The 60948-nt window shown below is 40.2% G+C and overlaps 1 protein-coding gene and 1 long non-coding RNA gene across 4 annotated transcripts; both read left to right on the plus strand.

The window, feature by feature from the left end:
- The first annotated feature begins 23966 nt into the window (after positions 1–23966).
- On the plus strand, positions 23967–57555 carry mEFTs (elongation factor Ts, mitochondrial). 3 transcript variants are annotated; one of them, XM_070098612.1, is made up of 6 exons: positions 24024–24166; positions 42400–42637; positions 45975–46136; positions 46663–46908; positions 56772–57048; positions 57281–57555. In XM_070098612.1, the coding sequence occupies exons 3-6, from the start codon at positions 46029–46031 to the stop codon at positions 57469–57471; spliced, it is 822 nt and encodes a 273-aa protein (XP_069954713.1). In that variant the 5' UTR covers positions 24024–24166; positions 42400–42637; positions 45975–46028; the 3' UTR covers positions 57472–57555. The 3 variants fall into 3 exon arrangements, with proteins under 3 accessions (XP_069954617.1, XP_069954713.1, XP_069954661.1); XM_070098516.1 differs by lacking the exon at positions 42400–42637 and having other exon boundaries at positions 23967–24166; XM_070098560.1 differs by lacking the exons at positions 24024–24166; positions 42400–42637 and adding an exon at positions 24329–24364.
- Positions 26688–29467, plus strand: LOC138854606 (uncharacterized). The gene is made up of 2 exons (XR_011393788.1): positions 26688–28819; positions 28850–29467. It is a non-coding gene; the product is annotated as an uncharacterized lncRNA (long non-coding RNA).
- Positions 57556–60948: the final 3393 nt, after the last annotated feature.

The raw sequence follows: 60948 nt of genomic DNA on the forward strand, positions 1-60948 counted from the left end.
GTGGAGTCAGGTAGAGGCAGTGTAGGCAGGTAGAGGTGGTGGAGTCAGGTAGAAGTGGTGGAGTCAGGTAGAGGTGGTGGAGTCAGGTAGAAGTGGTGGAGTCAGGTAGAGGCAGTGTAGGCAGGTAGAGGTGGTGGAGTCAGGTAGAGGTGGTGGAGTCAGGTAGAAGTAGTGGAGTCAGGTAGAGGTAGTGGAGTCAGGTAGAAGTAGTGGAGTCAGGTAGAGGTGGTGGAGTCAGGTAGAAGTGGTGGAGTCAGGTAGAGGTGGTGGAGTCAGGTAGAAGTGGTGGAGTCAGGTAGAGGCAGTGTAGGCAGGTAGAGGTGGTGGAGTCAGGTAGAGGTGGTGGAGTCAGGTAGAAGTAATGGAGTCAGGTAGAGGTGGTGGAGTCAGGTAGAAGTAGTGGAGTCAGGTAGAGGTGGTGGAGTCAGGTATAAGTGGTGGAGTCAGGTAGAGGCAGTGTAGGCAGGTAGAGGTGGTGGAGTCAGGTAGAGGTGGTGGAGTCAGGTAGAAGTAGTGGAGTCAGGTAGAGGTGGTGGAGTCAGGTAGAAGTAGTGGAGTCAGGTAGAGGTGGAGTCAGGTAGAAGTGGTGGAGTCAGGTAGAAGTAGTGGAGTCAGGTAGAGGTGGTGGAGTCAGGTAGAAGTAGTGGAGTCAGGTAGAAGTAGTGGAGTCAGGTAGAGCTGGTGGAGTCAGGTAGAAGTAGTGGAGTCAGGTAGAAGTAGTGGAGTCAGGTAGAAGTAGTGGAGTCAGGTAGAGGTGGTGGAGTCAGGTAGAAGTGGTGGAGTCAGGTAGAGGCAGTGTAGGCAGCTACACTTCAAGTGTCCATGGTGCGTACTTGGCAAACTGTCATGGCCTAGCTCAGCGTACACTGATATTTTCTTCACAAATACAAACCTTGCGACTTTTCTTCTGACAGTTTAATAAGTGTGATTGTGATCATTCTCAAATTCAAATTCAAAGTTTATTCTCTACAAAGATTACAATGTTGAATTTACAGAATTTGGTTGCTGTGTGGTTTACATGTAGTTAAAAAATGATTACAGAGTGTACCACTAGAACGCCTAGCATGGCTAGGCATTTCGGGCAGACTTAGTTTAATTCTTTATTTTAAAATATTACAAATTATGAGGTTTACCTGGAGTTTACCTGGAGAGAGTTCCGGAGGTCAACGCCCCCGCGGCCCGGTCTGTGATCAGGCCTCCTGGTGGATCAGAGCCTGATCAACCAGGCTGTTGCTGCTGGCTGCACGCAAACCAACGTACGAGCCACAGCCCGGCTGGTCAGGAACCGACTTTAGGTGCTTACTTACTAGTCCAGTGAAGACTGCCAGGGATCTGTTGGTAATCCGCCTTATGTATGCTGGGAGGCAGTTGAACAGTCTCGGGCCCCTGACACTTATTGTATGGTCTCTTAACGTGCTAGTGACACCCCTGCTTTTCATTGGGGGGATGTTGCATCGTCTGCCAAGTCGTTTGCTTTCGTAGTGAGTGATTTTCGTGTGCAAGTTCGGTACTAGTCCCTCTAGGATTTTCCAGGTGTATATAATCATGTATCTCTCCCGCCTGCGTTCCAGGGAATACAGGTTCAGGAACCTCAAGCGCTCCCAGTAATTGAGGTGTTTTATCTCCGTTATGCGCGCCGTGAAAGTTCTCTGTACATTTTCTAGGTCTGCAATTTCACCTGCCTTGAAAGGTGCTGTTAGTGTGCAGCAATATTCCATCCTAGACAGAACAAGTGACCTGAAGAGTGTCATCATGGGCTTGGCCTCCCTAGTTTTGAAGGTTCTCATTATCCATCCTGTCATTTTTCTAGCAGATGCGATTGATACAATGTTATGGTCCTTGAAGGTGAGATCCTCCGACATGATCACTCCCAGGTCTTTGACGTTGGTGTTTCGCTCTATTTTGTGGCCAGAATTTGTTTTGTACTCTGATGAAGATTTAATTTCCTCATGTTTACCATATCTGAGTAATTGAAATTTCTCATCGTTGAACTTCATATTGTTTTCTGCAGCCCACTGAAAGATTTGGTTGATGTCCGCCTGGAGCCTTGCAGTGTCTGCAATGGAAGACACTGTCATGCAGATTCGGGTGTCATCTGCAAAGGAAGACACGGTGCTGTGGCTGACATCCTTGTCTATGTCGGATATGAGGGTGAGGAACAAGATGGGAGCGAGTACTGTGCCTTGTGGAACAGAGCTTTTCACCGTAGCTGCCTCGGACTTTACTCTGTTGACGACTACTCTCTGTGTTCTGTTAGTGAGGAAATTATAGATCCATCGACCGACTTTTCCTGTTATTCCTTTAGCACGCATTTTGTGTGCTATTACGCCATGGTCACACTTGTCGAAGGCTTTTGCAAAGTCTGTATATATTACATCTGCATTCTTTTTGTCTTCTAGTGCATTTAGGACCTTGTCGTAGTGATCCAATAGTTGAGACAGACAGGAGCGACCTGTTCTAAACCCATGTTGCCCTGGGTTGTGTAACTGATGGGTTTCTAGATGGTTGGTGATCTTGCTTCTTAGGACCCTTTCAAAAATTTTTATGATATGGGATGTTAGTGCTATTGGTCTGTAGTTCTTTGCTGTTGCTTTACTGCCCCCATTTGTCGAGTGGGGCTATGTCTGTTGTTTTTAGTAACTGTGGGACGACCCCCGTGTCCATGCTCCCTCTCCATAGGATGGAAAAGGCTCGTGATAGGGGCTTCTTGCAGTTCTTGATGAACACAGAGTTCCATGAGTCTGGCCCTGGGGCAGAGTGCATGGGCATGTCATTTATCGCCTGTTCGAAGTCATTTGGCGTCAGGATAACATCGGATAGGCTTGTGTTAATCAAATTTTGTGGCTCTCTCATAAAAAAATTCATTTTGATCTTCGACTCTCAGTCTGGTTAGCGGCTTGCTAAAAACTGAGTCATACTGGGACTTGAGTAGCTCACTCTTTTCCTTGCTGTCATCTGTGTAGGACCCATCTTGTTTAAGTAGGGGCCCAATACTGGACGTTGTTCTCGATTTTGATTTGGCATAGGAGAAGAAATACTTTGGGTTTCTTTCGATTTCATTTATGGCTTTTAGTTCTTCCCGCGATTCCTGACTCCTAAAGGATTCTTTTAGCTTAAGTTCGATGCTTGTTATTTCTCTGACCAGTGTCTCCCTACGCATTTCAGATATATTGACCTCTTTTAGCCGCTCTGTTATTCTTTTCCGTCGCCTGTAAAGGGAGCGCCTGTCTCTTTCTATTTTACATCTACTCCTCCTTTTTCTTAGAGGAATAAGCCTTGTGCAAACATCGAGTGCCACCGAGTTAATCTGTTCTAGGCATAAGTTGGGGTCTGTGTTGCTTAGTATATCCTCTCAGCTTATATCGGTTAGGAATTGGTTTACTTGGTCCCACTTTATGTTTTTGTTATTGAAGTTGAATTTGGTGAATGCTCCCTCGTGACTAGTCTCATTATGTCGGTCTGGGGCTCCACGCATACATGTCTGAATCTCAATTATGTTGTGATCTGAGTATATTTTTTTGATATGGTGACATTTCTTATCAGATCATCATTGTTAGTGAAGATAAGGTCTAGTGTATTCTCCAGTCTAGTAGGCTCTATTATTTGCTGGTTTAAATTGAATTTTGTGCAGAGATTTAAAAGCTCGTGTGAGTGTGAGTTTTCATCAGAGCTGCCTCCTGGTGTTATTACTGCAACAATATTATTTGCTATATTCCTCCATTTTAGGTGCCTTAAGTTGAAATCCCCCAGGAGCAAAATGTTCGTGCAGGAGCTGAAAGATTTTCCAGACAGTGGTCAATTTTTAACAGCTGTTCCTGGAATTGCTGGGATGTTGCATCCGGAGGCTTGTAGACTACCACAATGAATAGGTTTTGGTTCTCGACCTTTACTGCTTAAACTTCCACTACATCATTTGAGGCATTAAGCAGTTCTGTGCAAACAAGTGACTCTGCAATGTACAGGCCAACCCCCCCCCCCCTCTTTTGCCTGTTCACTCTGTCACATCTGTATAGGTTGTAACCTGGGACCCATATTTCGTTGTCCAAGTGATCCTTTATGTGGGTCTCAGTGAAAGCCGCGAACATTGCCTTTGCCTCTGCAAGCAGTCCACGGATGAAAGGTATTTTGTTGTTTGTTGCTGGCTTTAGACCCTGTATATTTGCAAAGAAGAATGTTATCGGACTGGTGGTATTGTTGGTACTGTGGGGGGGGGATTTTTTTCCGGCATTAGTATCTGTATCTGTTGGTTTGGAGTGGAGGCCATCGACTGTGGTTCCACTCCAGGAATGACTGGATTTGGTGTACGATTTCTGCCATTTCCTGCCAGTTTTTTTTCCTTCCTGGCACTAAAAAACCTCTCCCTCTTGAGTGGCTGTGGCTATCCAGGTTTTCCCATGGCCTGGATGTTTTGTATCTTTTTGTCCCCTTTAGATGGTATGCCTGGCAATTTAAGTTATAGCACAGTCTTTCCTGTACTGAAGAGGGACACAGTTCAGGGTGAAAAAGCTTACAGGAAGGGAGTTTGCATTTTCCTGTTGTCATATGGGCATGGCATTTTCTAGGGTGGTCATAGTTGCACGTCCCATCTGTTTTTCCAGATTTCCCATGCCAGCAGATACCAAGTGCATAGTATTACCTGGAGTTTACCTGGAGAGAGTTTCGGGGGTCAACGCCCCCGCGGCCCGGTCTGTGACCAGGCCTCCTGGTGGATCAGCGCCTGATCAACCAGGCTGTTGCTGCTGGCTGCACGCAAACCAACGTACGAGCCACAGCCCGGCTGATCAGGAACTGACTTTAGGTGCTTGTCCAGTGCCAGCTTGAAGACTGCCAGGGGTCTGTTAGTAATCCCCCTTATGTGTGCTGGGAGGCAGTTGAACAGTCTCGGGCCCCTGACACTTATTGTATGGTCTCTTAACGTGCTAGTGACACCCCTGCTTTTCATTGGGGGGATGGTGCATCGTCTGCCAAGTCTTTTGCTTTCGTAGTGAGTGATTTTCGTGTGCAAGTTCGGTACTAGTCCCTCTAGGATTTTCCAGGTGTATATAATCATGTATCTCTCCCTCCTGCGTTCCAGGGAATACAGGTTTAGAAACCTCAAGCGCTCCCAGTAATTGAGGTGTTTTATCTCCGTTATGCGCGCCGTGAAAGTTCTCTGTACATTTTCTAGGTCGGCAATTTCACCTGCCTTGAAAGGTGCTGTTAGAGTGCAGCAATATTCCAGCCTAGATAGAACAAGTGACCTGAAGAGTGTCATCATGGGCTTGGCCTCCCTAGTTTTGAAGGTTCTCATTATCCATCCTGTCATTTTTCTAGCAGATGCGATTGATACAATGTTATGGTCCTTGAAGGTGAGATCCTCCGACATAATCACTCCCAGGTCTTTGACGTTGGTGTTTCGCTCTATTTTGTGGCCAGAATTTGTTTTGTACTCTGATGAAGATTTAATTTCCTCATGTTTACCATATCTGAGTAATTGAAATTTCTCATCGTTGAACTTCATATTGTTTTCTGCAGCCCACTGAAAGATTTGGTTGATGTCCGCCTGGAGCCTTGCAGTGTCTGCAATGGAAGACACTGTCATGCAGATTCGGGTGTCATCTGCAAAGGAAGACACGGTGCTGTGGCTGACATCCTTGTCTATGTCGGATATGAGGATGAGGAACAAGATGGGAGCTAGTACTGTGCCTTGTGGAACAGAGCTTTTCACCGTAGCTGCCTCGGACTTTACTCTGTTGACGACTACTCTCTGTGTTCTGTTAGTGAGGAAATTATAGATCCATCGACCGACTTTTCCTGTTATTCCTTTAGCGCGCATTTTGTGCGCTATTACGCCATGGTCACACTTGTCGAAGGCTTTTGCAAAGTCTGTATATATTACATCTGCATTCTTTTTGTCTTCTAGTGCATTTAGGACCTTGTCGTAGTGATCCAGTAGTTGAGACAGACAGGAGCGACCTGTTCTAAACCCATGTTGCCCTGGGTTGTGTAACTGATGGGTTTCTAGATGGGTGGTGATCTTGCTTCTTAGGACCCTTTCAAAGATTTTTATGATATGGGATGTTAGTGCTATTGGTCTGTAGTTCTTTGCTGTTGCTTTACTGCCCCCTTTGTGGAGTGGGGCTATGTCTGTTGTTTTTAGTAACTGAGGGACGACCCCCGTGTCCATGCTCCCTCTCCATAGGATGGAAAAGGCTCGTGATAGGGGCTTCTTGCAGTTCTTGATGAACACAGAGTTCCATGAGTCTGGCCCTGGGGCAGAGTGCATGGGCATGTCATTTATCGCCTGTTCGAAGTCATTTGGCGTCAGGATAACATCGGATAGGCTTGTGTTAATCAAATTTTGTGGCTCTCTCATAAAAAATTCATTTTGATCTTCGACTCTCAGTCTGGTTAGCGGCTTGCTAAAAACTGAGTCATATTGGGACTTGAGTAGCTCACTCATTTCCTTGCTGTCATCTGTGTAGGACCCATCTTGTTTAAGTAGGGGCCCAATACTGAGCGTTGTTCTCGATTTTGATTTGGCATAGGAGAAGAAATACTTTGGGTTGCTTTCGATTTCATTTATAGCTTTTAGTTCTTCCCGCGATTCCTGACTCCTAAAGGATTCTTTTAGCTTAAGTTCGATGCTTGCTATTTCTCTGACCAGTGTCTCCCTGCGCATTTCAGATATATTGACCTCTTTTAGCCGCTCTGTTATTCTTTTCCGTTGCCTGTAAAGGGAGCGCCTGTCTCTTTCTATTTTACATCTACTCCTCCTTTTTCTTAGAGGAATAAGCCTTGTGCATACATCGAGTGCCACCGAGTTAATCTGTTCTAGGCATAAGTTTGGGTCTGTGTTGCTTAGTATATCTTCCCAGCTTATATCGGTTAGGACTTGGTTTACTTGGTCCCACTTTATGTTTTTGTTATTGAAGTTGAATTTGGTGAATGCTCCCTCGTGACTAGTCTCATTTTGTCGGTCTGGGGCTCCTCGCATACATGTCTGAACCTCAATTATGTTGTGATCTGAGTATATTGTTTTTGATATGGTGACATTTCTTATCAGATCATCATTGTTAGTGAATATGAGGTCTAGTGTATTCTCCAGTCTAGTAGGCTCTATTATTTGCTGGTTTAAATTGAATTTTGTGCAGAGATTTAAAAGCTCGTGTGAGTGTGAGTTTTCATCAGAGCTGCCTCCTGGTGTTATTACTGCAACAATATTATTTGCTATATTCCTCCATTTTAGGTGCCTTAAGTTGAAATCCCCCAGGAGCAAGATGTTGGGTGCAGGAGCTGGAAGATTTTCCAGACAGTGGTCAATTTTTAACAGCTGTTCCTGGAATTGCTGGGATGTTGCATCCGGAGGCTTGTAGACTACCACAATGACTAGGTTTTGGTTCTCGACCTTTACTGCTAAAACTTCCACTACGTCATTTGAGGCATTAAGCAGTTCTGTGCAAACAAGTGACTCTGCAATGTACAGGCCAACCCCCCCCCCCCCCTTTTGCCTGTTCACTCTGTCACATCTGTATAGGTTGTAACCTGGGATCCATATTTCATTGTCCAAGTGATCCTTTATGTGGGTCTCAGTGAAAGCCGCGAACATTGCCTTTGCCTCTGCAAGCAGTCCACGGATGAAAGGTATTTTGTTGTTTGTTGCTGGCTTTAGACCCTGTATATTTGCAAAGAAGAATGTTATCGGACTGGTGGTATTGTTGGTACTGTGGGGGGGGGGATTTTTTTCCGGCATTAGTATCTGTATCTGTTGGTTTGGAGTGGAGGCCATCGACTGTGGTTCCACTCCAGGAATGACTGGATTTGGTGTACGATTTCTGCCATTTCCTGCCAGTTTTTTTTCCTTCCTGGCACTAAAAAACCTCTCCCTCTTGAGTGGCTGTGGCTATCCAGGTTTTCCCATGGCCTGGATGTTTTGTATCTTTTTGTCCCCTTTAGATGGTATGCCTGGCAATTTAAGTTATAGCACAGTCTTTCCTGTACTGAAGAGGGACACAGTTCAGGGTGAAAAAGCTTACAGGAAGGGAGTTTGCATTTTCCTGTTGTCATATGGGCATGGCATTTTCTAGGGTGGTCATAGTTGCACGTCCCATCTGTTTTTCCAGATTTCCCATGCCAGCAGATACCAAGTGCATAGTATTACCTGGAGTTTACCTGGAGAGAGTTTCGGGGGTCAACGCCCCCGCGGCCCGGTCTGTGACCAGGCCTCCTGGTGGATCAGCGCCTGATCAACCAGGCTGTTGCTGCTGGCTGCACGCAAACCAACGTACGAGCCACAGCCCGGCTGATCAGGAACTGACTTTAGGTGCTTGTCCAGTGCCAGCTTGAAGACTGCCAGGGGTCTGTTAGTAATCCCCCTTATGTGTGCTGGGAGGCAGTTGAACAGTCTCGGGCCCCTGACACTTATTGTATGGTCTCTTAACGTGCTAGTGACACCCCTGCTTTTCATTGGGGGGATGGTGCATCGTCTGCCAAGTCTTTTGCTTTCGTAGTGAGTGATTTTCGTGTGCAAGTTCGGTACTAGTCCCTCTAGGATTTTCCAGGTGTATATAATCATGTATCTCTCCCTCCTGCGTTCCAGGGAATACAGGTTTAGAAACCTCAAGCGCTCCCAGTAATTGAGGTGTTTTATCTCCGTTATGCGCGCCGTGAAAGTTCTCTGTACATTTTCTAGGTCGGCAATTTCACCTGCCTTGAAAGGTGCTGTTAGAGTGCAGCAATATTCCAGCCTAGATAGAACAAGTGACCTGAAGAGTGTCATCATGGGCTTGGCCTCCCTAGTTTTGAAGGTTCTCATTATCCATCCTGTCATTTTTCTAGCAGATGCGATTGATACAATGTTATGGTCCTTGAAGGTGAGATCCTCCGACATAATCACTCCCAGGTCTTTGACGTTGGTGTTTCGCTCTATTTTGTGGCCAGAATTTGTTTTGTACTCTGATGAAGATTTAATTTCCTCATGTTTACCATATCTGAGTAATTGAAATTTCTCATCGTTGAACTTCATATTGTTTTCTGCAGCCCACTGAAAGATTTGGTTGATGTCCGCCTGGAGCCTTGCAGTGTCTGCAATGGAAGACACTGTCATGCAGATTCGGGTGTCATCTGCAAAGGAAGACACGGTGCTGTGGCTGACATCCTTGTCTATGTCGGATATGAGGATGAGGAACAAGATGGGAGCTAGTACTGTGCCTTGTGGAACAGAGCTTTTCACCGTAGCTGCCTCGGACTTTACTCTGTTGACGACTACTCTCTGTGTTCTGTTAGTGAGGAAATTATAGATCCATCGACCGACTTTTCCTGTTATTCCTTTAGCGCGCATTTTGTGCGCTATTACGCCATGGTCACACTTGTCGAAGGCTTTTGCAAAGTCTGTATATATTACATCTGCATTCTTTTTGTCTTCTAGTGCATTTAGGACCTTGTCGTAGTGATCCAGTAGTTGAGACAGACAGGAGCGACCTGTTCTAAACCCATGTTGCCCTGGGTTGTGTAACTGATGGGTTTCTAGATGGGTGGTGATCTTGCTTCTTAGGACCCTTTCAAAGATTTTTATGATATGGGATGTTAGTGCTATTGGTCTGTAGTTCTTTGCTGTTGCTTTACTGCCCCCTTTGTGGAGTGGGGCTATGTCTGTTGTTTTTAGTAACTGAGGGACGACCCCCGTGTCCATGCTCCCTCTCCATAGGATGGAAAAGGCTCGTGATAGGGGCTTCTTGCAGTTCTTGATGAACACAGAGTTCCATGAGTCTGGCCCTGGGGCAGAGTGCATGGGCATGTCATTTATCGCCTGTTCGAAGTCATTTGGCGTCAGGATAACATCGGATAGGCTTGTGTTAATCAAATTTTGTGGCTCTCTCATAAAAAATTCATTTTGATCTTCGACTCTCAGTCTGGTTAGCGGCTTGCTAAAAACTGAGTCATATTGGGACTTGAGTAGCTCACTCATTTCCTTGCTGTCATCTGTGTAGGACCCATCTTGTTTAAGTAGGGGCCCAATACTGAGCGTTGTTCTCGATTTTGATTTGGCATAGGAGAAGAAATACTTTGGGTTGCTTTCGATTTCATTTATAGCTTTTAGTTCTTCCCGCGATTCCTGACTCCTAAAGGATTCTTTTAGCTTAAGTTCGATGCTTGCTATTTCTCTGACCAGTGTCTCCCTGCGCATTTCAGATATATTGACCTCTTTTAGCCGCTCTGTTATTCTTTTCCGTTGCCTGTAAAGGGAGCGCCTGTCTCTTTCTATTTTACATCTACTCCTCCTTTTTCTTAGAGGAATAAGCCTTGTGCATACATCGAGTGCCACCGAGTTAATCTGTTCTAGGCATAAGTTTGGGTCTGTGTTGCTTAGTATATCTTCCCAGCTTATATCGGTTAGGACTTGGTTTACTTGGTCCCACTTTATGTTTTTGTTATTGAAGTTGAATTTGGTGAATGCTCCCTCGTGACTAGTCTCATTTTGTCGGTCTGGGGCTCCTCGCATACATGTCTGAACCTCAATTATGTTGTGATCTGAGTATATTGTTTTTGATATGGTGACATTTCTTATCAGATCATCATTGTTAGTGAATATGAGGTCTAGTGTATTCTCCAGTCTAGTAGGCTCTATTATTTGCTGGTTTAAATTGAATTTTGTGCAGAGATTTAAAAGCTCGTGTGAGTGTGAGTTTTCATCAGAGCTGCCTCCTGGTGTTATTACTGCAACAATATTATTTGCTATATTCCTCCATTTTAGGTGCCTTAAGTTGAAATCCCCCAGGAGCAAGATGTTGGGTGCAGGAGCTGGAAGATTTTCCAGACAGTGGTCAATTTTTAACAGCTGTTCCTGGAATTGCTGGGATGTTGCATCCGGAGGCTTGTAGACTACCACAATGACTAGGTTTTGGTTCTCGACCTTTACTGCTAAAACTTCCACTACGTCATTTGAGGCATTAAGCAGTTCTGTGCAAACAAGTGACTCTGCAATGTACAGGCCAACCCCCCCCCCCTTTTGCCTGTTCACTCTGTCACATCTGTATAGGTTGTAACCTGGGATCCATATTTCATTGTCCAAGTGATCCTTTATGTGGGTCTCAGTGAAAGCCGCGAACATTGCCTTTGCCTCTGCAAGCAGTCCACGGATGAAAGGTATTTTGTTGTTTGTTGCTGGCTTTAGACCCTGTATATTTGCAAAGAAGAATGTTATCAGACTGGTGGTATTGTTGGTACTGGGGGGGGATTTTTTTTCCGGCATTAGTATCTGTATCTGTTGGTTTGGAGTGGAGGCCATCGACTGTGGTTCCACTCCAGGAATGACTGGATTTGATGTACGATTTCTGCCATTTCCTGCCAGTTTTTTTTCCTTCCTGGCACTAAAAAACCTCTCCCTCTTGAGTGGCTGTGGCTACCCAGGTTTTCCCATGGCCTGGATGTTTTGTATCTTTTTGTCCCCTTTAGATGGTATGCCTGGCAATTTAAGTTATAGCACAGTCTTTCCTGTACTGAAGAGGTACACATTTCAGGGTGAAAAAGCTTACAGGAAGGGAGTTTGCATTTTCCTGTTGTCATATGGGCATGGCATTTTCTAGGGTGGTCATAGTTGCACGTCCCATCTGTTTTTCCAGATTTCCCATGCCCGCAGATACCAAGTGCATAGTATGTGCACAGGCTTGGTTTCCACTTGCCTTGGGTTTCTGTGACTGTATTCCCTGTTGGTGCATGTTTCCCTGTCTTACTTCTATCCTCCCTAGCTCCAACAATGGAGCTCCCAGCAGTTGTTTTTGGTAATTTATCCTCACTATTGCTATTGGAGTCCTCTTGTTTGCTATTTCCTGCGGTATTTCTAGTTTGCAATATTGGTTTTATCTTATCTTTGACTACACTTGTTTCCCTACTATGGCTCCTGTCCCCTATGAGGTCATTTATATGTATTCCTTCCTGCGTATAATTCCCGACTACCTGGACAAAATCTCCAGCTTCACCATTACTGTCTCCCAGGACAGTATCTCCAGCTTCACCATTTCTGTCTCCCAGGAAAGCACCTCCAGCTTCACCATTACTGTCTCCCAGGACAGTATCTCCAGCTTCACCATTTCTGTCTCCCAGGACAGCACCTCCAGCTTCACCATTACTGTCTCCCAGGACAGCACTATCAGCCCCACATTTACTGACTACCAGGACTTCATCTCCAGCCTTACAGTTTCTGACTACATGGCCAGTATCAAGGGCAGTACCATTCAGCCCAGACTTTTTATGTTCCCATCTGTTGTAGAAAGCTTCCAGGTTTTCTATGAAAGCAGCTTTGATGTTGTCCTCTTTTAATACCCTTGTGATTTTAGTCCACAGATTTTCCTCATTTGGGCATACCCAGAAACACTTCTCTGTTTTAATACTGCTTGTAGCTAGTTCTGGGATATCTGCACAAGGGGCGTGACACCAATTTCCACAAAAATGACAATTTATCCATATGGAAGCCCGTTTGTTTGACTGACCACAGACTACACACAGCTTCATAATGATTTGAATGGTTGATTTACTGCAATTCTACTAGCAACCTCTTGAATATTATATTAATAACCTTAAATGAAGCTCTAGCTATTTGTATTTCTGTTTCTAACTCTTTTTGTATATTGGACAGCTTACCGTCACGTTCCTGATTTTTAATGTTTGTGTTTATAAGGGCGCCTACAACCCCATCCGTTTACAGTCTGCTTTATTGTCCAACGAAACTGTTTGAAACCAGTCCCGGGTTCGGACCAGTCAAGGGTTCGGACCAGTCAAGGGTCCGGACCAGTCGATCTGCTCTGATCAGTGGGTCACTTATTTAAAACATACTGGTCGGTGATTTGAGCTAACACATGAAGGATCTACTGGAAATTATCTACCCGAGTAATATGTGATTTGACTGATACAAAAGTATAACTTGCGTGTTGAAGAGCCGGTGATATCTGGCAGCTCCTACAATGACGAACGGTCACCTCCTTGTTTATCAATCGCTGTATCTGGCTTTTCTTTTTTTTTTTTTTTTTTTTTTTTTTTGCGTATACACCACAATAAATGCTATATTATCACTATAGTTGACTGGTGCAAATTTTGGAGGAAGGACGCTTTTTCTGTAGTAATAATTGCTTCTCGTTGTGTATATTGCGACCGCTGGTAACTACAGGTTATATGAAATTCACAGTAACGTCTGGTATTTCAAGAAAAGAAACTAATGAAAGTCACTCCACTCCACTAAGTACCATTATAATACTGGTTAGTTGCTACTACAACACTGTATTCTGCTATTCACTGGTATCACTAGATTATATGCGAGTACACTAGCAGGCCAGTAAGATTATTAAAAACAGCTGACCTGTGGTAAGTTTCTGGCGACTTCTGGCACCTTCCTCTATAGGCTTATCACTTCATTTACAAATTCACCTGTTTTCAAATGACACTTTAGCCTTTATCATCAATATACTAGGGAGCCACTGTAGTATACACTATACACTATGTATACTCAATGTTATCAGGGAGACTTTCTTTCCTCTGACATGAAAAGTTCAATTATTATTATTTTTTTCCACACGGGAACAGGCCTATGATTCCCCTCTGGCAGTAAACTCTGCTACGCAGTGCACACTAATTCTCCTTTTTTGACTCAGTATATAATGTTTTCCGCCCAAGATTGGTTCCAGGCGCTAGAGGGATGTATCGTATAGGATTGATGACACAAATTAAAGTTCTAGAACGTAAGAGCGACCGTGAAAACACGAGAAAACCGGGAGCACAACGAGGCACGCTGACACGCAGACACTTAAGTTGTTGTTGTTGCACAGGCTTGGTTTCCGTTTGCCTTGGGTTTCTGTGACTGTATTCCCTGTTGGTGCATGTTTCCCTGTCTTACTTCTATCCTCCCTAGCACCAACAATGGAGCTCCCACCAGTTGTTTTTGGTAATATATCCTCACTATTGCTAGTGGATTCCTCTTGTTTGCTATTTCCTGCGGTATTTCTAGTTTGCAATATTGGTTTTATCTTATCTTTGACTACACTTGTTTCCCTACTATGGCTCCTGTCCCCTATGAGGTCATTTATATGTATTCCTTCCTGCGTATAGTTCCCGACTACCTGGACAAAATCTCCAGCTTCACCATTTCTGTCTCCCAGGACAGCATCTCCAGCTTCACCATTACTGTCTCCCAGGACAGCACCTCCAGCTTCACCATTACTGTCTCCCAGGACAGCACCTCCAGCTTCACCATTACTGTCTCCCAGGACAGCACCTCCAGCTTCACCATTACTGTCTCCCAGGACAGCACTATCAGCCCCACATTTACTGACTACCAGGACTTCATCTCCAGCCTTACAGTTTCTGACTACATGGCTAGTATCAAGGGCAGTACCATTCAGCACAGACTTTTTATGTTCCCATCTGTTGTAGAAAGCTTCCAGGTTGTCTATGAAAGCAGCTTTGATGTTGTCCTCTTTTAATACCCTTGTGATTTTAGTCCACAGATTTATCTCATTTGGGCATACCCAAAAACATTTCCCTGTTTTAACACTGCTTGTAGCTAGTTCTTGGATATCTGCACAAGGGGCGTGACACCAATTTCCACACAAATGACAATTTATCCATGTGGAAGCCCGTTTGTTTGACTGACCACAGACTACACACAGCTTCATAATGATTTGAATGGTTGATTTACTGCAATTCTACTAGCAACCTCTTGAATATTCTATTAATAACCTCCTTAAATGAAGCTCTAGCTATTTGTATTTCTGTTTCTAACTGTTTTTGTATATTGGACAGCTTACCGTGCACGTTCCTGATATATATATTTAATGTTTGTGTTTATAAGGGCGCCTACAACCCCATCCGTTTACAGTCTGCTTTATTGTTCAACGAAACCGTTTGAGACCAGTCAAGGGTTCGGACCAGTCAAGGGTTCGGACCAGTCAAGGGTTCGGACCAGTCAAGGGTTCGGACCAGTCAAGGGTTCGGACCAGTCGATCTGATCTGATCAGTGGGTCGCTTATTTAAAACATACTTGTCGGTGATTTGGGCTAACACATGAAGGATCTACTGGAAATTATCTACCCGAGTAATATGTGATTTGATTGATACAAAAGTATAACTTGCGTGTTGAAGAAACCAGTGATTTCTGGCAGCTCCTACAATGACGAACGGTCGACTTCAACCCTTGTTTATCAATCGCTGTATCTAGCTTTTCTATTTTTTTTCCGTCTCCACCACAATAAAAGCTATATTATCACTATAGTTGACTGGTGGAAATTTTGGAGGAAGGACGCTTTTTCTGTAGTAATATTTGCTTCTAGTTGTGTATATTGCGACCGCTGGTAACTACAGGTTATATGAAATTCACAGTATACGTCTGGTATTTCAAGAAAAAAGAAACTAATGAAAGTCACTCCACTCCACTAAGTACCATTATAATACTGGTTAGTTGCTACTACAACACTGTATTCTGCTATTCACTGGTATCACTAGATTATATGCGAGTACACTAGCAAGCCAGGAAGATTATTAAAAACAGCTGACCTGTGGTAAGTTTCTGGCGACTTCTGGTACCAGCCTCTATAGGCTTATCACTTCATTTACAAATTCACCTGTTTTCAAATGACACTTTAGCCTTTATCAACAATATACTAGGGAGCCACTGTAGTATACACTATACACTATGTATACTCAATGTTATCAGGGAGACTTTCTTTCCTCTGACACGAAAAGTTCAATTATTATTATTTTTTTCACACGGGACACAGGCCTATGATTCCCCTCTGGCAGTAAACTCTGCTAGGTAGTGCACACTAATTCTCCTTTTTTGACTCAGTATATAATGTTTTCCGCCCAAGATTGGTTCCAGGCGCTAGAGGGATGTATCGTATAGGATTGATGACACAAATTAAAGTTCTAGCACGTAAGAGCGACCGTGAAAACACCAGAAAACCCGGAGCACAACGAGGCACGCTGACACTCTGTCACGTGAATCTAGGTAAGTTGGTATTATGGCTAAGTGACTAAATACTAATTTGTGAGTTTAGCAATGTGAATACTTTTGTTTTGGCACAGTACATAGTTTCAGTATTGGAGTATCATAGGATTCATTATTTTAAGATTGAGATTAATATTTCTGTTTATGGTCAAATGAGTGAGTGAGTGTAAGTGTGAACCACCATGTGGTATTCGTGTAGTTAGTTGATGGGGTTTATCAGGGAGATAAGATGTTTTCTAATGGTAGTTTTGAAGGTGATGAATGTGTCTGCAGTTCTAGAGTTCTCAGGTAGGGTGTTCCAGATTTTAGGGCCTTTGACATACATTGAATTTTTGTAAAGGTTTAGTCGGACATGGGGAATGTCGTAGAGATGTTTGTGTCTGGTGTTATGCCTGTGGGTTCTGTCACAACTATCAAGAAAGCGTTTTAGGTCAAGGTTGATATTGGAGTTTAAGGTCCTGTAGATGTAGATTGCACAGTAGTAAGTGTGGATGTTCTGAACAGTGAGTAAGTTTAGATCTATGAAGAGTGGGGGGGTGTGTTGCCAGGGATGGGATTTAGTGATTATTTTTACTGCAGCTTTTTGTTGGGTTATTATTGGCTTTAGGTGTGTTGCTGCAGTTGATCCCCAAGCACAAATAGCATAGGTGAGGTATGGATAAATAAGTGAGTGGTATAGTGTGAGAAGGGCATTTTGCGGCACGTAGTATCGTATCTTGGAGAGGATCCCAACTGTTTTGGATACATTTTTGGTTATGTGTTGGATATGGGTGCTGAAATTCAGGTTGTTGTCAAGGTATAGGCCTAGGAATTTGCCCTCATTATGTCTGGTAATTAGAGTGTTGTCGATCTTAATGTTAATTTGTGCATCTCCTGCTCTGCTACCAGACATAATATAGTAGGTTTTGTCAGTGTTAAGCGTAAGTTTATTGGCTGTCATCCAAGTCGATATTTTGATCAGCTCCTCGTTAACAATGGTGTTGAGGGTGGCAAGATTAGGGTGAGAGATGACATAAGTCGTGTCGTCAGCAAAGAGAATGGGTTTCAGGTGTTGGGATACGTTTGGAAGATCATTGATGTATATGAAGAAGAGCAGGGGACCAAGGACACTTCCCTGCGGAACTCCAGTATCAAGTGGCCGTGTTGTTGATGCTGTGTCTTTAATGGTAACATACTGATACCTATTAGTAAGGTAAGATTTGAAATAAGCAAGCGCATGGCCTCTTATACCGTAATGGTCAAGTTTGTGGAGTAGGATGTCGTGGTCTACTGTGTCAAAAGCTTTTCTTAGGCCAATAAAAATTCTTAGTGGATATTCCTTATTTTCCAATGCTGTGTAAAGCAGATCTAGCATTTTTATGATTGCATCATTAGTGCTTTTATTTTTCCTGAATCCAAATTGGCAGGGGTTGAGTATGTTTTGTGCTGTTATAAATGAATATAGTCTCCTGTGCACGAGTTTCTCAAAGATTTTGGATAGCAATGGCAAGTTTGATATTGGCCTATAGTTATTTAAATCTGTAGGGTCACCACCTTTATGTATTGGTGTAACCCTTGCCATCTTGAGTAGTTTCGGGAAGGTGCTAGTTTCTAGTGACTTGTTAAAAAGTAATGAAACAGCATGCGAAAGGATATGGGCCGCTCGCTTGTACAGTAATGGTGGGACATTAGACAGATTCCCTGAGTTGTTTTTAAGTGACTTTATAATCTCGGTGACTTCCGAGGGCTCAGTTGGTGCAAGATAGAAGGAATTTGGGAAATTCCCATCTAGGTAGTCCCCGGCATGGGCATTAGTATGTGGGATTTTATTGGCGAGATTAGATCCTATGGTTGAGAAGAAGTCATTTATCTTGTTAGCTGTGTCATTGGGATGTAGCGGTGTTTCATTAGGTTTAGTTAGGACAATATTCTTGTTTTTTTCAGTTTGTGGGTCCCTAGAATCTGAGAGAGTGTTTTCCAGGTCTTTTTTTATATCTCCTCTAGTGTCTGTGAATCTACTGGAGTAGTATAGTTGTTTGGCTTTCTTTATTACTTTGGTGAGAACTGATGAATAGTGTTTAAGAATATCTTTGTGTATTAAGCCCTGTCTATATTGCTTTTCATATTGGTGTTTCTTGTCAGTGGATTTCAGAATGGTGCTGGTTAGCCATGGGCAACCAAGCCGTTTGTTTGTGATCTGTTTCGCTTTTATAGGACAATGTTTGTTGTATAGTCTAAGTAATTTGTTAAGAAAAATGTCTGTCCAATCATCAATACCATTGGCCTTGGAGAATTCTGTAGGCCAGTCAACAATCTCTAGGTCAGTTGTGAACTTCCTTATTGAGGCCTCGTCATGGAGTCTAAATGAGACTTTGTTGTATTCAAGTGGTGGTTTATTAATGTTTGTCAGGAGGAAGGTAGGGTAGTGGTCTGTAGTGCTATCTGTGATTAACCTTTATTGTCTTGTTATACATATATATTTTTAATGGCAGGAGTTAGTTTTTACACTACAAAGTTATCAGGAAAATACTATTACTATAAATGAAATTTGAGACTGCAGCGGTTCTGGCATGAACATGTAAATTGTTTGTTTGCGCAGATATTTGCCTAAAATAAGCATTAACACATTTCTTATTTTATCTTTTATGTGAACAATGAAGGAATTTTTTTTTTTCTGTTATATAAAAATTACAGAACTCGTGGATGATATATGAAGTTTTTTCTATTACATTAATATCAGTTTATACATATATACAGTTTAACTAAACATACCTGGAGTTTACCTGGAGAAGGTTTCGGGGGTCAACGCCCCCGCAGCTCGGTCTGAGACCAGTCCTTGTGGTGGATCAGGGTCTGATCAACCAGGCTGTTGCTGCTGGCTGCACGCAAACCAACGTACGAGCCACAGCCCGGCTGGTCAGGAACCGACTTTAGGTGCTTGTCCAGTGCCAGCTTGAAGACTGCCAGGGGTCTGTTGGTAATCCCCCTTATGTGTGCTGGGAGGCAGTTGAAGTCTTGGGCCCCTGACACTTATTGTGTTGTCTCTCAGTGTACTCGTGGCGCCCTTGCTTTTCATTAGGGAAATGTTGCATCTCCTACCAACTCTTTTGATTTCATAGGGAGTGATTTTGGTGTGCAAGTTTGGTACTAATTCCTTCAGGACCTTCCAAGTGTATATTATCATGTATCTCTCTCGCCTGCGCTCCAGTAATTTAGGTGCCTTATCATACTTATGTGTGTTGTGAAAGGTCAGCAATTTCGTTTGCCTTGAAAGGGGCAGTTAATGTAAAGCAGGATTCCAGTCTTGAGAGAACAAGCGATTTGAAGAGAATCATGGGCTTGGCATCCCTAGTTTTGAAGGTTCTCATTATCCATCCTATCATTTTCCAAGCAGATGTGGTAGATACACTGTTGTGATCTTTGAAGGCGAGATCCTTTGACATTGTCACTCCCAGGTCCTTCACAATACTTTTTCGCTCTTTTGTATGGTTAGAATTTGTCGTATACCCTGATACAGTTTTAATTTCCTCAAGTTTTCCATATCTGAGTAATTGAAATTTCTCTTCATTAAACTTCATTTTGTTTTGAGTGGCCCATTTGAAGATTTGGTGTATGTTCGCATGGAGTCTCGCGGTGTCTTCGATGGAGGTCACTGTCATGGCAATTCAGGTGTCATCTGCAAAGGAAGACATCTATGTCAGATGAGAATGAGGAATAGAATGGAACCGAGTACTGTGCCTTTTGGAACAGAGCTTTTCACCGTAGGTGCCTCAGTCTTTACTCTGTTTACTATTACTTTTTGTGTTCTATTTGTCAGAAAGTTATAGATCCATCTACCAACTTTTCCTGTTATTCCTTTATCACGCATTTTGTGCGCTATTACACCATGGTTACACTTGTCGAAAGCTTTTGCAGAGTCTGTGTATACTACATCTGTATTTTGTTTATCCTCTACAACATCCAGGACCTTGTCATAGTGGTCCAGAAGCTTGGACAGGCAGGAGCGACCTGCTTAAAAAGCGTGTTGCCCTGAGTTGTGTAACTGATGGGCATCTAGGTGGTTGGCGATCTTGCTTCTTAGAACCATTTCAAAGATTTTTATGATATGGGATGTTAGTGCTATCGGTCTGTAGTTCTTTGCAATTGCTTTACTGCCCCCTTTGTAAAGTGGGGCTATGTCTGTTGTTTTTAGTGAGTGTGGGATGACCCCTGTATCCACTCTCCCTCTCCATAGAATGCTGAAGGCACGTAACTGGGGCTTCTTGCGGTGCTCTTGATGAACACTGAGTTCCATGAGTCTGGGCCTGGGGCAGAGTGCATGGGCATGTCATTTATTACCTTTTAATAGTCTTGTGGTGTTAGGATAATATCCGAGATTTTTGAGATGACCAAATTTTGAGTTTCGTCCATAAAGAATTCATTTAGAGTGTCGACCCTTAAACTGGGTAACGGCTCGCTGAACACTGAGTCGTATTGGGACTTTAGTATCTCATTCATTTCTTGGCTGTCATGTGTGTATATCCCATCTCGCCTAAGCAGGGGCCAATTACTGGATGTTGTTTTTCCCTTAGATTAGGCATAAGAGAAGAAGTATTTTTTTTTAATTTCCTTTATGGCTTTTAGTTCTTCTTGCGATTCTTGCCTCCTGTTAGATTCCTTAAGCTTAAGTTCGATGTTTATAATTTCATTAAGCAGTGCCTCCTTTCGTATTTCAGATATATTGGCCCCTCTCAGCAGCTCTGTGACTCTTCGCCTTCGTCTGTATAGGGAGCGTCTCTTTCTTTCTAGTTTACTTATTCTCTTTCTTTTTCTTAATGGGATGTGCCTGAGCAGATCTCAAGAACCACAGAGTTTATTTTTTTCTAGGCAAAGGTTTGGATCTGAGTTGTTTAGGATATCTTCCCAGCTTGTTTCATTTAGGACATGGTTGACTTGTTCCCATTGTATGTTTTTGTTATTGAAATTGAATTTTGTGAATACACCCTCATGACTGATCACATTCTGATGGTCAGGAGCCCTGTGCATACATGTCTGTATCTATTATGTTGTGTTCAGTGTATTATTTTTGATACGGTTATATTACGTATCAGATCGTCGTTGTTAGTAAAGATGAAATCCAGCGTATTTTCTAGTCTTGTAGGCTCTAATATTTGTTGGTTTAAGGTGAATTTGGTGCAGAGATTTAATAGCTCACGCTAGTTAGTTTAGTTTAATATGTTTATTATGCACCCCATACCCATCCTGTGGGCGGTAGTCAAAAGATTACAGAGGTAAATAATTGGTCCAGGGATTGGACTCCAAAGTTTTGATAGCTGAGCAAGTTACAGAGGTAATGAACTCACAATTTACAAAGGTAATGAACTCACAATTTACAAAGGTAATGAACTCACAATTTACAAAGGTAATGAACTCACAATTTACAAAGGTAATGAACTCCAGGTAGGTCTGGTCACAATCATGGCAAGTTACAAAGGTATTTACAGATTACAGAGGTACGTAATGGGTCCAGGGACTGGGCCCCCAAAGTTTTGATAGCTGAACTAGGTACAAAGGTAATGAGCTCACAAGTTACAAAGGTAATGAATTCTGTAGAATGGTTACTTACGTTTATACATGGCTACAATCATGAACAAATTATAGTGTAATGAGCAATTCACACTTCCACACCCGGTCACAACTGTAATGAGTTATTGGTGTAAATATTGATTGTTGAGTCACACACACACACACACACACACACACACACACACACACACACACACACACACACACACACACACACACACACACACACACACACACACACACACACACACACACACACACACACACACGCACGCACACGTGTGTGTGAATTTTCATCTGAGCTGTCTCCTGGGGTGATCTAAAATATTATTTCCTACTCTCCTCCATTTTAGGTGTCTCAAGTTGAAATCTCCTAGTAGCAAGATGTTTGGTGCAGGAGTTTGGAGATTTTCCAGACAGAGGTCAGTTTCCAAATGCTGCTTCCGAAAATGCTGGGAAGTTGCATCTGGAGGCTTGTGTACAACCACAGTGACAAGATTTTGGTTTTCAATCTATATCGCCAAAACCTATGTGACATGTCAAGATATCTTATTAATGAAAATAAAATACCAGATATACTAAGCAAATTTCCTAAATTTGCTTGTAACAGATAAGTGAACTATAAATATGTAGATATAAATCCATGTGTATTCCTGTTAACCCTTTGGGGCCTAGTTCCTAGGCCTTTTGTGTATCCATATGCTCTCGCGCTACCGTCCACAGGATGGATATGGGGTGCATATAAAACTAGCCACTTAAGTAAGTAAGTTTATTCAGGTATACACAAATACAGTTACATAGAATTATCATACATAGCAGCATATGTGTAGAGAACCTAGGATAACCGGTGGCAAAATCTAATCTACCGCCAAAACTCTAACTTCATACTTTTATACAGTAATCATAGGTTTATATATATATATATATATATATATATATATATATATATATATATATATATATATATATATATATATATATATATATATATATATATATATATATATATATATATATATATATTATTGATACCGTATATACAGCATACTAACGAGCCAGAGGATGCAGTATAACTCGTACACAAATACATAGTGAGATATGACAGGTGGGTCGAACTTGGGTCACAAAGACAGTGGGTTGGGGAAGCTGGATGACGACGATTATTGTTCAGTCAAGCAGACTATTTTATTTCTATAAAGTGGATTACTGGATACAATCGACATTGGGGTAATTGACATGCATAACCACAGCAAATCCTTTGTTATGCAGGGAATGAAAGACCACACCAAGACGATCTCTTGACTTTACTATGAGCTGGAGAATGTGAGCCAAGAACTCCATATGTCGGGAAATTTATATTTAAAGTCCTTAATAAACTGCTTACAGAAGCGAAATTTCCTATATAGATTAGAAAGTTTTTATGTATAATAAATTTGTATTTAGACTAAATTGTTTATAACAACTGAGTTGATCGATAATCTATTCTTTAAAATGTCCTATATAGTAGATTTATTTAGGTACAGGTTCAAATAATTACAATTATCACACATTGTGTAAATTGCCTAGAATAACCCAAAAAAGTCAAAGCGGCTTATTTCCATTGGGTTAGACCACTGAATAAAGTATTTTATACAAACTGTAAGGAACATAACCTTGCCCAAGTTAACCCAACGTAACCCAGTCTAAAGTAACGTAACGTAAATGACTTGGGCTTGACATCCTTGATTTGGAAGGTTCTCATTATCCAGTAATTAAGTAAGTAAGTAAGTAAGTTTATTCAGGTATACACAAATACAGTTACATAGAATTATCATACATAGCAGCATATGTGTAGAGAACCTAGGATAACCCAAAAAAGTCAGACAGAGTGACTTATTTCCATTGGGGTCCTTTTACCTTATTATTATAATATAAAGGTTATAATATTTTCTTATTATTCTATAATGAAGATAACATCTTATTATCATACTAAAAAGACTATCTACTACACGAGGGTCATTAAGACTATCTACAATACGAGGGTCATTACTAGGAATAAGGTAAAATTTACACGTATGTTAGATAAAAAATAGAAAATCATTCCCCTCCCTTTCTGTAGCTACATTCATCAGACACCTTTTGGCACTCTTCTTGAACTGTCATTTTTCTAGCAGATGAGATTGATACAATGTTATGGTCGTAATGGTTTGTTACAATAATCATGTAATCAGACGTCAGCGTCATTGAAGTTCAATTGGTGTTCGTATATCGAACTCAATCCGTAATTTAGAAATTGCTGACATATTTCTGCTGAAGAATTGGGATAGTGTAGAAAACCCTTACAATTCGGCTACAAGGACGGAAAAAATCTAATGTATCTTGAAAAATTGAACATTGTATTACGTTAAAAATAAAAAACAATCCTGAGTAAACCCTCAATGGAGGATATTTTCTATGAATATTATTACTAGGACCACCAACACTAGATGACAGCACCTGACAACAACATGGTGTTAAGGAAGACATTATGTGACTCTATCATCTTGTTATGGAGAGGCTGAGACATCGTCTACTGCCTCAAACACAACATCTTGCCGGTGTTGACATTATTCACAGGATTTATATATAATAATGGCGACATTTTGGCTGGCTCGGACATCAGCAGTTCAGGTTAGTGAGAATAATAAGTGTTAGTGTGGCCAGTGTTAGCTTGAACCAGTTCAGTAATGTTGTTTATTATGCACCCCATACCCATCCTGTGGGCGGTAGTCAAAAGATTACAGAGGTACATAATTGGTCCAGGGACTGGACTCCAAAGTTTTGATAGCTGAGCAAGTTACAGAGGTAATGAATTCACAATTTACAAAGGTAATGAACTCACAATTTACAAAGATAATAAACTCCAGGTAGGTCTGGTCACAATCATGACAAGTTACAAAGGTATTTACAGATTACAGAGGTACGTAATGGGTCCAGGGACTGGGCCCCCAAAGTTTTGATAGCTGAACTAGGTACAAAGGTAATGAGCTCACAAGTTACAAAGGTAATGAATTCTGTAGAATGGTTACTTACGTTTATACTTTGGCTACAATCATGAACAAATTATAGAGTAATGAGCAATTCACACTTCCACACCCGGTCACAACTGTAATGAGTTATTGGTGCAAATATTGATTGTTGAGACAGACAGACAGAGACAGACAGACAGACAGACAGACAGACAGACAGACAGACAGACAGACAGACAGACAGACAGACAGACAGACAGACAGACAGACAGACACACAGACAGACACACAGACACACACACAGACACACACACAGACACACACACAGACACACACACAGACACACACACAGACACACACACAGACACACACACAGACACACACACAGACACACACACAGACACACACACAGACACACACACAGACACACACACAGACACACACACAGACACACACACAGACACACACACACACACACACACACACACACACACACACCAACCAACCAACCAACCAACCAACCAACCGGTGAAGAGGCGGGGCCAGGAGCTAAGACTCGACCCCTGCAACCACAGTTCAGTAAGACACCTAACAACTTCCTAGTGAATGAAGCTACAGAAAGGGAGGACTAATTTCTTGTAATTAACTTGCGTGTTCCAATTGTATTAAGCTGATTTTCTCAAATGTTCATGTAAACTACTCAATTTACTACATTCTTATTGTACCTCTTTACTGTAACTGATTTTCTGGTGTCATGACAAGGCTGCTATGGAAAATTTTATAGGAGTGATTACTTGTACGTACCTCAACATTACATGCATACGAGTAATCTCCTTGGGAGACAACAACGATATTGTTTACCGTAGTCACCCATGCAGACATGTGAGAAAACTTAACCACCTCTGGTCACTGCAGGTGGCCCCTCGACCCTCACAATCTTATCCATATCTATCCGAGACCAGTATAAATTGGATAGCACCCTCAAGTACGGCGCTACTAATTAATTGTGGACTGTGTAGATTATATTAGTTTAACTGAATGAAGGGGGGGGGGTAGGTTACACATGGATATACCCATCAAGGAAAAAACACTTGTACATAATCCCACCACTTACCAGATATTCTCTGGTGGTCACTTGATGTGGCTGGATCACCCATAACCTAACCAATTAAAACATACCTAACTGGCCAGTATCAGTCTGCTATAACTAGAAAGGTTACTTAACTGTGGGTGATTGATGCTCCTTATTTCCTCCATTCACCTTCTCTTTTCGATGTCCTGCTACACCGACACGGTTCTTATTCCAGCAGGACGAGGTATCCGTTGGTTTGTCCCGGTTTAGAAGTCGTGATTCCATAAAATTTCGCTATCCTCGGGACAAGAACCACGCGTTCACTCGGAGCAGGGCGATTTATTCCACTTCCCGCATTCTCTTAACTTAATGTTATTATCACTGATTACATTACCATTCACAAGACGATTTAACGTCTCATAATTATTATACACATTAGAGGTCACTCCATTAAGATCTGAGACCGATGAGTGAGGATTAACTCACTGGTAATTTCCCCTGGACACATTCCATGGCGGCGCACTGGTCACTCACGGTCCTACTATTATCCACTTATTTTACCACTTTATCACAGTGGTCACATAAATCTCGTTCCCTCACTCTTCACCAGGAACAATTACGACACTTCCTATTAGGAAGTGAGGCCTATATTAATCCTTAGGCCGCCGTGAATGCTAATTTCCTGATCCCATGTTTCACAGCTTCCTCACTACATTCAAAACCCTCCCGCCACCTCGTGCCCCAGTTCCACCTATACCCCCGCACATCTGCGCAGGCGCAGCGGGAACCCAGTTGGTTCCATTTAAAATACAAATACATTTTGACCCAAATCAACACATTAAACACTTATTAGGCACTATAGCTTCGGAAATTAAATAATTTCCACAGCTGCTAATAAGACTATACGAGGACCTAAAGTGGAAATAAGTCACTTGGATTTTTGGGGGTTATCCTAGCTAATTTACCCGTATGTTATTAGGCAAGACTTGTAATCCCTTGTCTAATCACTTAAAACTTGTGTAATTGTATCTAAATAAACTTGTCTACATAATCTACACACATGCTGCTATGTATAATAATTAATGCGACTATTTGTGTACCTGTACCTGAATAAACTTACTTATATCCATCGTGTGTTATCACCAATTATTATAGTTTTGTTCAGTAAACTTTCCCAAACATACCTAAACTAGTTAACCCTTTGAGGGTCGACAGGCCCTCTCCGAAACTCGTTCTCAGGGTTGGCCAAATTTCAAAAAAAAAAAAATTATTTTTTCTTATGAAAAAATAGTTTTTTTTTTTTCTAAACATTATAGGTTAAACAAAAAATTTTTAACGTCAATACTTAACGAGATATGGAGGCGTGAAATTTGCCAAAATTGAACAACATATGGTAACATCGCCGACTGCCGTCACCCGGTATTTTTCTATTTACTTTTTTATGTACTATTTTCAATTATTTTTCAATTTTTCTTTTTCTGAGTAACTTTTATGGCCTCTGAGGCCAACATGATCAGTATTTTGTAAGTTATTTCTTTTTCAATACTACACAATAAGGGCATAAACACTGTTGTCATTATTTTGTTTACAGAAAATATTTACACAAACAAACGATATGAAATGTTGTTTATTACTATTTTTCTATATTTTATATACACATATACAGTCACAGGGAATGTTTCTAGAAGTTCTGAAGCCTGTGGAACTCTTTGAAACATGGTGTCATGCACAGTGGAGTTTTACACTCCTCACACATAAAACGAGTGTCTCTGCGTTGTTGTGTGCATTTTTTTGTATGTGCACAGACGTAACACCTCTTCTGAGTCTTTTTCTTCAAAGCAGTAGCAGGCAGTTTTACCAGGAAGTGATCACCATGCTTCAGACGAGCAGGTAGTTGTTGAAAATTTGGTGGGCGGTCAATTGCAGGTGCTGTTCCTTGGTACTTGAATACTATTTGTCTGATGACAGACAAACAGAATTCGCCGTACTGTGGTTTGTTTCTGGTGCTCATCTTATACATATTATAAGCATTGAGCATGGAAATGTCCAGAAGATGGAAAAACAGTTTGATGTACCACTTATAACTCTTGCGAACACAATCAGCAAACCCAATCTGCATGTCACATTTGTCCACTGAATGCATGTTGAAGGTGTAATCAATCACAGCTGCAGGTTTTAGAATGGGTTCATTTCTATCTCTATGCTGCCTGCCACTGTCTGCCATTTCATTAGGGTGAATTGATGACAACAGTGTGACATCTCGTTTGTCATGCCACCAAAATGCCATGATGTCATTGGCAGCAAACGCCTGCACCTCACCTCTACGAGTGCCAGCGTCAAACCTGGGCATATGTTTTCGATTTGCACGCACTGTGCCACACACATCTGTCATGTTCACTCGCAAAAAATCACTGAGTGAGGGGCTTGTGTACCAGTTATCTGTATATAATATATGCCCCTTACCAAGGTATGGTTCTATCATTGTTCGAACCACATCACCTGAGATGCCCAATAACTTCCTGGTATTTTGCAATGTATAACTTCCAGTGTACACAATAATATCCAATACCAGACCACTGTAACAATCACAAAGCACAAACAACTTTATACCAAAGCGTTTCCTCTTGCTTGGTATGTACTGCTTGAAAGAGAGTCTTCCTTTGAACAGAATCAAAGACTCGTCAGTTACAAGCTTCCTGAAGGGATAAAAATGCGTACTGAATTTCTGTTTCAGATACACAAACACATTCCTAATCTTATATAACCTGTCAGTTCTGTCAGGCCTGGTTTTATCTGAGAAGTGAAGCATACGTAACATTAGCACAAATCGATTCACTGGCATTATATCACTGAAACCTGGTGTTGCAATCAGGGGGTCTGTTGACCAGTATGATTTCACTTTGTGCTTATACACATGTGACATAAGCATTATTGTGGCAAAGAAAAGATACATCTCAGCCACAGTTGCCTCCTTCCACTGGTGTAGACGTGATTTTGGTGAAAGTAATGTGTTTGCCATGGTGTACTCGTAGTATGTGTTGCTTTCCATGACAATACTTTTCATCAGTGGTTCGTCAAAGAATAACTCGAAACATTCCAGTTCAGTGGCATTGTTCCCAAGTGCACAAGATGGCCGTATTCCACTTTGGCTGTCATCAAACTGGTGGGGATTTGGAACAAAATTGACAGCTTCCTGCCAATCCCAGGTGCGGTCTGCTGGTGGGTACTGGACAATGACAGGTGGTTGTGGTTGTGGAGGTTGTGGTTGTGGAGGTTGTGGTTGTGGAGGTTGTGGTTGTGGAGGCTGGTGTGGTGGGTGAGTGGGGGATGGTGGCCTTTGTTCTAGATCAGCTGAGGCAGTGGCGTGGGTGGCAGCGTGGGTGGCAGCATGGCCCACTGCTGGTGCCTCACCGCCGGCACCACTACCACCACGCACATTTTCCATCCCAATTGCAACAGTATCTTTGTCATTTTCACTGTCTGTTCCTGTTGTACAGCCACGGGATGTACTCCGAGATACACTCCTTCCCCTTGGTATAACATATGGCACACTACCAGAGCGCATATATCGTCGTATATACTGACGCTTCACTGGGGAATATTGCACTTCACTATCACTACTGGAACTAGTTTGAAGAGCTTGTAGTTCATATTCACTATCACTATCATCACCCATGCTCTCATCTGAGTCTGGGATTTGGGAAAATAGAAGTTTCCTCTTGGGTTCTGGAACAACTGAACGTGAACACGAGGGCCCAGCACCAGAGGTGGAAGGCTGAGGGTCGTCTGGGTTTTCTTCACTATTACCGATATTATGGTCATTAGTTTCGGTCAAAACCTCACTAAAACCACGAAACTCATCTTCACTGGCACTTCCATCACTATTAGAACTGTCACTGGGGAACAAAAGTGTCCCAATTCGCCAAGGAGTGAGGAGCTTCTTACCGCGAGGCATGGTGGACATTGTTTACTAAGAGGGCATTCCCACAATGCACCACTGGGTCCCAGATTTTTTTTCTACCGCGCACACCGACCACGCAGACCCATTCTCTCACACCTAGGCCTACCAGCCTTTTCGCGCGAGATTTGAGGCCGCTAGAATTTATGCGTACTAGTACGTCAAAAACCCCTACGCGTAAGACGTACTAGTACGACCAAAACCCTCAAAGGGTTAACAATGGTGTTGAGGGTGGCAAGATTAGGGTGAGAGATGACATAAGTCGTGTCATCAGCAAAGAGAATGGGGTTCAGGTGTTGAGATACGTTTGGAAGATCATCGATGTATATGAGGAAGAGCAGGGGACCAAGGACACTTCCCTGCGGAACTCCAGTATCAAGTGGCTGTGTTGTTGATGCTGTGTCTTTAATGGTGACATACTGATACCTATTAGTAAGGTAATATTTGAAATATGCAAGCGCATGGCCTCTTTTTTATTATTTTTATTTATTTATTTATTTATTATAAATTTGTGCACACATACAGAGGTACAAAAAAATACAGATAAGAGCAGTATGCCAAAGCCACTTATACTATGCATAGCATTACGGGCTGGCTTAAAATTAACTTAAGATTAATTAAGCAATGATGAAGTCAGTGATAAAACATTAATGTAAACAGATTACTATAAAGCACAAGTGAGTATTATAAAGACAGGTCATATGAAGGATTCTGTTAGGTAGTGTATTTAAAAAATAATAAAGTTAGATTGGGTTTTAGGTTTAACATTTATGTGATATAATTGTGAGAAACATTTAAGATATACAATTTATAAGGTTCAGTTATTCAGTATTTATTTGGTTTTGGGTGAGTAAGTGATCTTTGAGTAGAGACTTGAATTTATAAACAGGTAGTGTTTCTTTTATATTTACAGGTAATGAATTCCAGATTTTAGGGCCTTTTATGTGCATTGAGTTTTTGCATAGTGTGAGATGAACACGAGGAACATCAAAGAGTGATCTGTGCCTTGTGTTATGGTCATGTGTTCTGTTGAGGTTGGCAAGGAGATGTTTGAGGGGAGGGTTAATATCAGAGTTAAGTGTTCTATGTATGTAATAGGTGCAGTAATAAGTATGGATGTTTTGTATGGTGAGTAGGTTTAGTGTATTGAATATTGGTGGAGTGTGCTGCCTGTAGTGAGAATTTGTTATCATTCTAACTGCAGCCTTTTGTTGGGTAATTAGTGGTCTGAGATGGTTAACTGTTGTTGAGCCCCATGCACAAATTCCATAGGTGAGATAGGGGTAAATAAGAGAGTGATATAGGGCCAGGAGGGCTGACTGTGGAACATAGTACCGTATCTTCGATAGTATGCCTACAGTCTTGGAAATTTTCTTAGAAATTTGTTGTATATGTGTATGAAATTTGAGTCTATTATCAAGGTGGATTCCTAAGAATTTTCCCTCTGTTAGCTTTGTGATAGGTGATCCGTTTATCATTATGTTAAGAGGGACATCTGTAGCTCTGTTACCAAACTGAATGAAGTAGGTTTTGTCAATGTTTAGTGTAAGTTTGTTAGTCCTCATCCAGGTAGATATTTTCTGTAATTCGGTATTTACAGTATTGGCTAGTGTGACTGGGCTCGGGTGAGAGAAGACGTATGTAGTGTCATCTGCAAATAGTGTGGGTTTGAGTAATTGCGAAGCATTTGGAAGGTCATTTATGTATAGGAGAAAGAGAAGAGGGCCAAGGACACTTCCCTGTGGGACACCAACTGTAATTGGTTGCGCAGAAGAGTTTGCCCCATTTGCGTACACATATTGGCTTCTGTTGCTGAGGTATGACTTGAGGTAATTGAGGGAGTGCCCTCTTATACCATAGTGTGACAATTTTACGTGGAGCAAGTCATGGTCAACTGTATCAAAAGCTTTACGTAAGTCAATGAAGATCCCCAGTGGGACTTCTTTTTTCTCTATTGCAGTGTATATATGTTCTAGCATGTGTATAATAGCATCATTAGTATTTTTATTAGGCCTGAATCCAAATTGGCAGGGGTTGAGTATGTTCTGGGAGATAAGGTAGGAGTAGATTCGTTTATGAATTAGTTTTTCAAAGATTTTTGAGAGAGGGTGTAAGTTGGATATTGGCCTATAATTATTCAACTCTGTTTGGTCTCCTCCTTTGTGGATCGGGGTGACCCTTGCTATTTTGAGTACTGTAGGGAAGGTGGAGGATTCAATGGATTTGTTAAAGAGTGTTGCAATGATTGGAGATAGCACTTGTGACACTTTTTTATATATAAAGGGTGGTAAGGTACTTAAATCTCCTGCCTTGTTTTTTAGTGCATTGATAATAAGGGAGACTTCGTATGGGTTAGTCGGAGCTAGGAACAGTGTGTTCGGGTAGTTGCCGGTGAGGTAGTTATTTGGTGGGGTATCTGAGCTTGGGATTTTATGGGCAAGGTTTTGTCCTATAGTGGAGAAGAAATCATTGAGTCTGTTTGCTGTTTCTGTTGGTGGGAGTTGGGGTTCATCTGATTTTGCTAATTTTATTTCGCTATTTCGTGATATCTTTTTTGTTCCCAGAATTTCAGATAGTGTTTTCCAGGTCTTTTTTATATCACCTCGTAAGTTGGATAATCTGTTCTCATAATACAATTTTTTTGCCCTTCTTATCAGGCTGGTTAGGATTGACGAGTAACGTTTTGTTTGGTCTCTGGTTATGTGACCCATTCTGTACTGTTTTTCATATTGGTGTTTTGTATTTATGGATTTGAGAATGCTGGGTGTTAGCCAGGGACTGTTCAGTCTCTTTGCTGTCATCTGTTTAGTTTTTTTAGGGCAGTGCTTGTTATAGAGGTATTGGGTCTTTTTTAGAAAATTATTAATACATTCGTCAATATCTGTATAGATTTCTAGCTCAGTGTGCCAATCAATGTTTGCTAATGCTGTTGCGAAGTTATTAATGGCTGCCTCATTGTGAAGTCTGAAGGTGACTTTAGTAGTGTCTTGGGGTAGTTTACCAAGAGTTGTTATGAGGAAAGTAGGGTAGTGGTCTGTGGTATTATCTGTAATTATGCCTGATTTTAAAGGGGATATGGTGTTGGTCCAGATGTGGTCAAGTAGGGAAACACTAGTCTCTGTAACTCTTGTAGGTTTTGTTACTGTTGGTAGTAACATACAGTTACTCATTGTGTTTGTGAATTCAGTAACGTGTGGGTCCTGGTCTTGCAGGAGATTTATATTGAAGTCACCTGAGAGTAGTAAGTGATCTTTGTTCATGCGTGCATCAGTTATCATACTTCCTAGATTTTGACTAAATTGGCTAATGTTTGACTGTGGAACTCTGTAGATGTTTATCAATGTGAGAGGTTTTTGTAGGTATTTGGATTTGAATTTAGCTATTATATATTCCCCATGTTCATCCCTTGTGCAAGTATTAGTGATACATTCTAGTTGGTCTGAGTAGTATATGGCTGTGCCACCCCCTTGTTATACCATAATGGTCAAGTTTGTGGAGTAGGATGCCATGGTCTACTGTGTCAAAAGCTTTTCTTAGGTCAATAAAAATTCCTATTGGATATTCCTTATTTTCCAATGCTGTGTAAAGCAGATCTAGCATAAATAAATAACAAGGCACAATACCGTGACTGGAACGATACACAAATAACCCGCACATAAAAGACAGAAGCTTACGACGACGTTTCGGTCCGACTTGGACCATTGACAAAGTCACACTAACAGTGCTTTTATTTTTCCTGAATCCAAATTGGCAGGGGTTGAGTATGTTTTGTGCCGTTATAAATGAATATAGCCTCCTGTGCACGAGTTTCTCAAAGATTTTGGATAGCAATGGTAAGTTTGATATTGGCCTATACAGTGGACCCTCGGCTAATGCTATTAATCCGTTCCTGAGAGCTCATCGTTAGTCAGAATAATCGTTAGTCAAGTTAATTTTCCCCATAAGAAATAATGGAAATCAAATTAATCCGTGCAAGACACCCAAAAGTATTGAAAAAAAAAAAAATTTAACACATGGAATATTAATTTTAATACACACAAACTGAAGAAGACATGCACAGTTACATGACACTTACCTTTATTGAAGATCTGGTGATGATTGATGGGATGGGAAGAGGGGAGTGTGTTGATGGTCTTAGTGTTTAGAAGGGGAATTCCCTTCCATTAGGACTTGAGGTGGCAAGTCCTTTTTCGGGGTTACTTCCCTTCTTCTTTTAATGCCACCAGGACCAGCTTGAGAGTCACTGGACCTCTGTCGCACAACGTATCTCCCCATAGAGGCCTGTACCTCCCGTTCCTTTATGGCATTCCTAAAGTGTTTCACAACATTGTCAGTGTCACAATTAAACACTTGTTCAGGTTTCAGTTCTTCACTGTCTATGTACTCCTTGAATTCCTGCACATATTTTTCAGCTGCTTTTTGGTCCAAACTGGCAGCCTCACCATGCCTTATCACACTATGTATGCCACTACGATTCTTAAATCTCTCAAACCAACCTTTGCTGGCCTTAAATTCACTCACATCACCACTAGTTGCTGGCATTTTTCTAATTAAATCGTCATGCAACTTCCTAGCCTTTTCACATATGATCGTTTGAGAGATGCTATCTCCTGCTATCTGTTTTTCGTTTATCCATACCAATAACAGTCTCTCAACATCTTCTATCACTTGCGATCTCAGTTTCGAAAACATAGTTGCACCTTTGGCAAGAACAGCTTCCTTGATTGCCGTTTTCTTGGCCACAATAGTAGCGATGGTTGATTGGGGTTTTGTGTACAGCCTGGCCAGCTCGGAGACATGCACTCCACTTTCATACTTAGCAATGATCTCTTTCTTCATATCCATAGTAATTCTCACCCTTTTTGCTGCAGGGTTGGCACTAGAAGCTTTCTTGGAGCCCATGGTGACTTATTTTGCAGGTGCAATCACTAAAAAGGCTGTGATAATACGAAATGTTCCGATTGTATGCTTGGAAGCGACCGCGGTGGTTGGCTGCCTTGTAAACACTGGCCAGAAGTGGACGCGTCTCAGACGGAACGAATAGTGTTGGTCGAGTTTTTTAGAGCTAATCGAGGCAAAATTTTTGCGATAAAATGTATCGCTAGTCAGATTTATCGTTAATCGATGCCATCGCTGGTCGAGGGTCCACTGTAGTTGTTTACGTCTGTAGGGTCACCACCTTTATGTATTGGTGTAACCCTTGCCATCTTGAGTAGTTTCGGGAAGGTGCTAGTTTCTAGTGACTTGTTAAAAAGTAATGAGATAGTATGCGAGAGGACATGGGCCGCTCTCTTGTACAATAATGGTGAGACATGAGACAGATTCCCTGAGTTATTTTAAGTGACTTTATAATCTCGGTGACTTCCGTGGGCTCAGTTGGAGCAAGATAGAAGGAATTTGGGAAATTTCCATCTAGGTAGTCCCCGGCATGGGCATTGGTACGTGGGATTTTATTGGCGAGATTAGAACCTATGGTTGAGAAGAAGTCATTTATCTTGTTAGCTGTGTCAGTGGGTTGCAGTGGTGTTTCATTAGGTTTAGTTAGGACAATATTCTTGGTTTTTTTTAGTTTGTGGGTCCCTAGAATATGAGTGTGTTTTCCAGGTCTTTTTTATATCTCCTCTTGTGTCAGTGAATCTACTGTAGTAGTATAGTTGTTTGGCTTTCTTTATTACTTTGGTGAGGACTGATGAATAGTGTTTAAGAATATCTTTGTGTATTAAGCCCTGTCTATATTGCTTTTCATATTGGTGTTTCTTATCAATGGATTTCAGAATGGTGCTGGTTAGCCATGGGCAACCAAGCCGTTTGTTTGTGATCTGTTTCATTTTTATAGGACAATGTTTGTTATATAGTCTAAGTAATTTGTTAAGAAAAATGTCTGTCCAGTCTTCAATACCATTGGCCTTGGAGAATTCTGTAGGCCAGTCAACAGTCTCTAGGTCAGCTGTGAACTTCCTTATTGAGGCCTCATCATGGAGTCTAAATGAAACTTTGTTGTATTCAAGTGGTGGTTTACTAATGTTTGTCAAGAGGAAGGTAGGGTAGTTGTCTGTAGTGCTATCTGTGATTATCCCTGATTTAAGGGGGGCTAGTATATTGGTCCATACGTGGTCTTTTATGGTTGCACTTGTTTCAGTGAGCCTGGTTGGTTTAGTTATTGTTGGTATGAGAAGTGTATTGTTCATATTGTTGATGAAATCAGTTACAGGCTGATCATCTAGTAGGCCAAGGTTGATGTTGAAGTCTCCAGCTAAGAGAAGGTGGTGCTTATTCATTTGTCTGTTTGTTATTAGTGCCTTTAATTTCTCACTGAAATTTGGGATGTTTGTGTGGGGTATCCGGTAAATGGCACCGATTGTTATAGGCGTCTTAAGGTTTTTTACAGTAAAATTAGCAAAAATGTTTTCTCCATATTCATCACTAAAGCAAGTGGTGCTAATACAAGATAATTGGTTAGAGTAATAGATTGCAATACCTCCCCTAACTTCGTATGGTCTGCAGTTGTGGATTGCTGTGTATCCTGGTAGAGGGTAGATATCTATTGTGTCCTGCTTAAGCCAGGTCTCAGTGCCTCGCACTGAGAAGGGTGTCTTTAGTGATTCAAGGAGTGCCAGGAGGTCATCAAAGTGTGTGCTTAAGGACCTGATGTTGTAGTTAAGTACTGATAGACTTTTAGCATTGTTTAGGATAGTGCTGGCTTGTGATGCTGTGTAGTAAAGGCAGTTACTTTCCAATAGGTTTTGATTGTGTGTCAGATTATGGAGGTTTAGATCAGGGTCAACGTGATCAATCATCTTCTAGGTTTAAATTATGGTTATTTATATCCTGAGTTGTGTGTTGAGTTTTAGTACTGATATCTGTAGTGGTGGGAATTTTGGACAAGTATATAGCTAAAGCATTTTGGTCATGTAGAGTACAGTCACTAATACACATAATGAAGTTGGTGTTGTCTGTGTGTTGTGCTGGAATGAGCTAAAGTACAACTAGGTATAAACTAATAATATAAAAATACAAATTAAAAATAGCACAAGACTCTCACTTGTAATTGCACTAAGGTCTAATGTAATGACTTTGATATAGTCTATGTATTGAGCTAGAGTGAGCTATAGTACAACTAGGTTTAATCTAATAATATAAAAATACAAATTAAAAATAGCACTAGGCTCTCACTAGTAATTACACTATGGTCTAATATAATGAATTTGGTATTGACTATGTATTGAGCTAGAATGAGCTATAGTACAACTGAGTTTAATCTAATGGTATAAAAAAGGCACAAGACTCTCAATTGTAATTGCACTAAGGTCTTATATAAGTTGTTTACAAGACTTAGAGTATAACTAGATTTAAATTGACAAGATAAAATATACAAGTTAAGGTAGCAAAAGAATAAAAAAAGTAGAAAAAAAAATATATGAGGTAGTTGGTACTAGTTAGCAAAAGATAGTTAAGGGCCTTGAACAATAATATAATTGAAATATACACTAATTGCACACACAATATAGTCACTAAGATATGAAAACAATCTTAGAGTAGGACTTATAATATAAACTTATAATATAAAAATACAAATTGAAATGGTACTTGCAATTGCACTAGGGTCTGGTATAGATTGTTGACAAGATCAAGAGTATAACTAGATTTAAATTGGCAAGATAAAATTCACAATTAAAGTACCAAAAGAATAATAAGAAAAAAATAACAATGGCAATGTTTTGGTTATAATATGATAGTAAGATGGTAGACAGGTACACAGGTACAAAGGATAATATAAAGGTTGGAGTTGAATATACAAACTTGAAAATTTGGCAACAAAATGTTATGGGAAGTATAAAATAATGATTAATGTACAAAAGTAAAATTGACTGGTAGTAAATATGATGTTTAATAAAATTTTAGTAAGTAATAATGATTACAAAAAAAGTGAAAAAGTAATGTTTATTTCATTCAATATTGCACTGGTAGTTATACTTGAGGTTATTTGGCAGTACAAGGTAATTAAGAGTACTCTAAGATAGTAAATGTGGTATTAAAACAGGTTAAGGTAATTAGAAGTAATGGTTATTAAATGATGTCAAAATATTAAGAGTAAATTGTATTGATAGTAAAAATGGTAATTAATTATTAATTTTAGTAAGTAATATCAATTGATAGTATTTAAAAAAATATGAGGTAGTAATATGGACAGAGAAAGTATCAATTCAGCTAATATTTAAGCAAACAATAGTAAATAAGAAAATTACATAAGGTGACTTATGCTTTCTAGTAAAATCACAAAATGAGGTAATTGATTATTTAATTACTAAGAGATTGTACTATGAAATTTGAACAATAATGGAGCAAAACATACACTACACTACATAGGCTTTTAGGTTGGACATTGTTTAGTTATTCTCTGTAAGATTAGTATCCCTGGGAAATCGTGATAGATCATTCTCGTTCGTGATTGTGTACAGTTGATCTACATTTGTTTTCCTAACTAGAATTTTCCCATCCTGTGTGAAGCATTGGTGTATTGTGTCGTTATTCTCCCGCTTAAGTTTTCTGACTCCATACAGGTGGTTCTGATGTTTTTTGGTAAGACACTCGTTTATGTATACCTCTTTCTTTACTTTAATAGATGCAATAATTAAGTCTTTTTTCCTGTCATGTGAGTGGAATCTAAGCCTAACACTTTTTCTACCATGGGATCCTAGTAACCTGGCTTCTTTTATTTCTGACTCTGGTACAATAACACTTGTTTGGTCCTTTATGATCTGCAGAGTAATTTCTTTACTGTTCATTTGGTTCATATCACTGGGAAAAAGTGGACTGTTAACTATTACTGCGTCCGGTAGTTTATCTTGCTCAGTTTTATCTTCTTGGAGAGCAAAGTAGTCACTGAACTGGTTATCTAAGTTGTTCTTCCATTCTTTTACTGCTTCTTCAACCTTTGTATTAAGAGATATTATTTGTTGAGTATGGCTATCTATGACTGTTTGGATGGTCTTGTCACAGTTAGTCATTCCTGGTGTTGATAACTTTTGTTCAAGACTGAGGATTTTGTTCTCGAGTTGTGTCATCCTGGTGTCTTGTTTTGTTAGTGTCTCTCGAAGATTCATATTTTCAATAACTAAGGTGGAGATGCATGTCTTTAGGGTATCTGGATCGTTGGTCATACCTGAGAGACTACTTGGTAGGTTGAATCCAGGGAAGAGAGGGGAGGATGGGCTGGATGCAGCCATGTTTGTTGTTATCGCTTAACTTACTTGCTACACTGTTAATTTTACACTTTATCGCTGGCTGGCACTATAGCCTTTATCGATACCTGCTGCTTTAGTATCGTACATATCGTAGAATCACTGAAGAAGGCACATTCTCCTCTCTCTCTTCCTCCTCCACTTTGGTACTTTGCTACGAGTTTTTTCTTGAATTCTGTTGTTTCTCTCCTTCTTTACCAATGGGCTGGCACTAGGAGCTATCTTTCAGCCCATGGTGGCTTATTTAGCAGTTGCAAGCACAAAAAACAATGGATTATTATGAAATGTATCATATGAACCTGTGGGGTGATGGTCACTTGCTGGTAAACAATGGCACATTGAGTGTGAATGGTGACTGGTTTTGTGTGCACGCTGACAGCAGACTTGTACCAGATGATCGCCAAATCATGAGTCCAATCACGAACCGCGAAGCTAAATTTTGGCGAAAAAACTTGCCAAAAAATTTCACGAAAGTTGCGGCCGACGATACGTGGGGGTTCACTGTAAGTGTAAAGGACAGTGCTGAGAAGAAAAAGAGGATGATTTCCATGGAATTAAAGCATGAAATCATAGATAAACAAGAGAGATGTCCAAGTTTTGGGTTGAGTGGTAAGTGGGGGGGAGCTGGCTCATAACTCAAATGTTGGCTTGTAACTCAGAGCAAAAAATTGACCAATCGACAGCTCGTATCTCAAAAAACTCGTACGTTAGGACACTCGTAAATCGAGGTTCCACAGTACTTTCATAACCAATGCAATATCCTCAACCCATGTCAGTTTTCGTTTCAGGCCGGATGAAGTACCAATGATGCGTTTATAAAAATGCTCTGCTCAGTCTGTTCCCCTCTTGAAAATATCGAGTATCCAGTGGGCCTCGGCACATATGAAACATGTGCCCTCAGACCACTGTAAAAGAATATTGTGTTATATATCCCAGACCTAAATAAAATCTTAGCAACATCATAAGTCCAATGACTGGGCCCTGACATCTGTGTATGCCAAACAAGTTAGTGGTAATGAAGTGCTTTAGTTAAATTCAGAACATTAGTAATGAGTTTGCAGTCGTGAATTCAGTCACAAAACATTACATTGAAATTATACATGGTTATGGCTTGAGTTTTGTGAGTTACTTACAATCAGCAAAGTCAGGGCATTTTCCTAAAATGGCTGGTAATATGCCACTCTAGATAAAATACTTTTACGTTTCATGAACATTTGTGAAATATCTTTAAGTTCATGAATTTGGTCACATTTCTTCACTTAATGATGTGGATGTGATAGTAGTTCTGTGAACATAGTTGACATTTTATTAGGTTTAAGTAAGTTTGTGCAAATTCTGAGGTATCTAGAACCGGGCAGCAGTTACATCAAAGAACCTGCTGATTTTTGTTGCATGTACCATACATGTGGCTCTTCTTGCATGATAGTGAGGATAAATGGACTAAGTGTCAATCTTTCTGTGTCTCAAATTAATAAAGTTTAACCCTTTCAGGGTCCGTGCTGTAGATCTACGCCAAAATTCTAGCGGCATCAAATTTAGCGCAAGAAGGCTAGTAGGCCTACATCTGAGAGAATGGGTCTGGGTGGTCAGTGTGCGCACTACAGAAAAAATCTGGATGCCTGCATGGCATTGTGAGAATGCCGCCAAAGTGCTTTGTTCATCATGTCTGGCGGCAAGGAAGCTCTCACTCCCCACTCACTCTACTGGCGAATTCTGATTCGCCTCTTCACAGCTTACAGTTCTAAGACTGATGGAAGTAGATCTGAAGAGGAATTCTATGGTTTTGAACCATATAGTACCATTGTACCATATGGTACAATGGTGCCATGTCATACAATGGTATATGGTACAATGGTACCATATGGTACAATGGTACCATATGGTACAATGGTACCATATGGTACAATGTACTATATAGTACATTGTATCATATGGTACATTATACCATATGGTACATGGTACCATATGGTACAGGGTACAGGGACCCTAATGGAAATAAGTCTGACTTTTTTTGGTTATCCTAGGTTCTCCAAACATATGCTGCTATGTATGATAATCTATGTAACTTTATTTGTGTATATCTAAATAAACTTACGATGCCACATGTGCTTGAGTAAGTTTATACAGGTGTACACAAATACAGTTACATAGATTATCATCATAGCAGCATATGTATAAAATCCTAGGATAACCCAAAAAAGTCAGGGTGACTTATTTCCATAGGGATCCTTGTATCTGTACCATATGGTACCACTGTACCATATGGTACCATTGTACCCTATGGCACCATTGTACCATATAGTACTATATGGTACCATTGTATTCAACACAATAACCACACTAATATTTTCATCATTTTGTTTACAATAAACTTGTAAACAAGTTTTGTAAGCAATATAATGATAAATTAGTGCAGTTATTGTGTTGAATACAATGAGTGTACACTTATACAATATACATTATATTGGTCTCACAGACCACAAATGTTACTAGAAAAAGAAAAAAAATTAGAAAAAAGAAAAAAGTATAAAAAGCGTAAAATAAAAAAATGCGATTTTGCGGAAGTCGCTGATGTTGCCGCCACCCGGTCATTTTGGGTCAACTTCCTGCCACTGTATCTTGGTAAGTATTGATCAGAAATTTTTTGTTTTGTTTTATTACTTTCACAAAAATATTATCTTTAATTCTGTAAGATTTTTTTTTTTTTTTTTTTTTTTTTTTTTTTTTTTTTAAAATTTCTTGGACACTAGGGCACTCCTTCAGATTTTGGCCTTGGACCCTGAAAGGGTTAAAGTTTTTCATATTATTACTGCTTTATGACCCTCTTGGATTTAGCACTTAATTTGATTATACAGTATTATTATTCATATAATTCAACTACTAGCTGACAATACTGAGTTGTAATCTATGTACTTTCCTTGAAAGCATATGCCTCTACCACTTCACCACATCTGTCATGCATTTGAAGGCCAATGTGAGAGGGGATTCAGAAAAGATGTAATCTGGCTCCACTGTTTTCAGATAATGTAAAACCAATGGAGCATTCCAGTAGGCCTATTGGCCTATGCTAGACAACCACATCCACTAATGTTATTGTTTAATATAAATTTAAAACATCCCAGACTGTTCAACAGCTTGCCAGAGGATATCAGAAACATGGCTGGAACAAGTGTAGAAGCCTTCAAGAGGAAATTGGACAAGTATCTTCAGGTGCCAGATCAACCAGGCTGTAATGGATATGTGGGGCAGTGGGCCTCCATCAGCAACAGCCTGGTTGACCAGGCAGGCACCAGACAAGCCTGGCCCATGGCTGGGCTCTGAGAGTAGTGAAACTTTCGAAACTCTTCAAAGGTATATAAGGTACAGTGGAACCTTGGTTTTCGTCATTAATTCATTCCAGAAAGTTTGATGAAAACTGAATTCGACAAAAACTGAAGCAATGTTCCCCGTAAGAAATAATGTAAATCCAATTAATCTGTTCCAGACACCCAAAAATATTAACAAAAAATACATTTTATAGAGAATAACTATAATTTTACATACAGAAAACAATGAGAAATAAATATAAAGGAATAATGGAATGGATAAATGAACATTTAACATCACTTTTACCTTTGTTGAAGACTCTGGTTGGCATATGGAAGACAGCGAGGAGGGGAGAGGGAGGAGAGGTCATCTCTACCACCATCACTACTACCCTCTATCACCATCACAACCATTACCACCCTCTACCACCATCACTACCGCCTTCTACCAACAAGAAACAAAGACAGACTGACTCAGAACACGTGGGATGCTTTGTGTGGGTGCAGGCGGACACGTTTAGAACGGCGGACCACTGTCATCTAGACAAAAACCGAGGTGATGATTGAAAACTTGGACAAAATTTTGACATAAAAAGTCATTGAAAACTGAATTCGATGAAAACCAGGGTAAACGAAAACCGAGGTTCCACTGTATATCAAAGGTACCCAGAGTTGTAGATGGAATTGAACACACACACATTATCATCATCCGTGTATAATTATCATGGTTGTCATGTGTGGGTGGCCCTCAGCCAACCAGTGAAGTGGTAGCTTGCCTCTTGGGCAGCATTTGAGCCAATAGAAGCATCAATCTTGTGTGGGTAGCCAACCAATGATCAGCAGTGTTGGGTCCAATAGGAGTGTGGAGTATGTGAAGGATGGCAAAGCAGCCAATCAACAGGGTTGAATGTGTGTATGGTAACATCTCGGCCAGTAGCAGAGTTTGTACTAGTTTGTGTGTTTACTCTTCAGGTGTTTTGACACTGATTCTGGATTATTTACCCTTCATAACTGCATTCGTATTATAATTGCACTATCTTTTGCATTAACCCTTTCAGGGTCCGTGTTGTAGATCTATGGCTTTACATTGAGGGTCCAAACCGTAGATCTATGCCATGAGCTCAGCTCACTCTGATAAGCTGTGAGTGGTAAATTTGGGCCTAGATATGAGAGAATGCATCTATGTGGTATGTGTGCACCACATAAAAAAAATCCTGCAGCACATAATGAGAGAAAAAAAACAGACCGTAATTTTTTGTTTAAAACAACAACTTTGCAGTGTTTTTTCGTATGATTTTTATAGTTGTATTTGTGATTTCTTGGTCTCATTTGATAGAATGGAAGATATATTACAGAAATAGAGTTGATTTTGATTGGTTTTAGTACTTAAAATGGTTTGAAACTGAGCTCAAAGCAGCGGAAATGTTAAATTTTTGCCAATGTTCAAGAGTAAACAAATGACCTCACACGTCTAATACACGCCAGCTGGTGGGTCTAATATGTGTTCACAAATGTGCTGACATTATTTATACAATTTTTACAATATTGCATGAGAGTAAATCTTTTATTTTTTGGTTTGAATAAAAATTCATTATGTGAATTAAAAATCAAAATGGAATTCAATTATAAAGCCTGAAAACGTAACTAATGAACAGAGGAAATGTTAGTTTAGTGCCAGGAATGCCTGCATTGTTTATTCTGGACCCTATTTTAAAATTTGAATATTTTGAACTTTGCATTAAATTGGCCAAATTACCATTTTCCAATCACTTTATTTTGTAGTTGAAACAGTTGAGTTGGTGATTTCATGTGCTCAATCGATAGAATAGAAGTAATACTAGTGAAATAGCTAAGAATTTAGTCGACTGGAATAAGGTAATTGGCCTAAAATGGGAGTCAAAGTTGGCAAAATTGCTGATGCGTAAATATCGCTGACACATCAAAATTTGCGAGAGCATAATTTTGTCAATTTTTCATCAAATTTCGTACTTTTTGTTTTATTACCTTCAGAAAAAGATTCTCTACCACTTCATAAGAAAAAAAAATATTGAAAATTCTTGGACAATGGTGCACACTTTGAAATTTGGCCTCTGGACCCTGAAAGGGTTAATATATCATCATGGTCCCTAAAGTGCACAGGAAACAGGCTGTTTCAGTGAAGACTAGGGAAGACATTAGTGCACTGGTGTGTAAAGTATGGCTTTCAACAAACAACCATCTTTACTATTATCAAACAAAAAGAAATAACATAAAAATATTAAGTAGCTGATGAATTTAAGCTAGTGAAAAAAGGCAGTGAAATTATTAGAGATGAAAAGACTGTTGTAATTGTGGATAAAAGAGATGCAGATGAAGGGAGATAGTGCCTACAAATTATATCTGTGTAAGGTACAGTAAAAGTTGCACTTCCAGGGTCTTAGAATGAATTACCATGAGACCATGTATCTTGGGTTGGAGTTACGATAGTTTGGCAGTACAGTACATCTTCTGGAACAAATTAATATTGTAAATCAAGGGACCACTGTATATCTCAATTCATAATGCAAGTTTCTGTGTGAAAATTTAAGTGTGTTGTTGGCAAGCATTTTAACTGTATTATTGACAAAGATAGTGTCATTGACAAAGAGTATTGATTTGAACTGTTAGGTGACATTTAGTAGGTCAGTGATATAAAGACGGAACAGGAAAGGGCCCAGAGTACTTCCCAGGAGATGCCTATGTTAGTTAACCCTTTCAGGGTTTCCGATGTACTAGTACGGCTTACGCGCCAGGGTTATTGACGTACTAGTACACGTAAATTGTAACGCATTCAAATCTAGCGAGAGAAAGCTGGTAGGCCTACATATGAAAGAATGGATCTATGTGGTCAGTGTGCACAGTATAAAAAAAAATCCTGCAGCAACTGTGCAGTGTATTTTCGTATGATATTTATGGTTGTGTTCTAGTTTTCCTGGTCTCATTTTGTAGAATGGAAGACATATTACAGAAATTGAGATGATTTTGATTGGTTTCACAATGAAAAATACCTTGAAATTGAGCTCAAAGTAGCAGAAATGTTCGATTTTTTGCCAAAGTTTTTTGCCAAGCGTCCAATACACAACTGGTGAGTCTAATATTCTTTCACAAGTGCTCCCATATAATTTATACCATTTCTACGCTAATGTAGTAGTCTCCGTAACAGTAAATCTATTTTTTTTGTGAGAATAAAAATTCGAAGTGGAAAGCAAAAGAGATGTAAGAGGGGCCTGGGGACGTGACTAATGAACAGAGAAGTTATTTTAGTGCCAGGAATGTCTGTCTTGTTTATTCTGGACCCTATTTGGAAATTGGCATCTTTTGAAATTGGCAAAATTGCCAATTTCTGACCAATTTATTGGATAATTGAAATTGGTAAATGAATAGTTTCTTGTACTCATTCGATAGAAAAAATGGAGTTTTAGCGAAATAATTATGATTTTTGTTGACTAGTACACTGGAATTGGCCGAAAATAGGGCTCAAAGTGGGCAAAATCACCGATGCATAAACATCGTCGAGACTGCTAACTTCACAGAAGCACAATTCCGTAAGTTTTCCATCAAATTTCATACTTTTGGTGTCGTTATGATCGGGAAAAGATTTTCTATTGTTTCGTGAGAAAAAATAATCCAAAAAAATTTTCGACCCTGAGAACATGTTTAGGAGAGGGTCTCTCGACCCTGAAAGGGTTAAGTAGATAAAGTAGTATCATTAATGATTGTGTTGGTGCCTTTTATGTAGAACAAATGTATCACACTAAGGTACAATTTATATGAATTGGCTGTAACTGTTAATAGATAATAGTTTTTTTATTTTATTTGCAAATTTTAGGTAATTTTTGCATTGTATTAATTTTTATAAAAATATTCTCGTGTAGGGTTTGAAAGTGTGGCAAAGGCAAGATCAACAGCTGCTTCATATTTGCCAGTCTATGTCTGCAGTTGACAAAGGTCAGTTGGCAAAACTCCGGAAACAAACTGGTTTTTCCATTAGCAATTGCAAGAATGCTCTGGAAATGCATGGTAATGATTTTGAAAAGGTAAAGTAACTTTTATTTTTTATTATTTAGTAATAAGTGCTAAATTAACCCTTAAACTGCCCAGAGATAGATCTACGTTCACATGCGTAGTGCTCCAAAAGTAGATCTATGTTGTTTTACATATTTTCAAATATAACAGAAAAAAAGTAGATCAAATTTTTTTTACATGCTTTCAAATGTAAAAAAAAAAAAGATCTATGTTTTTTTTACATACTTTCAAATGTTGAAAAAACGTAGATCTATGTTTGGACAGTTTAAGGGTTAATGATCCTGGTGATAATCAGGGGACTTTTCTTTATAAATAAAGGATTTTGTTTGGTTAAACCATGAGAGCCCATCAATAGTATATTTCCATTAGGGGCCTTCTGATTCCCTGTAAAGAGTCTAATAGATATTTAAATTAGCTTATACATACACAGGAAATTGGTTTTAGTGTTTAACAACACAATAAAACTAATTTTAAGTAACAATTAGGAAATTGGTATTTGATATAAAAGTGGATTGTGTTATATGATTATCTCTCTAGGCCGAATCTTGGCTTCAAAAAGAGGCATTGTCACAAGGATGGGAAAAAGCTACAAAACTCGCTAATCGCAAGACAGCACAGGGTCTTGTAGGCATCCATATTGAGGGTAACATAGGTGCCATGGTTGAAGTCAATTGCGAAACTGACTTCGTTGCCAGGAATGACAAATTCAAGACCTTAGTATCTCGGATAGCAAAGGAATGTGTTAGATGTGCACCTCAAACTTCCCATCATGGTATAACAAAGGTAAATATTTAGGCCATTTATACAAACTTTCTTAGTGTATCCAAAGTATTTGTTCACAGCACTTGGCAGTGGCTTTATTTTGCTCTAAAATCTGATGTCCATATCTATAATATATAGAGAACTAAAAGAATGAAACTAAATACGTAACTCCATCTGGAACCACTGCATCTATCAGCACCTCATTTGCTGTTCCTCTAGATAAGTTTCTACAAGTTTCACATCATCAAAGCTTTGCCTGTTTATTATTATAATCATGGGGAAGTGCTAAACCCATAGGGTTATACAGTACCTGTGGGGGGGGGGATGGAAAGTATTCAGGCTTAATTCAGGGAACTGGGGCACAGATCCAATTAACTGGATCAAGAGCCCCTCACCAGCATCCAGGAACCTCCCTTGATGGGACAGCTTTGCCCAATAAAGGCTTTCCTTGTTAAGTGTCTTTGGTTAATCCCACATGATTTAAAATTCTGATACCAAAAATAATTCATAACCATTTACCCACGAATCGCAGGTTTGCAGTCAAACTTCTTGACCGTGTGAGTTATAATTTCTCATTGGCTACTAAAACAAACATTTTCAGTATTATATGATGTGCGCCAAAATATCATAGGTGAAGTGGTGAAAATCGACCCAGTAGCTGCTGCCATTTGGCAGTCAGAGTGAATGTTATTCCTTGCTTAAGGCAATACCAATCTTTTAGTTTTGCTATGAACTATGTAAATGAATTCTCTGATAAATAAATAAGAGATAATTATAATACTGTGGCTGTTACATATATATTTTTTTTTTCAACAAGTCAGCCATCTCCCACCAAGGCAGGGTGACCCATAAAGAAAGAAAATCCCCTAAAAGAAAATACTTACATCATTCAATACTTTCACCTTGCTCACATATAATCACTGTCTTTGCAGAGGTGCTCAGATGCAACAGTTTAGAAGTCCCTCCAAACTGTGAATATCCCAAACCCCTCCTTTAACCCTTAAACTGTCCACACTTAGATCTACGTTTTTTTTACGTGCTTTCTTATGGAGAAAATCAAGGTCGGAGCGCTACACGCAAAAATGTAGAGCTACGTTTGGACAGTTTAAGGGTTAAAATGCAGGCATTGTACTTACGATTTCCAGGACTCAAGGCTGGCTAACCAGTTTCTCTAAATCCCTTCACTAAATATTACCCTGCTCACACTCCAACAGCTTGTCAGGTTCTAAAAAGCATTCATCTCCATTCACTCCTATCTAACACGCTCATGCACGCTTGCTGGAAGTCCAAGCCCCTCGCCCACAAAACCTCCTTTACCCCCTCCCTCCAACCTTTTCGAGGACGACCCCTACCTCTCCTTCCTTCCCTTACAGATTTATACGCTCTCCAAGCCATTCTACTTTGATCCATTCTCTCTAAATGACCAAACCACCTCAACAACCCCTCTTCAGTCCTCTGACTAATACTTTCAGTAACTCCACACCTCCTAATTTCCACACACTGAATTCTCTGCATAATATTTACACCACACATTGCCCTTAGACAGGACATCTCCACTGCCTCCAGCTGCCTCCTTGCTGCAGCATTTACAACCCAAGCTTCACACCCATATAAGAGTGTTGGTACTACTAAACTTTCATACATTCCCTTCTTTCCCTCCATAGATAACGTTTTTTTGTCTCCACAGATACCTCAACGCACCACTTGCCTTTTTTTCCTTCATCAATTCTGTGGTTAACCTCATCCTTCATAAACAAATCTGCTGACAAGTCAGTTCCCAAATCTCTGAAAACATTCACTTCTTCCATACTCCCTCTCTCCAATGTGATATCCAATTTTTCTTTAAATTGTTTGATACCCTCATCACCTTACTCTTATCTATGTTCACTTTCAACCTTCTACCTTTACACACACTCCCAAACTCATCCACTAGCCTTTGCAACTTTCCTTTACACTCTCCCATAAAGACAGTATCATCAGCAAAGAGTAACTGTGTCAACTTCCATTTTGTACTTGATTCCCCCATAATTTAATCCTACCCCTCTCCCCAGCCCCCTAGCATTTACTTCTTTTACAACCCCATCTATAAATATATTAAACAACCATGGTGACATTACACATCCCTGTCTAAGACCTACTTTTACCGGGAAGTAATCTCCCTCTCTCCTAAATGCCCTAACCTGAGCTTCACTATCTTCATAAAAACTCTTTACAGCATTTAGTAACTTAATACCTATTCCATACAGTTGCAATATCTACCACATTGCTCCCCTATCCACTCTATCATATGCCTTTTCTAAATCCATAAATGCAATGAAAACTTCCCTACCTTTATCTAGATACTGTTCGCATACATTCTTCAATGTAAACACTTGATCTACACATACCCTACCCACTCTAAAGCCTCAGATTCTTTCAATAATAACCCTACTGTACACTTTACCTGATATACTAAGTAAACTTATTCCCTTATAATTTTTACAATCTCTTTTGTCCCCCTTTCCTTTATATAAAGGAACTATACATGCTCTCTGCCAATCCCTAGGTATCCTTCCCTCTTCCTTTTGGGTCACCCTGCCACCAAGGCAGGGTGACTCCAAAAAGAAAGAAAATCCCCAAAAAGAAAGTACTTTCATCGTCATTCAGCACTTTCACCTCACTCAGAAGGAGAATGTAGAATATAACTTTGGTATATCTGTGTACTGCATTAGGAATATTATTAGGAGAGAAGTAAATAATGAAAATGATTGTTATAGGAATGCAGGTAGAAGTCTGAGTAGATCTATAACCCACTATGATAACATGAACATAGATAAGTATGTTTATGGACCAACTTGTAATGTGAACAGACTGACTGACTGATGTAGTGGCCAGACTTAGGCTTGGTTACAAGTACTTCTGGCAGTTTGGGAGACAGATGATGATCAAACTAAATGTAAATTATGTGATCAGGCATATTGTCACTGTCTTGAACACTATGTGCTTAATTGTCCACTTATTGAGGAATACAGAGATAGACAGTATAATAACCTATGTGACATGTCAAGATATCTTATCAGTGAAAATAAGATACCAGATATACTAAGAAATTTCCTAAATTTGCTTGTAACAGATAAGTGAACATAGATATATAGATATAAATCCATAAGTATTCCTGATTAAAGTAAAGGTTGGATGCGAAAAGTGGGTCATAATAAGCGTGTATGCACCTGGAGAAGAGAGGAATGTAGAGGAGAGAGAGAGATTTTGGGAGATGTTAAGTGAATGTATAGGAGCCTTTGAACCAAGTGAGAGAGTAATTGTGGTAGGGGATCTGAATGCTAAAGTAGGAGAAACTTTTAGAGCAGGTGTGGTAGGTAAGTTTGGGGTGCCAGGTGTAAATGATAATGGGAGCCCTTTGATTGAACTTTGTATAGAAAGGGGTTTAGTTATAGGTAATACATATTTTAAGAAAAAGAGGATAAATAAGTATACAAGATATGATGTAGGGCGTAATGACAGTAGTTTGTTGGATTATGTATTGGTGGATAAAAGACTGTTGAGTAGACTTCAGGATGTACATGTTTATAGAGGGGCCACAGATATATCAGATCACTTTCTAGTTGTAGCTACACTGAGAGTAAAAGGTAGATGGGATACAAGGAGAATAGAAGCATCAGGGAAGAGAGAGGTAAAGGTTTATAAACTAAAAGAGGAGGCAGTTAGGGTAAGATATAAACAGCTATTGGAGGATAGATGGGCTAATGAGAGTATAGGAAATGGGGTCGAAGAGGTATGGGGTAGGTTTAAAAATGTAGTGTTAGAGTGTTCAGCAGAAGTTTGTGGTTACAGGAAAGTGGGTGCGGGAGGGAAGAGGAGCGATTGGTGGAATGATGATGTAAAGAGAGTAGTAAGGGAGAAAAAGTTAGCATATGAGAAGTTTTTACAAAGTAGAAGTGATGCAAGGAGGGAAGAGTATATGGAGAAAAAGAGAGAGGTTAAGAGAATGGTGAAGCAATGTAAAAAGAGAGCAAATGAGAGAGTGGGTGAGATGTTATCAACAAATTTTGTTGAAAATGAGAAAAAATTTTGGAGTGAGATTAACAAGTTAAGGAAGCCTAGAGAACAAATGGATTTGTCAGTTAAAAATAGGAGAGGAGAGTTATTAAATGGAGAGTTAGAGGTATTGGGAAGATGGAGGGAATATTTTGAGGAATTGTTAAATGTCGATGAAGATAGGGAAGCTGTGATTTCGTGTATAGGGCAAGGAGGAATAACATCTTGTAGGAGTGAGGAAGAGCCAGTTGTGAGTGTGGGGGAAGTTCGTGAGGCAGTAGGTAAAATGAAAGGGGGTAAGGCAGCCGGGATTAATGGGATAAAGATAGAAATGTTAAAAGCAGGTGGGGATATAGTTTTGGAGTGGTTGGTGCAATTATTTAATAAATGTATGGAAGAGGGTAAGGTACCTAGGGATTGGCAGAGAGCATGCATAGTTCCTTTGTATAAAGGCAAAGGGGACAAAAGAGAGTGCAAAAATTATAGGGGGATAAGTGTGTTGAGTATACCTGGTAAAGTGTATGGTAGAGTTATTGTTACGGCCCCCTGCCAAACTAGCGGTTAAATAGTTAACCTGCCGGCCGGCAGTACCACTGGGTACGTCATCAAACCCATTGTGGGGACTGCTGAGCCGGCCTTAGAGCATTAAGTATCTGAACTCCTCGGTACGCATCTAAGCAGTAGGTACCTGGACACCTAATGGTACACATCTACTGGCTTTAGAAACATTAAGTACCTGAGCACCTCACGGTACGCATCTACGCAGTAGGTACCTGAACACCTAATCGTACCCATCTACTGGCGTTAGAAGAACCGCTCACCGCAGCTCACTGAGTCTGTTGGCCTCAGTTACTTGACGGCCGCATTCAGTGAGCTTGCAGCATGGTGTTCGGCTAGCGGTGTGTCAACCAGCTTTGGAGAGTATTTACTGGACTACCGGTGATGTCTGTGGACTCACCGCCTACGCTTGTCAACTGTGGGCCGGAGTCATCTGATGCTGTTTAGTGGGACATTACATGAAGAAAAGGTTGGAGTGTTACACTGAACTGGGCTAGGTCCGTAGTGTGACACTTAAGCGAGTATGATGGAGTGGAACACTGAGATATGCACAGGACCGTAGTGGAACACTGAGATGAAAAGGGTGTCGTGTGACACTGAAGATGGCCTGGTTGTAGTGTACATTGAATAGGGTCATGTGACTGGCCTCGACAAAGACGCTATGCGGGTAGTGTGACGCAGAGACAAGGGTGTCAAGTGTGACACGGTTGCGAAAGTGTGTGTATTACACGGAGAAAAGGGTGTCAAGTGACACGGTGGAGAAAGAGCGTCACAACTCGGATAAGTGTCGTGATAAACGCAGTTGATTGTAATTTATTATTTTAAATGTTTCTTAATTTATTATTTTAGTATAGAGATATATATAGTGACACAGTAGTGTCAAGAGAGTTGTACCCTGTGTAGGGTCATGAATTATTATTTATTATTTTAGTAAAATGCTAATTATAATTTATTATTGTAACATGTATATATTATCAGATGTTAGTTCAAATACCTCTAGACCAAAGATAGTTGATTTTTATATTATATTAAAGATTAATTTATTTTAATGTGTGTATTTATGTATCCCGAACTCTTCATTACAAAAGGAGTAAAACTTACCATTTTTTAAAAAATTACTTTTTTTGTAATATATGGGGGCCTGTCCGGGAGGATAGTGATCATTGAGAATGATTTCTATGATCATATCCGGGATGACGGTTCGGGATGCATATTACATTGATCTTTGTGTGTCGGTCCTTTTGTGGTGGGGGTGTTACGGCCCCCTGCCAAACTAGCGGTTAAATAGTTAACCTGCCGGCTGGCAGTACCACTGGGTACGTCATCAATCCCATTGTGGGGACTGCTGAGCCGGCCTTAGAGCATTAAGTACCTGAACTCCTCAGGGTATGCATCTTAAGCAGTAGGTACCTGGACACCTAATGGTACACATCTACTGGCTTTAGAAACATTAAGTACCTGAGCACCTCACGGTACGCATCTATGCAGTAGGTACCTGAACACCTAATCGTACCCATCTACTGGCGTTAGAAGAACCGCTCACCGCAGCTCACTGAGTCTGTTGGCCTCAGTTACTTGACGGTCGCATTCAGTGAGCTTGCAGCATGGTGTTCGGCTAGCGGTGTGTCAATCGGCTTTGGAGAGTATTTACTGGACTACCGGTGATGTCTGTGGACTCACCGCCTACGCTTGTCAACTGTGGGCCGGAGTCATCTGATGCTGTTTAGTGGGACATTACATGAAGAAAAGGTTGGAGTGTTACACTGAACTGGGCTAGGTCCGTAGTGTGACACTTAAGCGAGTATGATGGAGTGGAACACTGAGATATGCACAGGACCGTAGTGGAACACTGAGATGAAAAGGGTGTCATGTGACACTGAAGATGGCCTGGTTGTAGTGTACATTGAATAGGGTCATGTGACTGGCCTCGACAAAGACGCTATGAGGGTAGTGTGACGCAGAGACAAGGGTGTCAAGTGTGACACGGTTGCGAAAGTGTGTGTATTACACGGAGAAAAGGGTGTCAAGTGACACGGTGGAGAAAGAGCGTCACAACTCGGATAAGTGTCGTGATAAACGCAGTTGATTGTAATTTATTATTTTAAATGTTACTTAATTTATTATTTTAGTATAGAGATATATATAGTGACACAGTAGTGTCAAGAGAGTTGTACCCTGTGTAGGGTCATGAATTATTATTTATTATTTTAGTAAAATGCTAATTATAATTTATTATTGTAACATGTATATATTATCAGATGTTAGTTCAAATACCTCTAGACCAAAGATAGTTGATTTTTATATTATATTAAAGATTAATTTATTTTAATGTGTGTATTTATGTATCCCGAACTCTTTATTACAAAAGGAGTAAAACTTAACATTTTTTAAAAAATTACTTTTTATGTAATAGTTATTATTGAAAGAATTAAGAGTAAGACAGAGAATAGGATAGCAGATGAGCAAAGTGGCTTTAGGAAAGGTAGGGGGTGTGTGGACCAGGTGTTTACAGTGAAACATGTAAGTGAACAGTATTTAGATAAGGCTAAAGAGGTCTTTGTGGCATTTATGGATTTGGAAAAGGCGTATGACAGGGTGGATAGGGGGGCAATGTGGCAGATATTGCAGGTGTATGGTGTAGGAGGTAGGTTACTGAAAGCAGTGAAGAGTTTTTACGAGGATAGTGAGGCTCAAGTTAGAGTATGTAGGCAAGAGGGAAATTATTTCCCAGTAAAAGTAGGCCTTAGACAAGGATGTGTGATGTCACCGTGGTTGTTTAATATATTTATAGACGGGGTTGTAAGAGAAGTAAATGCGAGGGTCTTGGCAAGAGGCGTGGAGTTAAAAGATAAAGAATCACACATAAACTGGGAGTTGTCACAGTTGCTCTTTGCTGATGACACTGTGCTCTTGGGAGATTCTGAAGAGAAGTTGCAGAGATTGATGGATGAATTTGGTAGGGTGTGCAAAAGAAGAAAATTAAAAGTGAATACAGGAAAGAGTAAGGTTATGAGGATAACAAAAAGATTAGGTGATGAAAGATTGGATATCAGATTGGAGGGAGAGAGTATGGAGGAGGTGAATGTATTCAGATATTTGGGAGTGGACATGTCAGCGGATGGGTCTATGAAAGATGAGGTGAATCATAGAATTGATGAGGGGAAAAGGGTGAGCGGTGCACTTAGGAGTCTGTGGAGACAAAGAATTTTGTCCTTGGAGGCAAAGAGGGGAATGTATGAGAGTATAGTTTTACCAACGCTCTTATATGGGTGTGAAGCATGGGTGATGAATGTTGCAGCGAGGAGAAGGCTGGAGGCAGTGGAGATGTCATGTCTGAGGGCAATGTGTGGTGTGAATATAATGCAGAGAATTCGTAGTTTGGAAGTTAGGAGGAGGTGCGGGATTACCAAAACTGTTGTCCAGAGGGCTGAGGAAGGGTTGTTGAGGTGGTTTGGACATATAGAGAGAATGGAGCGAAACAGAGTGACTTCAAGAGTGTATCAGTCTGTAGTGGAAGGAAGGCGGGGTAGGGGTCGGCCTAGGAAAGGTTGGAGGGAGGGGGTAAAGGAGGTTTTGTGTGCGAGGGGCTTGGACTTCCAGCATGCATGCGTGAGCGTGTTTGATAGGAGTGAATGGAGACAAATGGTTTTTAATACTTGACATGCTGTTGGAGTGTGAGCAAAGTAACATTTATGAAGGGGTTCAGGGAAACCGGCAGGCTGGACTTGAGTCCTGGAGATGGGAAGTACAGTGCCTGCACTCTGAAGGAGGGGTGTTAATGTTGCAGTTTAAAAACTGTAGTGTAAAGCACCCTTCTGGCAAGACAGTGATGGAGTGAATGATGGTGAAAGTTTTTCTTTTTCGGGCCACCCTGCCTTGGTGGGAATCGGCCAGTGTGATAATAATAATAAAAAAAAGTATTCCTGTTAACCCTTTGGGGCCTAGTTCCTAGGTCTTTTGTGTATCCATATGCTCTTGCGCTACCGTCCACAGGATGGATGTAGGATACATAATAAACTGGCCACTTCGGTGGCAAAATCTAATCTAATCACACATAATCACTGTTTTTCAGAGGTGCTCAGAACATAACAGTTAAGAAGCATATACGTATAAAGATGCACAACATATCCCTCCAAACTGTCAATATCCCAGACCCCTCCTTTAAAATGCAGGCATTGTACTTCGCATTTCCAGGACTCAAGTCTGGCTATATAAAAAATCAATATGCTGCAGCAGTTGTCTGGTTGATGTGTGCTTCCGGAGACATGCTCGGTGTTATGCTCACCCCAAGATCTTTCTCCTTGAGCGAGGTTTGCGGTCTTTGGTAATCAATAAATGTTTCTCCACTGTGTGGCGAAACGTTCCCTCAATAAAGATTCCCATATGTTGCATAAGTGTCTCGGTCTCTTTATGGATTGTCCAGTCTACCAGTTGGCACACAATTTATTTTCGACATCTTCACTGCTCTAATGCACATGCTTACCTGACCTTACTGAAAGTCCCATCTTTGATGCAGACTCCTCCTTTGACTTTTTAACAGAAACTGACTTATTACACCAACTTTGATTATATTTGCCCTTTAACACTCCCCACTATCTTCGCTAACTCTGCCTCTTGCACATTCCTAGCACACACTAATCTCAGACCTTTGCACATTCCTTCTTTACCACATTCAACCCTGCAGTGCTGTATGACCATTTTGGGTTTAATGCTTACTTTGATTATATTATTTTTTGCTGGAGGGGACACTGCATGTGGCCTGTCAAGCAGATAGTGAAATTCTCAAGAGCATAGTACCCTGGTCTTGCATACAACTTGATGCTCTGCCAATTCTTTCACACCTTAGTGACTAATACTGAGTATTTTCATGCTTTAACTTTTTGCATTGCCTATAATTTTTTATTTTTTTATTTTTTAGCTATACAGTATATTACATTTTTAGGGAAAATAAGTGGTAGATATTGAAACCGTATGGCATCTTTCTAATAAAAAAGTCCCCCCGAGGAAGGTTCCTTGATGCTGGTGAGGGGCTCTTGATCTAAGGAATTAGATCTGTGCTTCAGTTCCCTGAATTGAGTCTGAATACCTTGTCCCCCACCCCACAGGTACTGTATAATCCTACGGGTTTAGCGCTCCTCCATGATTATAATTATAATAATCTAATAAAAAAGTAATGCTGAAGCTCATTAGAGCACCTTGGGTTTTTTCTGGTGGAGAAATTTCATTTATTGCTAATTATTTGGGTGTTGCATGACATGGTGAAAGGGATAAAACATTTATTTTTCTCTCAGGCAGTCTTATCAGAAGAGCAGCTGAAAAACTTGGTAACAAGTGATGGTAAAACCTTGGGAGACCTTCTTGCCCTTACTATTGGAACTATTGGAGAGAACATGAGTTTACCCCGTGCTGTACAAATAGTAGGTTCTCCTGGACTTAATCTAGTTGGTTATAGTCACCCAAGTGCACCAGAGGAAAATCTTACAACCGGCAAGTTTGGTGTGATTCTGGCATTGAAGACACCTGGTGTGCTTAGTGAGATAGCAAGACAGCTGTGTGTGCACGTTATAGGTGAGACTTGTTTTGTGGCAATCCTTAAAAAATTTATAAATTTAAATGCTTAATGTAATGAATTTTGTTTAATAATGCTGTGCAACCATGACATGTTTGTACAATATAAATTATTACATGTGAAGTTATGATTTTCTCTCCAAAATATTTTTTACACAATACTTTCATATGTAGAAATGCCTTTACATAATTACTGTATTTAATAGAATAAATGAAATATTTGCATTTTCAGGCATGAATCCAAAAACAGTTGGGACATTATCTGACCCTAAGGCTGACAATCCTGATGAGGAAACTACTTTTGTTCATCAAGAATTTCTCATTGACCCTACAGTAACAGTTGGTGAAGTGCTACAGGAAGAAAACATAGAAATTGTTGATTTTATTCGTTTTGAATCTGGGGAACAGTTAATAGTTAATTAAATTTTAATAAAATACTTAAAATGTGAATCCTACAGGTTTAGCGCCCCCCCATGATTATATTATTAATTAAAATGTGAATGCTTATTATTGCCTTTTGAGTACTTCATATCACACCAAATATTTTTGTGGTATTTCTGTTGTATCACACTAAATCAGATGACATCTTCAAGGGGGGCTCCTTGATGCGGCAAAGATTCTATTGGTCTAAGGAATTAAACCTTTTGGTCTCCTTCCTCAGACCGAATCTAAGTACCCCCCCCCCAATCCTCCTTTCCCCATCCCATTTGTAGTCTCTGGGGTACTCCCCTCTGGCATTACGATTTCCAGGTAGGGGGAAATGTGCTGGGGTTCTTCTCACTCCATAGGGTCACTCAGGGGTGGTGTAGTTTGCCATGGAATTTTAATCGTCTGGAGGTGCCCTACTTCCTTCCCAGATTTCTGAGAAGTGGGCAGGGTGTCCTGCAGATGATGGGTGTATCTCCAGAGGTTGCCTGTCGGTTCTGGGAGGTGACAGCCAAAGGAGGTACGCTTTGTGGCGGGTTTCTGACTGCCCTTTCTTTTGTCCACCGAGGTGGCTCGGTAGATGTGAGGTTGCTATCCCGGAGCGCTGATTTACTGGCATGAAAGGTAGGATATAGCATGGGTTCCATGCTGCATCTGCACTGCTTGTGGGCTCAAGGCCCTCTTGGATGAGAAGAGGAGCTTACAGCCCTTCTATGCCTTCTAGTGACTGTCCCTTTTTTTTTTTTTTTTTTTTTTTTTTTTTTAACATCCTGTTCTGACCCAGCTTCGTTATTGGACTATTCTCTAGACTCTTCTCTTACCCCTGTACCTTCTGCAGGTGACTCTTCATCACCTGCTCCAGGTACTGAGGTGCCACCCATTTCTGTTAATGCCTTTGCCTCTTGCACACCTTTAACCCTTTCAGGGTCCAAGGCCAAAATCTGAAGTGGTGCCCCAGTGTCCAAGAATTTTCCAAAAAAAAAATTTGTTATTTTTCTTATGAAATGGTAGAGAATCTTTTTGTGAAGGTAATAAAACAAAAAGTACGAAATTTGATGGAAAATTGACGAAATTATGCTCTCGCGAATTTTGATGTGTCAGCGATATTTACGAATCGGCGATTTTGCCGACTTTGACTTCCATTTTAGGCCAATTACATCATTCCAGTCGACCAAATTCTTAGCTATTTTACTAGTATTACTTCTATTCTATCGATTGAGCACAAGAAATCGCCAAGTCAACTGTTTCAACTACAAAATAAAGTGATCGGAAATTGTTAATTTGGCCAATTTAACACAAAGTTCAAAATATTCCAATTTCAAAATAGGGTCCAGAATAAACAATGTAGGTATTCCTGGAACTAAACTAACATTTCCTCAGTTCATTAGTTACGTTTTGAGGCTTTACAAATAAATCCCATTTTTATTTTTTATTTACATAATGAATTTTTATTCACACCAAAAAATAGAAGATTTACTGTTATGCAATATTGTAATAATTGTATAAATATCATCACCACATTTGTGAATGTGTATTAGATCCACCAGCTGGCATGTATTAGACGTGTGAGGTTGTTTGTTTACTCTTGAACATCGACAAAAATTTAACATTTCCGCTACTTTGAGCTCAGTTTCAAGCCATTTCCGGTGCTAAAACCAATCAAAATCATCTCTATTTCTGTAATATGTCTTCCATTCTATCAAATGAGACCAAGAAATTGCAAATACAACTATAAAAAACATACGAAAAAACATTGCAAAGTTGCTGTTTTAATCAAAAATCTTGGTTTCAGTTTTTTTTCTCTGATTATACACAGTGTGCTGCAGGATTTGTTTTATGTGGTGCACACATACCACATAGATGTATTCTCTCATATCTAGGCCCAAGTGTACCACTCACAGTTTATCAGAGTGAGCTGAGCTCATGACGTAGATCTACGGGACGGACCCTGAAAGGGTTAAAGAGCATATTTTTGTGAAGGTAATAAGACAAAAAAAAAAATCTGATCAGTACTTACCGAGATACAGTGCCAACAAGTTTGTCAAAAATGATGTGGTGGCGGCAACATCGACGAATTCCACATACGCGCATTACATTATTTTGTGGTTTTAGTTGTTTTTTCTTTTCTTTTCCAATTTTTTTCTATTCCTACTAACATTTGGGGCCTGAGAGACCAATACTGTATATAATGTATATATATAAACTCACTGTATTGAACACAATAACCGCACTAAAGTTATCATATTATTGTTTACCACTGTTGTTTATTACAATAAACATGCACAAATATTGTATAATACTAATGTTCTATCATATATTTACATATTTACAATCACTGGACATGGTTTTAGAACTGCTGGAGCTTGTGGAACTCCTTGAAACAAGGCACCATGCACAGAGGCACCTTACATTCCTCACACATAAACCGAGTGCCTTTGCGTCTTTGTTGCCGTCGTTTTGTTTGTGCACAGACAATGCATCTCTTCTCAGCAAATTTCTTCTGAGTTGAAGGAAGCTGTACAGTGGACCCCCGCTTAACGATCACCTCCAAATGCGACCAATTATGTAAGTGTATTTATGTAAGTGCGTTTGTACGTGTATGTTTGGGGGTCTGAAATGGACTAATCTACTTCACAATATTCCTTATGGGAAAAAATTCGGTCAGTACTGGCACCTGAACATACTACTGGAATGAAAAAAGTTCGTTAACCGGGGGTCCACTGTATTATGAAATGATCACCTTCTCTCCTCAAACGCTTGGGTATATCCTGAGGAATTCGAGGACCATGTTGTATAGCAGGTGTTGTTACCTGGTACTTCATTATGAGTTGTCTGACAACAGACAAACAAAATTCACCATACGGTGGTCTGTTGCCAGTCTTTATTTGGTACATATTATATGCATTGAGCATTGAAGTGTCCATGAGATGGAAGAAAAGTTTCATGTACCACTTGTAACTCTTACGAACACAGTCAACAAAACCAATCTGCATGTCACACTTGTCAACCAAGCGCATGTTTTGTGTATAATCAGTCACTGACACTGGTTTTCGAATATGTTCATTAGTCACTCGATCAACTTTGCCACTGTCTTGCATTTCATTACGGTGAATGGTTGTCAACAATGTGACATCTCGTTTGTCATGCCACCGTAATGCCATGATGTCATTGGCAGTAAACACCTGCACGTCATCACCATGAGCACCTGCGTTGAGCCTGGGCATATGTTTACGATTAGAACGCACTGTGCCACACACATCTGTCTTGTTCACTCGCATGAAATCACTGAGTAATGGGCTTGTGTACCAGTTATCGGTATATAATGTATGCCCCTTACCAAGATAAGGTGCCATCATGTTTCTCACTACGTCACCTGAGATACCCAATAACATCTTGGTATCTTTCAATGTTTTACTACCCGTGTATACAACAATATCCAACACCAGGCCACTGTCACAATCACAGAGTACAAAC

This window comes from Cherax quadricarinatus, chromosome 1 (genome assembly GCF_038502225.1).
Source record: "Cherax quadricarinatus isolate ZL_2023a chromosome 1, ASM3850222v1, whole genome shotgun sequence".
In the NCBI taxonomy this organism is placed as follows: domain Eukaryota; kingdom Metazoa; phylum Arthropoda; class Malacostraca; order Decapoda; family Parastacidae; genus Cherax; species Cherax quadricarinatus.

Excerpts from the sequence above, each read along its gene's own strand:
- mEFTs (XM_070098516.1), top strand. The coding sequence starts at position 24,128 with ATGGCGACATTTTGGCTGGCTCGGACATCAGCAGTTCAG. Across the intron at positions 46,909-56,771 it reads CCCATCATGGTATAACAAAG|GCAGTCTTATCAGAAGAGCA; the intron begins GTAAATATTTAG and ends TTTTTCTCTCAG. Across the intron at positions 57,049-57,280 it reads GCTGTGTGTGCACGTTATAG|GCATGAATCCAAAAACAGTT; the intron begins GTGAGACTTGTT and ends TTGCATTTTCAG.